General features: G+C 37.0%; 1 protein-coding gene across 2 annotated transcripts; it reads right to left on the bottom strand.

Annotated features, from left to right (window-relative positions):
- Window positions 1–1,984: 1,984 nt before the first annotated feature.
- MTMR9 (myotubularin related protein 9) lies at window positions 1,985–55,977 on the bottom strand. Of its 2 annotated transcripts, XM_041767313.1 has the most exons (10): window positions 55,170–55,975; window positions 44,309–44,417; window positions 40,044–40,169; window positions 30,470–30,643; window positions 27,976–28,193; window positions 26,944–27,105; window positions 23,698–23,839; window positions 21,700–21,920; window positions 11,834–11,985; window positions 1,985–6,827 (listed from the first exon to the last, which is right to left on the bottom strand). In XM_041767313.1, the coding sequence occupies exons 1-10, from the start codon at window positions 55,349–55,351 to the stop codon at window positions 6,664–6,666; spliced, it is 1,650 nt and encodes a 549-aa protein (XP_041623247.1). In that variant the 5' UTR covers window positions 55,352–55,975; the 3' UTR covers window positions 1,985–6,663. The 2 variants fall into 2 exon arrangements, with proteins under 2 accessions (XP_041623247.1, XP_041623248.1); XM_041767314.1 differs by lacking the exon at window positions 1,985–6,827 and having other exon boundaries at window positions 11,844–12,002; window positions 55,170–55,977.
- Between the last annotated feature and the right edge of the window lie 4,267 nt (window positions 55,978–60,244).

Below are 60,244 nucleotides of genomic sequence, written 5' to 3'. Positions count from 1 at the left end.
TGTCTGTGTTTATGCTAGTACAATGCTGTTTTGATTATTGTAGCTCTGTAATACATTGTCATGACTAGTACACAATTTTTAAAACCTTTTTGAGTTACTTCAATTCTGTTATATACAGCAGAGTTGTATTTTACTTTATAAGCCAAATTGGAGATATTTTCTTTAAAGATGAACCACATTCATTGGTCAAGTCTGACGTTTGGTTCCAGTTTTCATTTGTTTTCTTATATTTACTGTGTATTTCATATGTTTACTGTATTTCTTTGTTGTTCCTTTGTAGTTTTTATTTCCTTGGATATATATTTTTTAAAGATTTTATTTATTTATTTATTCATGAGGGACAGAGAGAGAGAGAGAGAGTGGCAGAGACACAGGCAGAGGGAGAAGCAGGCTCCATGCAGGGAGCCTGATGTTGGACTTGATTGCAGGACTCTGTAATCACACCCTGAGCCGAAGGCAGACACTCAACTGCTGAGCCACCCAGGTGTCCCTGGAATTATTAGTTTAAATATGATTTCTGTTCCATGTTCCATTATTTTTTTTTTTCTTCAGGGACTCCCAATTATTCATACACTGGCTCTTCTTTGCATGGCCCCTATGTTGAACTCTTTCTCTGTGACTTTTGCTTATTTTAACAATTTTTACTCTGGCTTTTTATATTTTCTTTCATGCACTTTCAGTTGAACCTATTCCTTCTGAAGGACCTTGTAATCTCCAAGATGACCTTGTCTTTATTCCTCAGATTCTTTCCTGAGTTCATTCAACTCTTATTTTTTCCCTTCTTGCTTTGATTTTTGGTCTATTTCTGTTCTGAGTTTTTAAATTTCTCACTTGAGGTGTTTTCTCATATCTATAAGTTTTCCTTAAAGGTATTCATTCCTTTTGGAATGTGTGTCAGTTTTCTTCTGTTCAATGTTTCATCTTGGGGGGTAATTTTCATCAACTGAAATATTTTCTCATTTTAATTTTACGGTTTTGTATGAATGTTAACTGCTGCCTTTTGTTCATTTTGAGCTCCTATAAATTTTAAATATGTTCAAACTTACAAAAAGCTATCTTTAATTTTCTTCTATAAACTTCATACAGACCAGTTATGTTGTAGAATGTCTGTCAATTTAAGTTGGCCTGATGCTTCCCTATAAATAGATCCAGGTTGTTTTTGTTTTTACAAAAATTCCACAAAAGGGGTAGCTTATCTCTCTTCTCCTGCCCCCCACCTGCTTGCTCGTGTGCTCTAATAAATAAATAACATCTTTAGAAAAACAAAATCCAAAAATGCCACAAAAATGATGCATTGCTCTTAGGACTTATGATCCATGATGTTGGTATGCCCTATTACTAGTAATGTTAATCATGCGAGGATAAGGTGATATCTCCTTGGTTCCTTCATTGTCAAGTTACTATCCTCCCCTTTACTAACTAGTATTTTATGGAAAGATACTTTGGGACTATATACTTTCTCTTATAGACTCATTTGCCAGTTTTATCATCCACAGATGATGACTGCCTAGATCAATTATGACTGCGGTGACTGCCAAATAGTGACTTTCTAATTTTGTCATTCTTCCTATGTTTCATAGTTGGCTTTCTATTCTAACAGAGAGCTTTCCCTTTTCCCTCATTGATTTACTCATATCAATACAAATTAGTAAACAGAATGTATAATACATACTCCTAAATCTTGAGAGATACCTCTGAAATATTTATGTAGAAAGATCATGGTATCTGTGGCTTACCTTCAAATGTTTCAGCAAAATACTAGCAATAATACACATACACAATCAGGAGTGTCAAGTCAAATGTAACATATGTTAATTATTCAATCTAGGTGAACAGTATATGGGAGGTCATTGTACTGCTTTGCAACTTTTTGGTGGATATGAATTTTTTCAAAATATAAGGCCTGTATATAGCAGTTTTGAGATAAACTGCCAAAACCATCACAGATATTTTTAAAAAATTAAAGTCAGCCTATAAATTTATCAGCATTTGAATATATTCAAATTTTATTACCATTGTCTATACACATTTAGCACTAGCATTTGTGCAACAGTCCTCTGAGGCAGAGAGCACACCACACAAATCTTACATACTAACTGTACCATGTTCGACAAGACTGTTTCATGATTAAGTAAACCAAGCCTGAGAAAGCAGCCAACTCACAATGAATGATTCCAGTTTTAGGACAAAAGTGAACTTATCACATAGGGAACATTACAAATAATATTAAAATGTTACAGAGACTTTAAAAAGTTTAGAATTTTTCCCTAAGACTATATATAGACAAGTTCACATAATAGAAACCTGTCCATTACAGCACTCTGAGGTTTTAGCAAAGCATACTTTATAGACATATTTGCCATACAGTGCAATTTTATTGTGTAAGACATGAATAATAGTGCACTTGAATTCAAGAGTCACATTCAAACATATCAAGAATACAATCCAAATACCTGGCTATTGAAGAAATACATACTCTTTATATATATATATATAACTAAATTGTGCAAGTACATTTTTAGTGTAGATGGTAATAGATCTATAAGGATTCTAGGCAACAGAACTCGGTGTATTTGTGTAGAGTAATCCATGTCTCCAAAGATATGTGCATTTTAAAAGTAAAGCAAATGAAAAATGTCTTGGGCAGAAAGACAGAGGCAGTGTTGTACAACGTGTTTTTATTACAAATTACCAATACATTTAATGTGTACACTCACAGATGGTTAAACAGAATGGTTCTAAAAGTCAGTAAGCTCTCATCAGGAATTATTTTTCAGGACAATGTAGTGTCTACAGTGAGCCCCACTATCTTTCGCTAAATTAAGTACAAATTACAGTCCCACAATGGAGTTCAAAAACAGGACTTTCTTATGGAGAATTTAGATAAGAAGTTCAAACTTTCTAAAACCTCATCCTACAGTTTCACAAGGTCTTGTCTGAGCTCTTGGTTAAAAGGAAGAAGATGAAAAAAATTTAAAAAATAAAGGAAGAAGATGCTGTAAACATGAGATTATAAAGACTGAGTGATGGTAGAAATGGTTTACTCCAGAAAAAAAAAATCAGAAAACTGATACTGTAAGAAAATTAGCATTTCATATCATCTGAGAATAAATATTAATAGAGGAATCAGTCTTTAAATATTTTTTAAGATGGTGAATTACATAAAAATACTATTTGGTAATAAACGTAGGGTATCAGCTCTAGAGGGAGAAAAGATCTAACCCACATTAAGGAGTAATAAATAACAAATCTATGTTGTCTTGAGGTATAATAAACCTGTATCAAATGTACTGAATGACTTCATTCTCTGGTAAATTTCAAAGCTGCCAGAACAGGGGATCAACTATTCTAAAATTTGCCCTTTTTTTGGTTCAGGAAATAACTTTCTAATAAAGAGTGCTCATGATACCCTCTTGTAGTTTTTACTCATTAAATCTGAATATGGGTGAATACCAAAATTTTGCCTCATGTTGGGGTCTAATAAAAAGTGAACCCGATGACCTGGTTAAGACTGACAATTAAAACAGCTAATACTGAAACCAGATTAACTATAGGAGTTACATCTCTGAGCAGACTTTTTTTTTTTTTAAATACAGTAAAATGTTCCTTCTATTTTTCACTTCAAGAAACAAAGTACTGGTCAGATATTTTTTTAAATTTAATATAAGTACTGAGTGAATCAAAGACTAAAATATCACTAAATTTCATCATTTAAAATGAAAAGCAATGACATATCAGCTCTGTAAATCTGGCCTTGGAGTTCAAAGAAATCTTTTAAATTACTCCTACAGGGTTTGAAATGATTGTTGTCTTCCAAAGTTTTCCCAAAAATCACTTTAAAATCTTGCTTCAAAGGCCTGGTTTTTCTTAGAAATAAGTTTTCTTCCCTTTTAGTAAAACCAGAATGAAAAATTCTGACCAAACAATTAATTACTGAAAAGTCTTACCACCCAAAGTTTCAAAATCTTAATATAATCAACCAACTATGTTCTTGTGGTTTCTAAAAAAAAACCTGTTAATTTAAAATCTAAGGATCCTCATATTGACGACAGAGGACTGTAGCAATCTTTTGTATTTTTAAAATATTCTTTGTGGGACCTACTTTTGCATTCCCAAAATGTAAACAGCCTTCACTATAAATGAATTCATAAGATGCTTAAAATATATAAACGTGATTATATCTCACTTGAGTATTATTGACTCCTAGGGGCAATTTGGTCACTAATTCTGCTGCCACTCTCTTCATTAAAGCTTTTAAAGCCACATTTATCAAAGATAATTCCCCAAACTTAATGTTTAACAAGGGTCTTCTCACGAGTATATCCATTGTATGTAGTTTTCTCATCTAAGTGACAGGTAACTTCATATTATTACTAAAATCCCTCTTTAAATTATATTGATACTGTTGACACAGTTCTTGAGTTTGGGAAAACCCTAATATTTGCATTATTAGATGTCCCCTTTGAAGATGCACTGATACCCAAGTTTGTTTTTATGACCTATAAACAAAACTGAGGTTTGCACAATCCCTAATTATAAATTAATACTAAAATACAAACCTGTCCAAATAGCTTAAGATTGCTGTCTCAATAAAAGAAAAAAAAGAAACACTATGCTATTACTGGACTCTGGCTCATACATAAAACGTTCATCAGGAAGACATCTATAAATTGATGGCATACAATTTCTCCATGACTGAGCCTAATAAAAACTCCCACCTACAAAAGCCCTATGGCCAATCAATGTCATGAGTAGGAGTCACTTCTAAAGAATCACTGAAAACAACAAAACAAAACTCTAAGTGGTTTTCCTTATGGGCCTGCTGAGAAGAAAAGGGCTCCTTCATATCTACTCTGGAGACAAAAATGGGAGCAAACAAAAAGATCAGCTGCATGAACAAATGCAGCAAGCAATTTCGAGAGGTGATAAAAAAAAGCTATGGTATTTCATCTTTTAAAATATTAATATAAACATTTCACACAACACAGAAGTACTGAGAGCCAAGATCTCCTTTGCTCCTTTCTGTAGCCTTTTTGTGAGGGCTTTAATGCCTAGAGATGCATAACTATTGCTAGAAAATAAGTTGAGAATAAATCTGAGCTCAGAGAAGGCAGGGGAAATACACCAAAGCAGAGTTCTGATATGCGTCGTTGTCCAAGCCTTTTGCTACCAGTCAGAGAAAACAGAAAAAAGATGAACCTTGGGCAACTAGACATAGAAAGTATTTGTATTTTCCAAGGCATCTGAATGTGGCCATAGATTATGCTAGACTAGATTTTTTTAAATTATATTTTTAGCTCAATACATATCTCTAAAGTAGGGTTCAGTTTTGGTGGGTTTTACACTGAAATGGTTATATACAGATGGAGTGGATATGGTATTAGATGTTTACTCTTCAATTATCCTTTTAATGGAAAACTAGAATTGGTAGTATTTATTAAAATGAACAGTGCCACAAAACAGAAATGTATATAGAAAGCACTGAACCACAAACTTTTAGAGTAGCAGGCATAAACTAGCATAGCATAAATACAGTCTTAATATTGAAACATTTCAATCTGTTTCTGCAGCTTAAAACATAGCTGTGTCATTTCATAAACTTTCACCTCCACTTCAAAAAGATTTGTGTAACATATAATGAACAAATCAGCAGAGTCAAGATAAATTTTCAAAAGGCTCAAGCCAACATGAAAGGTTTAAGCTTAGTTATTATTATTAGCAAACTCTTAGAATACTTAAAACACAATAAAACAACACATGTACATACATAAAACAGTGCAGTAAGAACTTAAGACAAGGGCAGTGCATTTCTGGTTTAAGGAAACCGTATTTGTAGCTTAATTGTAACAAATAAACATCTATCCTAAATGATGGTTTAATGGGATATCCAGCATTTGATACACATTTAACATGTACGGTCAAAAACCTGAAAAACTAATGCAACAGTAACAATATATCAGTAACAAATTCCTACTTTATTTCTATATTGGACATACTTTTACTGTCTACTGCTAAAATTTACTTTTTAATGCAAATATCAGAGGATTATACCTATAACCCTTGTAAAAATATTTACCTTGAATAAATATTCAGATTTTCCTTTCTTGACAACCAAAATGAGAATGAATTCAGCTTTGTTAATCTAAAGCTATTTTAAAGAGAAGAGCAAAAGTTTCGGAAATGGCATGTTAATCACAAAATTCTTGATTTATCAACCATTTTGGTTTTGAAAAATATTTCTGTATTTGGAGTGTTTAAAAGTCTGATCTTTTTTAAAACTAACAAATATTCCCTAAGGAGATTAATCATATCCTTGACTGGTCTGGAGCACTGTTTGGAAAGTAGACACAAAAAAATTTTATGATTAAATGGCATATAACACAAATGGCATTAAATAGGTCACCTGTTTCACATAAAATAAAATGACTAGCACCTCCTTTCTGCTCCCAAGGTAAAGAGGCCTAACAGGCCACATGAAACACGAGTAATTACAGTAAGTTTCATTCATACAGTATTGAGAAATCCACTACATTAGAGGGTTCTCACATCTAAAAGCCTTAGGTTCAAGGCTACTGTGTAAAAGTGAACTGAAGGGCCAAAGGAGAGAGAGGTGGGATTCAGGTCCAGGAAGGTCCTTATTTATACAGATTGTGGGAAGATATTTCAGGGACTCTCCTGCATCCCATCCTCAGTTTCCAGTTCTGCCAACTGCCTCCTAAGTACATTTACTTTTGCTTGCAATTCCTTGTTATACTCAATGATGTTAACCATTTCTTCATATGCTTCATCCAAATACTTGGAGGATCTATTCCAACGTAGGAAAATACCTATTGAATCCGGGAAAGGAAGATAGAAAGCAAAAAGATACATATAATAGATTAACATTATTTGATGCATTATGCATTATTATCATTTTTTAAATTCACATGTATGTTTTATTATACTCTGAAATAAGCAGGAAATTTGAGGTACTGAAAGTATAATTAAATATACTATATTTTTTAAATATTTCATTTATTTATTCATAAGAGACACAGAGAGACAGAGGCAGAGACAGAGGCAGAGGGAGAAGCAGGCTCCATGCAGGGAGCCCAATGTGGGACTCGATCCTGGGTCTCCAGGATCAGGCCCTGGGCTGAAGTTGGTGCTAAACCGCTGAGCCACCCAGGCTGCCCTTCATAGGTGAATTCTGCCAAACATTTAGAGAAGAGTTAACACCTATTCTTCTCAAACTAGTGCAAAAAATTAAAAAGGAAAGACTGCTTCCACACTCACTCCATGAGACCAGCATTACCCAGACACCAAAACCAAACAAACATAGCAGAAAGAAAGAAAATTATAGGCCAATAACCCTCATGAACATAGATACAAAAATCTTGAACAAAATATCAGCAAACTGAAATCAACGATACATTAAAAGCATTATATACTATGATCAAGCAGGGTTTATTCTAGGGATGCCAGGATGGTTCAATACCCACAAATGAATCAACACAAAATGCCACACTAACAAAAAAAAAGGATAAAATCATGTGATCATCTCAACAGATACATTTTGATAAAATTTGATAAAATTCTTCATTTATGATTAAAAAGTCACAACTGGGTAGAGAGCCCATGTATGACAAAACAACTAACATCATACACAACAGTGAAAAGCTGAAAGCTTTTCCTCTCTATCACAAACAAGACAAGGGAAGCCTACTCTTACTAACACTTATTCAACACAGTATTGGATATCCTAGCCAAATTAGACAAGAAAAAGAAATAAAAGGCTCCCAAGTAGGAAAAGAAGTAAAACTGCCACTATTTGCAGATGACATGATACTACATATAAAAAATCCTGAAGATGCTCAACATCACTATCAGGGTGAAATGCTAATACCACAATGTGATATTAGCTCACACCTGTCAGAATGGCTATTATCAAAAAGACAAGAAATAACAACTGTTGGCAAAGATGCAGAGAAAAGGGAACTCTCATGCACTGTAGGTGGGAATGCAAGATTGTGTAGCCACAATGGAAGACAGTATGTAGGTTCCTCAGAATATTAAAAATATACTATCATATGATCTAGCATTTCCACTTCTGGGTATTTATCCAAAGAAAATGAATACACAAATTCAAAAAGTTATATGCACTCCTATGTTAACTGTAGCATTATTTATGATAGCCAAGGTATATGGAAGCCACTTAGGTGTCCATCAACAGATAAATGGATAAAGAAGATGTGGTATATACAAAAATATATGGACTTTCCAGACATAAAAAAGAACAACAGCTTCCTATTTGTAACAACACAGATGGGCCCAGAGGGTATTATGCCAAGTGAAATTAAGTCAGATGGAGACTGATAAGTACCATATAATTTCACTTATATGTGCAATCTAAAAAATAAAAACAAAATCAACAAAAAGAAAACAGAAATAGGGACGCCTGGGTGGCTCAGCAGTTGAGTGTCTGCCTTTGGCTCAGGGCATGATCCCGCAGTCTGGGGATTGGGTCCCCCATCGGGCTCCCTGCATGGAACCTGTTTTTCCCTCTGCCTCTGTCTCTGCCTCTTTCTCTGTGTCTCTCATGAATAAATAAATAAAATCTTAAAAAAAAACAAAAACAAAAACAAATAGACTCATAGATACAGAGAACAATCTGATGGTTGCCAGAGGGGAGGGAGATGGGATGATAGACAAAATAAGGGAAGGGGATTAAAAAGCACAAACTTCCAGTTATAAATAAGACATGGGGATGCAATGTATAGCTTAGAGAACATAGTTAATAACAGTGTAACAGCTTTTTATGGTGACAGGCTACAGCTAGACTTATTTATCATGGTGATCACTTTGTAATGTATGGAAATATTGAATCACTATGTTGTACACCTGAAACTAATACATGTCAACTACACGTCAATTAAAGAAAATAATAAGAGCCTAAACTTCAGTGCACTCTCTCTCCCTGTCTCTTTACTTAAGAGGTGGTTTTCCTTTTTTATTTTTATTTTTTTAAATATTTTATTTATTTATTCATGACAGACACAGAGAGAGAGAGAGGCAGAGACATAGGCAGAGGGAGAAGCAGGTTCCATGTAGGGAGGCCGATGTGGGAGTCGATCCTGGGACTCCAGGATCATGCCCTGGGCCAAAAGCAGGCACTTAGTCACTGAACCACCCAGCGTCCCAAGAGGTGGTCTTCCAATTCTATAGGCAAGTCCTTCTTTTCCCAATAATAATTATCCTTTTATTATAGATTAAAAGGAAACATTTTCTTGTCTGCATAAATCTACATTAACTATATCATCCAACATAATGGCTTAGAGATATTCAAATAAGGAGGTACAAAAACTTTCCAGACAGCAATACGTCAGTAGCAGTAAGTTCATAAAGGTTTTATGATTCTTTAAAACACTTTCTATAAACCAAACTAAAGAGTCCTACATGTCCACTGCTACTCTATCAGAAAGGGAAAATAGAGACATAGCTTAAAGACAACTTTGAGTTTTCTAGATATGAGCCTGTATTTAAAATCCTGTTCTTCGATACAAGAATTACTTAATACTAATGGCTAACTATGATATAAATAGAGGAGAGTCATTTTAAGGGTCCAAGAGTAGTCAGTCTCCTTATATAATCCATATACCTACTAAGAGAAGATTTTAGCTCACACAAAATTTCTTCCAGTTCTATGTGGGGAACTAAACACATATGGAAACTCTGTTCTTAATAGAATGGTAGGAATTCATTCACGTAACAACAAAGATTTCCTCCAATCACTTCATCTCTAAACTCTCAATGAGGTTTGGTAAAAACTGGTTAAATCATCATTCAGGCCATCCAACTCCAAATCTGGCTTTTCTCCCAGGTAGCTAGTCACTCACTTCAGTTATTAAATGTGACAGTCGCTTTTAGGTAAATTGTCCCAGAAACCTTTAACAAAAAGTATGGATATATACTTGACAAGAATGAACTGTATACCTAAATATGGTTAAAGTTGGTAATTTGTAATCTCTCACTTAAGGGATCACTTATCCCTCACCTGTGACTGTCTATAACAATCAATAAATTTAGCAAAGAAAATTTTTGAGCAGCCCGAAATTCCCAAAGTACTAAAGCTCAGACTCCGAGAATCTTGAGACTATCTGAGGTTGCTTTCCCACAATTCTAGCTTGGGGACACCTCAACAGGTAAGATTAGAATCATAAACTGAGCGGGAAGGAAGCAGCAAATGGCAGATATGCCAAGAGGAACGAGACATGTGAGCTGACATCCAGAGAAATGATAGAAACAGACTCAGTCTCAGAGAGCAAAGCAATCTGAGGCCCTTTTATATATAAAGGGCAAACAGCTTCCTACACGTAAATTACCCTTGTGGGCAAAACATATTAAAAAGTGATATACTAATTGACATTTATGGTATTTCAGTTTAATTACCAAACAGCTAGCATTCCTGTGTGTCAGCTTTGTGCTGTTTAATGCAAAGATGAGTAAAGATGTACTTGCTACTTCAAAATGATTAAAAAGAAATGGCATTTTGTAGTCTTTGTTTAATGGATGGCTAATATATGTTAGATTTTGGTTATATTTTTAAAAACAAGCTTTGGTATTTATGGAGTAAATTTCAGGAGTGTGAAAAATTAATGTAGGTTAAATACCTTCTTTAGAATGGATTTGAAAATTAAGCATGGATTATCATTCCACATGAATAATGAGAAATGTGCATTACTGCACTGATGGCATTATGTATGTTTATAGAACTTTACTAGAATGACTAGTTCATTAATTCTCCAATAGCATTTAACAGAAGAATCTATCCTAACAGTTGCTTAATAAAGGAAACAGAAGCCACCTCCTAGGAGCTTACAATTTATTCCTGTCCCAACTACCTACTGACTTTCTCACACAAAAAGTATTTTCCCTCATACTCATTAAAATGGCCACTACCAAGGCGGAAAGAACTGAAAATAGCAATAGTTGGCAAGGATGTAGAGAAATTGGAACCCTTGTGCACTGTTGGTAGAAGTATAAAATGGTGCAACTGTTATAAAAAATGGTATGGGGGTTCCTCAAAAAATTAAACAGAATTATCATATGATCCAGCAATTCCACTTCTGGGTACCTACCTAAAAGAATCAAGAGCAGGGTCTTAAAGAGATATTTGTGCATCTATGTGCCAGAAGGTGGAAGCAACCTGTGTCTATCAGTGGAAAACTATTCAGCCTTAGAAAGGAAGGACATTCTGACATAGGCTACAGTATGGATGAATCTTGAGGACATCATGTTAAGTGAAAGAAGTCAGTCACAAAAAGACAAACACTGTATGATTCCACTCATTCATATGAGGTACCTAGAGCAGTCAAACTCAGACACAGGAAGCAGGATGCCATTATCAGGAGCAATGGGAAGTTGTTTAGTGAGGATAGAGTTTCAGATTTGCACGATGGAAAGTGTTGGGAGACCCATTTCATGATGATATGGATACATATTGACAAGAATGGACTGTATACCTAAATATGGTTAAATTGGTAATTTGTAATCATGATTAAAAACAGTAATGTTATCTTCCTATCTAGGGAAAATATCCAATATAAACAGCAGTAGCCACTGAATAATCACTGTTAATTTCTGAATGGGGACTGAACAAAAGAGGTATGACTAGATAATGGACATGAAAGAGAGAGCCATGCCTACACCGTGAAAAAAAACCAGCAGTAATACACAGGTCTGAGGGTCAGGTCCATTCACCAAGTTCAAATGTCAATAGCAGCAGGTCCTTAGAGATAGTTCAGAGAGGATCCTTGACTACGGATAAAGAGTTTGCAAATGATGCACAGCTTACCTTCCCATAGCTGAAGACTCTGTGGAGCGACTGAAGGCCAGATGACAAGATTGTTGGCTTCAAAGAGAGGATTGGTGAACTTACTCAGTTCACTGGGCCGATTAACCCAGGACCACAGAGACATCGTTTTCTGCTGCAGCTTCAACTTACATCTAATTGAGGAAGAAAACTGCAATTAAAGCATTTAAATGATAACAATCACTATTACATGCTCCTCCCAAGAGGACAGTTTCTTCTCCCTGTATGCTAGAAGGCAGAACACAAAACATGGGAATAAAATGTTGTGAAACAGAAATATTTGTCAGAAAATTCAACCAGCATTATAATTCTCAATAACAACAAAACACTTTCATAGGCTTTCAAAGCCTCCCAGGAGGATAAAATCAGAATCTGGTCATGTTTAGGTATGGTATTAAATATTAACCTAGGGACATCTGGGTGGCTCAGTGGTTGAGTGTCTGCCTTCAGCTCATGGCGTGATCCTGGGGTCCCGGGATCGAGTCCCACATCGGGCTCCCTACATGGAGCCTGTCTCCCTCTGCCTATGTCTCTGTGTCTCTCATGAATAAATAAATAAAAATCTTAAAAAAAAAAAAAAAGAACATTAACCTAGAGAACAGAATGTTACTATATGCAAAAGTTCTTTATTGTATCTGGCACAGTATTTTAATTTAAGATCACTAAATATATAAATTACATGTATATAAAATACAGATGGACTGTCAAATATTAAAAATGAGTATGTATCTTGATATAAATACAGATTTAATCTATATTTATACACAACAAACAGCCTTCATAATAATCCTGAAACTCTATAACACTCTTTTATCATAAAATAAATTCACAGGGATAGAAAGTGAACTGGTACATTTTCAAAAAAGTAAATTAAAAAAAAAAGTAAATTTTAACAAGTGAAAGATAATTGGTGGTTAACCTTACATTAGCCAAAAAGATAACATATTCAATTTTTACAGGATTCTATTTAAGTTGAAGTTTTGCAGTAAAACTGGTTATGTCTCTGAAACTACTTGGTTATTAGTTAATTATGTGCTAATTAATTTATTTATGCTAGCAATAAAAAGAATCCATGTAATCAAAGAACTCATGTAGTACTGGAATTTAATTGCTAGAAGAGCAAATCCTATACTATGTTTCCAGGAACCAGGCATGGTGAGGATAGGAAACCACTGCACCCACTGCCCCTGCAGTAAGTGGTTTGGCACCACTCTCCATACAGCTTTGGAATCCTTCTTAATCAGCCCTATTGGTAGGATCTACCAAATGGCAATCAGAATGTGAGATAAAATACATTTGTAATCCCTTTATTAAAGGCTAGTTCTGAGGGATACTCATAAGTATAACATCAAAAATAAGTCCTCAAATGTATTATTTAAATACAGAATAAGGGCATTTGGGTGGCTCAGTGTGTAAAGCATCTCCCTTCAGCTCAGGTCATAATCCCAGGGTCCCAGAATCAAGTCCTACATCCTGCTCCTTGCTCAGCAGTGAGGTCTGTTTCTCCCTCTGCCCCTCCCTCTGCTTGATCTCTTTTTCTCTCAAATAAATACACAAAATCTTAAAAAAAAAAAAAAAAAAAAAAAGCTGAACTAAAGTTATATACATTACTTTACTGAAAAGTGTCTTAAAGTCTTTAACGATTATTTTGTGACTTTTTGAGGTAGGTAGGTACATTATACCACATTACCCAGATTTAATCAAGGTAAATCATCAATTCTCTCCCTCCCCCAATAAAATTATAGTTTAGGGGTTAAGTCGAACATGCTTTAAGAAATGGCAGGATAAAGGGTTGCTTGGGTGGCTCAGTCAGTTAAGCATCTGACTTGATTTCAGCTCAGGTCATGATCTCAGGGCCATGAGATCAAAACCCACATCAGGTTCCAGGCTGACTGCAAAGCCTGCTTAAGATTCTCTCTCTTCCTTTCCCTCTGACCCTTCCCTGCCACTCCTTGTACACACGCACACACATGCTCTGTCTAAAAAAAAAACAAAAACCAAAAAAAACAAAATAAATGGCAGGATGAGATATTACATTTCTAATATATTTAAGTGCCCTGAAGTTTCCTTTGTAATGATTATTTGTATGTAATCTTTAATCTTTTTTTTAAGATTTTATTTATTTACATTTTATTTATTTAGATTTTATTTATTTATTCATGAGAGACACAGAGAAAGGCAGAGGAAGAAGCAGGCTCCCTGTGGGGAACCTGATGTGGGACTCCATCCTAGAACCCTGGGATCACGACCTGAGCCAAAGGCAGACGCTGAACCACTGAGCTACCCAGGTCCCCCTGTAATCTTTCATCGCCTAAATAACGAAAACCAAAATAAAACAGGGAAGCCTTGTTGACATGTACAACTTTCTTTTGTTTAGCATTTTATTTTCTTTTAAGATTTTATTTATTTATTCATAAGAGTCACAGAGAGAGAGAGAGAGAGAGAGAGAGAGATAAGCAGAGGGAGAAGCAGGCTCCATGCAGGGAGCCCAACACGGAACTCGGAACTCGATCCCGGGTCTCCAGGATCACGCCCTGGGCTGAAGGCAGCACTAAACTGCTGAGCCATCTGGGCTGCCCCTTGTTTAGCATTTTAAAAGCATATCTCACCATGAATCCTTTTTGATGTAATACTTTTTAACACTGCTTGGTACTAGTGTCTATCAAAGAAACTATAAATATACTTCATTTCACATGCTGACTCCCAACTGCTAAAGGTTATCAATTATCTTTCCTTTTCTTAAGCATCAGATGACACAGAGCATGAAGTACTTGCTGTCACATTCAGTAGAATCAATGTGCCAGCTAGAGTAATACTGTGGCTCTGTGTCAAAATGCCATCAGTGGTAATAAGTTCTAGGCTCATGACTAATTAGGTGTTAGAAGATTCAAGAAAGAATGAATGAAAGAACTGACATTTTAAAAAATACCTATTATGTGACAGGTATTTTTTTTTTTTTTTTTGTGACAGGTATTATACTAGTTTTCACATGTGTGTTGTTTGATCCTCCCTAGAACCCAGTGTAGCAGAGGTTAATTTTTGCCTTTAATATAGGCGGAAATAGATTCAGAGAAGTCACCTGGCTAGTAAGTGGCATAGTAGAGATTCAAACTCAAATCTACTTTCAAGTCTGGAACTTTTTCCATTAACGTACATTGGAAAGAATGAGGAAGAGGCTGATGACAGTAAAAAGGAAGGTACCTAAAGTTTCTCAGGGCTTAGTTTAAAATGTTGCATGTAGGTGTGGGACTTTTGGAATGGTAGAGTGAGGACCTCTGTATATCTTCTGAAAACAGTGGCAAAAACAGTCAAAATAAATATGTTCACAACTCTGGAAATTAACAAAAGGCTATGACAACCTGAGGAACACTCTTCAAGAAAAACTAATGAACCTCTGAAAGAATAGGATTCATAGCATTTTAACTTGGCCAATGCCAAAACCCTTTTCCTAGCTCTGCAGTATCACTGCAAACCAGTAAGCAAACTTGTAGCCACAGAAGGGGCAGACCAGCTCTGGAGCTCCTCCAAAAATACTACTCCCAGAGCACAAATCACTATTTGATATGTCTTGAAGCTCCCTAGTAAAGCTTCCTTTGTACAGTCCTGTAATTTGACTGACTCACAGCTTTCTTAGAGAGAAAAGCCCTATTCCCCAGGGTATCTGTCAAAAATCAATGAGCAGAAACTATTTAACATCATAGTTGCCTGAGGCGCCTAGCCAGTTTGGGGCAAATAAGTGCCTAGGAAAAATCATAAAAGATTTGGGGACTGAGATGTCCATGTGTAGCAGGGGGTAGGGTGGGGGCTTTGTAAAGCTCTGACATATTCCCAGGAATTCAAAAGGATGTGCACATGCCTAGGAAATGCTTGAGATAGTCCCAATTCTTTCTCCTCTGGCTGAACCTAAGGCCCTGTACAAGCTGAAGGTTAAAGCAGAGTTGTAAACTACCTGAGCATTGAAGTCATGCCTCTCAATACACATAGGGCCTCTCAGTAAAGGATGAAAGAGTTATTCATTCAGAAGATAGAGGATCTAATTTCCAGATTTGCCATATTATATCATCTAAAGCATCAGTTTTCAAAAAAAAGCAAATTATAACACACACAAAGAAATGAAAATGTGTGGCCCATACTCAGGGGGGAAAACAGTCAAAAGAAACTGTCCCTCAGAGAGGGGGAACATACTGAACTTACTTGACTAAGACTTTATTTTATGTACAATTTTATTTACTTGAGAAACAGCAAGTGAGAGAAAAAGCGCATGAGTTGAGGAGAAGGGCTGAAGGAGAGGGAGAAGCAGACTCCTCATTGAGCAGGGAACCCGACATGGGGCTGATTCCAGGATCCTGGGGTCATGACCTAAGCTGAAGGCAGATGCTTAATCGACTGAGCCACCAGGTACCCCACTAGACAAAAAGCCAGCTATCATAACTGGGTTCACAGAGCTGAAGAAAAATGCCTGAAAAATTAAAGGAAAGTATAACAATGCTTTACCAAAAGGACAGTATCAGTACAGAGGCAAAAATTATTAAAAAAAGAACCAAAAAGAAATCCTGATTTGAAAGTATAACTGAAATGAAAAATGACCACAGGAACTCAACAGTAGATATAAACTGACAGAAGAATCAATGAATTTGAATATAGGTCGATTGAGATATTAATTTCTGAGGAAAAGAAAGAAAAACTGAAGAAAATTAAAAAGAATCTCCAAACCTATGGAATACCATCAAATATACCAACATGAACAACAGGCGTTCCAGATGGAGAAAAGAAAAAAGCAGAACAAATGTTTGGAAAATAATATCTGAAAACTTCTCAAATGTGATTCTCCATACCTTAGAAGATTAAGGAATTTATCCAAGTAAATTCAAAGTGGTCCACACTAAGACATATCAATGTCATACTGTCAAAAGCCAAAGGAAATGAGAATTGTAAAAGCAGCAAGAGAAAAAAGACCCATTATGTACAGGGGGGCCCCTCAATGAAAGTAACAGCTGACTTATCAGAAACCATGAAGTCAGAACACAGTGTTATGACTTATTTGGGGTATTTGTGTGGCACAGTTGGTAAAGCGTACAACTCTTGGCTTCAGCTCAGGTTGTGATCTCCACGTTATGAGATTGAGCTCCACGTCGGGCGCCATGCTCAGTGCAGGTCAGCTTAAAATTATCTTTCCCTCTGCCTCTGCCCCTCACCTCTGCGCTCGCTCTCTCTAAAATAATCTTAAAAAAAGAAAAAAAAAAAAAGACTGTTGACCAAGATGTCTAATACCAGCTAAACTATGCCTCAAAAATGAAGAAGAGTGATGCCAGCAAAAATGGCAGAGTAGGTAACTCCAAATGCCCATCCCTTCACAGAAACACTGAAAATGCAAAGTAGGTTAGAACCTACTTTGTCAGACTTCTGGGAAATAGAAGTTTACACCACATAAGTAAATGAAGAATCAGGAAAAGGGAACCAGAAAGACAATAAAAAAGCTTTATGACATTTTCATTTGCTCTTGCCCCACCTATTCCCTAGCCCATGTTCTCAGTATGGGACTCTGGTCTCTGGCTCCAGAGGGAACAGAGCAGTCCTTATTCACAAAGAATTATGTCTCTCTGTTCTAACTTGTCCAAGGGCTACCAGAAACCCATGTCTTTGTTATGCCTAACTTGGAAATCACCATTGGCAGAAAAGTGGTGGGCATTCCTAGAAGACATAAGGTGAATGGACAACCTATAGCCAACTGTGGGCAAAGATTATGGTTAAGGGGTACAACAGAACACCAAAAACCTATGGAAAAAGATTCTTTGGAAAATCAGAGTTGCCCATGTATATGGAAGAATTCAGAAAGCCATATGCATGCTCAAGGCAGGAAATATGCTCAGAAAAGGCCCAAGAAGATCCCAAGATAATGGTTTTGGCTGATCTCTAGCCTCAGTGAGGGCCAGAAGTGAAGGCAGAGGCCTGACTAAACACTGAAGGAATATTCCAGCAGAAAGCCCATCTGCAAAGACTGCAAAAGGATTTTTTTCCTTTGTTGTGAGTGGTTTTCCCTTTCACTTTTCCCTCCCTGTTCTTCCCTCTCTTTTGGCTCCAGGCATTCAAAGAAATCACTGTCAAACACTAGCTGAATACAAACTAAAAGAACAGATACTTTAGAAACTACACATGAGAAAAAAAAATACACTTTACAAAATAGTTTAGAAGAGGACTAAATAAACAGTTATTCAGAAGAGTGGGAAGAATCTGTTTTCCACAGAACCACATTAAAATATTTTAAACGTCGGGACGCCTTGGTGGCTAAGCGGTAGAGCACTTGCCTTTGTCTCAGGGTGTGATCCCAGAGTCTTGGGATCAAGTTCGACATTGGGCTTCCTGCATGGAACCTACTTCTCCCTCTGCCTGCGTCTCTGCCTCTCTCTGTGTCTTTCATGAATAAATAAAATCTTTAAAAAAATGTATTTTAAATGTCCAGATTTAAAATTACAAATGATGCCCCCCCCCCCCCAAAAAAAGCCCTAGAAAGTATGGCCCGTTTAAAGGAAAAAATTAATGGAAATTGTCCCTGAGAAAACACTGACTTTGCTTTCACTAGATAAAACCCAAAACTAAGGACAGAGAACTAAAGGAAACCAGGAGAACAATGTCTCAAAACCTAGACTATATCAATAAAGAGACAAAATTATAAAACAGTATCAAACAGAAATTCTGGAACTTAAAAGTATAATATCTGAAATTTTATAAAAACCTCACTAGATGACTTTATTTATTTAGAAAAATATTTTTTAACGATTTTGTTTATTTATTCATGAAAGACAGAGAGAGAGAGAGGCAGAGATGCAGGCAGAGGGGGAAGCAGGTTCCATGCAGGGAGCCCAACATGCGACTGGATCCTGGGTCTCCAGGATCAGGCCCTGGGTTGAAGGCAGCGCTAAACCGCTGAGCCACCCGGACTGCCCGACTAGATGATTTTAATAGCAGATCTGAGCAGGCACAGAATAAGCAAATCTGAAGACAGGACAACTGAAATGCCCCACTCTGAGAAGTACAAAAAAAAGGAATAAAGAAAAACTAACAGAGCCTAAGCAGCCTGTGGATACCAATATATGTATAGTAGGAGTCCCAGAAAGAGAAGAGAGAATCTTGAAAGCAGCAAGAGAGAAGTCCTCATGTAGAAGGATCCTTCATCATCCTTCTACCACAGATTTCTCATCAGAAACTAGAGAGGCCAGGAGGGAGAGCAATGACATTTCTAAAGTTCTTATAAGAAAAAACAAAAACAAAAACAAAACTACCTACCAAGAACTCTACACCCAGGAACACTATTCTTCAAAAATGAGGGAGAAATTAAGACATTCCCAGATAAATAGAGAGGGAGTCCATTGCTAGAAGACTTGCTTTACAAGAGAAATGCAAAAAGGAATCCTTTAAGCTAAAATGAAAGGACCCTAGATGGTAACTCAAAGCCATATGAAGAAAAATAACTTCAGTAGAGATAACTACATATGAGAGTATAAAAGTAAATTATTGTATTTTTGTCTTCTTTATTTCCTACCTAATTTAAAAGACAAATGGAGGGATCCCTGGGTGGCGCAGCGGTTTGGCGCCTGCCTTTGGCCCAGGGCGCGATCCTGGAGACCCGGGATCGAATCCCACGTCGGGCTCCCGCTGCATGGAGCCTGCTTCTCCCTCTGCCTGTGTCTCTGCCTCTCTCTCTCCCTCTCTCTGTGACTATCATAAATAAAAAAATAAAAAAATAAAAGACAAATGGATAAAAATAATAATAAATCCACATTAATGGGAACATAAGAATATAATTATATATAAGAATGTAATTTGTGATAACATATAGGAGAGTGGAGCTTTGAAAGAGCAAAGTTTTGTATGCTACTGAAGCTAAGCTTGTATTCAAGTAGATTGTTATAAATTTGGGATGTTAGTTGAAATCTACCTGGTAACCAGTAAAAAAAAAAATGTTAATGTACATAAAAATAAATAAGAAGGGAATCAATAGTATGCTATTAAGTATCAATTAAACACAAAGGAAGGCAAGTAATGGAGGAGACAGAGAACAAAAGAGGTATAAGACAAACAATATAAATCTCAAACTGGCAGAAATAAGCCATTCCTTTTCAATAATCACTTTAAATATAAATGAAGTAAACTCTCCAATCAAAATGCAGAGATTGGCAGAATGCATTAAAAAATGTGATCCAACTATATATTGCCTACAAAAGATTCACTTTTGACTCAAAGATCAAAAGATTGAAAATAAAAGGATGAAAAAATATTTTCCACATAAATAGTAACCAACGGAGAGCTGGAGTGAATATAACTACATCAGATGAAATAAACTTTAGGGCAAAAACTCTAACAAGAGACAAAGACCAATGTTATAAGCTGGAAAAAAAGTCAATCCATCAAGAAGATAAACAATAATTATACATAAACATACATGCACCTTACACCAGAGCCACAAAATACACGAAGCAAAAACTGATAGGACATGATAGAAATAGACAATTCTACAATATAGTTGAGGACTTTAATATCCCACTTTTGATAATGTTTTGAACTAGAAAGAAGACCAATAAGGAAATACAGGATTTGAACAAAAGGTAAGACAAATATAGAACATTCTGCTCAACGACATCAGAGTACATATTCTCAAGTGCACAAGAAACATTCTTTAGGATAGATCACACGTTAGGCCACAAAACAAATCTCAATAAATCTTAAAAGACTGAAGTCATACAAGTATCTTCTCCCAACTACAACAGCATGGAGTTAGAAATCAGTAACAGAAGAAAAAAATGGAAAATTCATAAATATGTGGAATTATATAACACAATTTTAAACACAATGGGTTAAAGAAGAAATCATAAGAGAAATTAGAAAATACAGATGAATGAAAATGAAAACATGACATGCTAACACAAAGTATGGGGATCCAGTGAAAGCAGTGCTCAGGTGGAAACTTATAGCAGTAAAAACCTACATTAAAAAAGAATGAAGATCTCACATCGGTGACTTTTAAATCAGTAATTTCATACCTTAAAGAACTGGAAAAAGAAGGGCAAACTAAACCAGTGCTAGCAGAAAGAAGGAAAGAATAAGAGTAGAGAGTAGACAGACGAAATAGAGAATAGACAGGGTGTCAATGAAACCAAAAGGTGGTTCCAGGAAAAAACCAACAAAACTGTCCCTTTAGCTGAAATGACAAAGGAAAAAAGAGAAGAGGAAGCCTTTTGACTGTACCCAACTGAGATTACCAGTTAAGCACCTCTGAGGATCATTCTGATAGGAATCTTCTTAATTAAACCTATAAACTCGATGGTGTCTGGACTATAAAGTGAGACTGTCCCTCTGGACCTGAGGACAGTGTGACAGAAACTTTGGAGCAAAAGAAGGAAGACCTGTATTATAACCCCACTATTGGTGACCAACTGGCTGTGTGTCCCTGGTCAAGTCATTTAACTTTTCTAGATACTCTCCTCCCAATCTATAAAACTGGAGAGAGGATAGGGTTGGATTATATGTTAAGGCTTCTTCCAGATGTAAGATTGCCATGATCTTATACAAGAAAATTAACACTGAATGGTTGCCCAATTTACTCAAAGCTTTTAAATCAGTGTATGGAATAATTTTAATCTAATAGAAAAAAGTCTAGGACATGCTCTCACCTAGGATGGGATAGGCTCATAATAAGAACACACTTCATATTACTTAACTTATACTAACTGTAACCTCTACCATCTTATCAATAACATTAATGTAGAAACCAAATCCTGGTCTCTTTTAGGAAGTGACCAAAACAAAATACAAACGGAATGGCCCCCATCCCATGTAAGCAGTGTACCCACCTTTCACTTTCATTGTTGCCCAGAAATGTTCCAAACTGTGAGGCATATGCATGCTCAAAGAGCATGATGAGGAAATTCTCATTAAATTCAAAAGAACAAGGAAATTGACGAAGTATCTGCCACACACAGTCCAAGAAGAGAAGAAATACAGGTGACTCCCACTTCTGCTTACTATTACAATAGGCTGACTGTGCACAGCGCTGCTGGAACGGGTGACCAGCCTAAGACAGAAGATGGAAATGTGACAGTCATGGCCTAGTGAGAGCACATTACAGCACATTCTATTACCATTATTTCACACAGTTGCAACAAAACTCTTATTGAACGGAACACCATATAATTTGGATGGCTGCTGTTTAATCATTTCAATAGATTTTAATTAATAAATTTAAACAATTTTCAGTAACTAAGGAAAAAAACCATGACTTCCAAATATTTAACAAGGCTGTGCAGTTAAGGCGTAACCATAAGAACTGCAATTATGCTAGGTGAATTCTATAAAGTAAAATTTTCTAGGTCTGTAATTTCTAGCAAAGTCAAAGAATATAAGGTCTTCAGGGACCACACAAAAGACAGCTACCACCTTTTCTCTATCCAAAGTGTGGCAGATTATTGTAAGCTATGTAAGCCTCACCCATAAATGGAAATAAATATGGGTGTCTCACATACAAACTTTATAAAGTCACTCCTGATACTGAATACTTAATTACATGTGAAAAAAAATTCTTTAGGAATACTTTTGTATTAGAGATAAAATTGTCCCTACTTACTTCTCTCAAAAAAAGAACTGGAAGAGTCTGACCTCTACTGACTAAAGTAAATTTAAGAATCATTTGGCTCTCTGGCTCACCCAGAACCTGAGTATTGACCTTAACCCAAATCATACCCTTCTAGGTATTTCACACACTTGCTTTTATCTTTAGGTCCTTATACTACCTTACCTGACAAAGAAAATGTCACGAACATTTTCCACTAGCTAATGGTGTTTTGATACCCATTGGAATGGTAATATATAAGTAAGTAAATCACATTCCCTTATTTGTTTGCTATGCATCATGAATGTTGCTGAAGAGATTTTTACCAAATATTTGAGATGGTCTCACTTGAACAGAGATACAGGTCAGTTGTGAGGCAGGTGAATATGATATACGTAAGAGCATTAACACATAATAAATCTAAATTTTAACTACAAGGGCCAGAAATGATTTTTCTCCAGAGATGCTTCTACTTTTAAGATCTATCTAAACATTTGTTCTTAATCACATTTACTAAATTACATAGTGTATATACATTTATAAGTTAATCTCTGACTTAAAGGATTTCAATCTATTTCATGAAGCCTTTATTTCAGTTGTCATTCAGCATTACGTGATTGCACTGTGCTCTGTGTCCTAGGGATAAAAGAGAAACAGGACATGGTTCCCTGACCTCAAAGGAATCACTTAATTTGGATGTAGTTTCAGGACTAAGGCATGAAGACAATGGATCGATTTTATCTGTGATGAAGGTTAATGTCCCAAGACTGCATGAGAGCAGTGACATTTAGTTGTATCTTAAAGCATGAGAAGGATTTCACCTGGGGAGGCAAGAGGATAAGATGAAGCCAGACAAACAACAGGCAGAAAGTGCTAGAGCACATGCCTTATAATTACAAGTCCTCACACCCCCTTCCTGGTTTTGATGTTTTTTTTTTTTTTCTCTCTAGCAGAGACTGTTTCACATTTTTTGTTACTTCCCCTGTAGGTAACAAAGTATAACTAATAAGAGTTTGTTAAGGGAATGAAATACCAAGTGAGCAATACAAGCAGAGAGGCACAAAAATTGAGATGCAGTGAGGATATATAAACATTTACTGAGAGGATTAACTGCTCCCAGAAAATTAAACATACAGGTTAAACATTTTAATCAATCAAAATTTCACAAATTCTATCCATTCCTGCAAACTGGGATCACATCAATTATTAGCAGTTTCTGTGCATACCAAGTAGATTTTCTCACCTGCAGCCACTCTCTTTCTATCAGGGCCTCAAAACCACGGATGGTCCTGCTTCTCGGTTCCAAGATGATCTGGGCCAGGGAGGTAACCTGAAGTGTGGAATCAGTTCCTTCTGTTCCATGAATCAATATGGATGCCCCTTCCCTGATAGGAAAATCCAGAGTACAAAATGGGATACTCCTAACATGATCAGTCTACTCTATTAATAACATTTATTAAGTACAGTATTTCAAACTCATGCATTCTGCTCTGTCCAGTAGGGTTTAGAGGAAAAATAAGGCACATGTAGAGTTTCTCTTAGGGAAAAAACCCTAACATACACTTAAAAGTTATTTTTCTGTATCTCTCTGATGCTGATTCTACCTTTCTACCATCACCTGACTATATAAGGACGCCTTCATTACTTGTAATGTAATGGATCTAGGAAACAATACCTAAACCACACTTTCTGAAACAAGAAGAAACATAAAACTGTCAATCTAGGAAGTCAGTGGCAATGGTACTACTATATCATGATACTTAGGAGGAGTCTGGGACTCCATTATTCTAAAAACAGTTGAAGGAAACCCCAAAAACTAAATTAAGCACATCCTCTCCCCTTCCCTTCTTCCAACTCTTATATTGAAAGGACAGTGAAGAAGATTTTAAGACAACAGAAAATAACCTCACCACTTTCCCATAAGAATTTCAAGTTTGGTGACTACTATTAATTCTTTCCCCATGTGTCTATATCCTTTAGGTAGCTATAGCAAAAGGTAATTTCTTAGTATTTCCACTTTTATTACAAACATTTTCTCATGTTTCCATATTACCTTTAGAAGCATTGTATTAATGGTTATATAATATTCTATTAGGTGATCAACTACAATTTACTTAAGTGAGAATTAGACATTTAGGTCATTGCCAATTTTTATTAGACTGGAGATGATGTACTTAGCTTTTTGTCTCTTGTTGAATTATTTGAGTTTTTAATTTTGAAAATAAGACTCCCTGTCATTCACCTATGGTTAGGTTAACAGCCTCATCCTTAGGATAAAATCTCATGACTATGTAGAAGGGTATGAGCAAATATTTTAAGGCTTCTGATGTATATACTGAATCTATATATCTTAGTTATCTGTGGTATATTTTAAATTTAATTCAATTAATCTAAGGTCTATTTTTACATTTTGAGCAATTAATTATAAAGGGAGATTTTTATGGAGGTATATGTTTTTTTACGGCGGCCAGCTAAGTCTAAACAAAGGAGGGGGGCAGCCTGGGTGGCTCAGAGGTTTAGTGCCTGCCTTCCACCCAGGGTGTGATCCTGGAGACCCGGGATGAGTCCCATGTCAGGCTCCCTGCATGAGACTGCTTCTCCCTCTGCCTGTGTCTCTGCCTCTCTCTCTGTGTCTCTCATGAATAAATAAAAATAAATTAAAAATCTTAAAATAAATAAATAAACAAAGGTGGGGATAAATACTGTTCTGCATCTCAGGTTGCCTTGACCTGCAGCATCCCATTATTACGGGTGCAAACCCAGATAACATGGTGATAAGTGTTCAATATCATTTGCAGTTCATAAGAAAACAGAAGCCTCTGTATTCATCATGCAAGGGGAAATCTTTTTTTTTTAATATTTTATTTAAATTAAACTTGCCAACTTACAGTATAACACCTAGTGCTCATCCCATCAAGCGCCCTCCTTAGTGCTTGTCACCCACTTATCCAACCCCCCACCTCTTCCCCTTCTGCAATCCTTTGTTTGTTTCTCAGAGTTAGGAGTCTCTCATGGTTTGTCTTCCTCTCTAATTTAAGGGGAAATCTTTTAAATTTAGGTTATAAAGAAACAAAACCCTTCGCATTAACATATCATTCTGTAATATTGATTTCTCTGCCAAAGCACCTCTTCTTAACTCCTATATTTCATTAGATAAATGAGCTTCACCTAAAACAAAGAACAGTGGCAGCTTAGAAATCCCAACGCCAAGAATCTCTGCCCATTCCTGATTTTGTCATTAACTCACCACATAATCTTAAGCAATGCGTTCTATTACCAATTTCTCACTAACCATAAAAAAAATTACACAGTTTCCTAATTTGGAAGCATTAATAAAACAAATTATAGTTTCGGGTAGCCCTGGTGGCTCAGCAGTTTGGCACTACCTTCAGCCCAGGGCGTGATCCTAGAGACTGGGATCGAGTCCCACGTCTGGCTCCCTGCAAGGAGCCTGCTTCTCCCTCTGCCTGTGTCTATCTCTCTCTCTATCTTTCTGTCTCTAATAAATAAATAAAATCTTAAAAAAAAATTTTTTTTTTAAATAAATTATAGTCTCAATGAAAAGTGCCATCCAACTATATGGTGGCAATACTTACATCTACCAATTGTTTCAGAGGAATCCCCTTCTTAATAAGGACATTCTAAGCTTCTGCAACAACTTACATCAATTCTTATGCCTCTGTTCAAGTCTTCTGCCTCAAATCTCAAGGATTAGCAACCTTCAATTGAGTGAATAAATGAAAATCACTTCATATACTTCATATCACTGCCATCAGGTTTTCTCAACTTGAGATCCTGATATAACTGCATGTATCAAGTAGTTTGTAACAAGATATCTGAGAAAGAAAGAGTCATTTTACTGTGTAACAGAATTACGTATTTCCTTTCACTGGTATTTCAAAAGTAAGAGGGCAAGTTTGGCCCTCTGAGAGCAAATAAGAAAACTTCTTTTCAGTTTAAGGAAAGGAAAATAGGTAGATTCACAATTCGAGGATTTTTATAGAAATAAACACTTCCTTTAGTACTTAAAAAAGTTGTGTCATTGAAGACGTATGTCGGTGGTTTATATTCATTCAACAAACATTAGTCATCAATAAAATGCCAGATTCTATACAGTACTTCATCAATAACTGAATGGCATTGATTGTCTTAATTTATACAATGATCTGAACATAAGGTATAGACGAGGCACAAACTTTAAGCCATTCTTCTTCTTTTTTTTAATATTTTATTTATTTATGAGAGACACAGAGAGAGAGAGGCAGAGACACAGGCAGAGGGAGAAACAAGCTCCATGCAGGGAGCCCGACGTGGGACTCGATCCCCGGGTCTCCAGGATCACACCCTGGGCTGCAGGCGGCGCTAAACCGCTGAGCCACTGGGACTGCCTAAGGCACGAACTTTTAACACAATATAAACACAGTTTGGATAAAAGCAAAGTCTGGTTAGCAGTGCATGTCCCATTCCAGAACACTAAAATACACTTTACCTGTCGATACACTGAGCAGCTAGACAAGCAGTTGTAAGAATCTCTTTGATGTGAGTCAGCCAGTTGGAAGCTTCCAATTTACCGAGCCATCTGTCCATGTTATGTGTTTGGTCATTACAAGCTTCCACAAGTTTGATCAAGCTCTCCTGAAGAATGTGATACCTTTAAAAAACAAGAAAAAGTAAAAAAGAATATAGAAAATACAATGATGAAGAGGGAACCAAACCAAAACCCGAACTTCTAATATATCCAAGAGAAAAAGTAGCTCACGTTAGTAGAAAACTATTTACCTTGCTATACAATAACTTGATGATTAAACACTGAAAAACTAATACTTAACCATAGTTGTAAAGTTGCTTAATATGCCTGTCATGGTAAACCATTCCTCAGATGAACAGATTATACCCAATTCACACAGCTGAGTTATCTAACTAGGGAGCAGGTCAGAACATTGCCTTTTGTGACAAGTCACGAGGCACACCACTAACATCTGCAATCCTGTTCCCATGGATCTGCCAGATATGCAGTACCTTCAGGAGGGATGGCCAGGGCCAGCTCAGACCCCACTGTTTTATTAGCTCCAACCCCCACTCATCCATCCAGAAGCCCCTCTAAACCTCTAACTGCAAGCATAAACAAAAGATGCAAGTGGAGGAAACAGGATGTGAGAACAGGTGGGTGTGGGGGAAAGTAAGTCTCTAGCCTTCTGACTTAGAAAAATGTACTTACTAGTGTTATCTGATCAGTTAAGTTTGGTGACCAGTGATCCACAAGCAGGGGAATGGACCTTGTGATGATGAAATTGCAGAGTTAACTTAGAGAAAGCATGTTATTTGACTAAAAGTCACCTTTGAGCACCCAAGATTCAGTTTTCTGCTTATCTTATAAAACACGACAGGATATCCAGACAAGTTCTGACTTTAAGTTAATGTGTAGGTTCAATTGAGAACTTGTGATTTTTGAACAGCGAAGGACCTACTCACTCTAATTTGCTTCAAATAATAGTCCATTAATGTCTCCAGAATCTTTTACCTCTCAATGGACTTATGAATCCGCCTCCACTGGGGATAATGAGCTTCTTGTTCAAAGCCACCGCCTTTGGCTCTAGCTTGTTGAGCTACATTTAAAGATCGAGTATCAATGATGTAGCCTCGTTTTCCTGCCCTCAGGGTAGCATTTATCAGCTTCTCATCTTCTTTGCACCTTCTCCCATTTGTGCCAGTGAGTGGCTGACCGCTTCGCATGATTACCTAGAGGCACAATGCAGTTTAAAATTTAAGAATAGCTGCTTTGAAAGTTTTTTTTCTTTTTTTTTTTCTTAAGATTTTATTTATTTATCCACGAGAGACATAAAGAGAGAGAGGGACAGAGACATAGGCAGAGGGAGAAGCAGTCTCCATGCAGGGAGATTGACGTGGGACTCAATCTGGGTCTCCATGATCACACCCCAGGGTTGAAGGTGGCGCTAAACCGCTGAGCCACCCGAGCTGCCTGAAAGTTACTGAAAAGAGAAATGAAGTAGCTATAAAGTATGTAAAAAAAACGGTGTGACACTTTGAAGATGAATTTAACCCAAAACAAAGAAATATTTCTATATATTTGCTATAGTCAATAACTGTAAAACAAATACAAGCCTTGCACTTTAACACAGTTTTTCTTCATACTATCTCAAAATACTTCCACATGATATATTATAACTGCTAAAGAGATCAATATTACAATTCATTTAGTCCGTAAATTGTTTACTGGACACAGCCTTGTAGTAGAAGAATAATGGCCTACATGCCAGTAAACTTTTGCTTCAACTATATAAACAGCATTGGCAGGTTTTATCAAGAATTTCTTTTTTAGTCAAGAATTTTAAAGGGGTTATATGTTGGCAAATCGAACTCCAATACAAAAATATACAAAAAAATTTACAGAAAAAAATTATAAAGAGAAAAGGCATTAATTTAAAATAAAAAAGTTTATATATTCTTTGAGAATCATTTTAAATCTTGAAAGCTGTTTGTCTATTATTTATTCTCCTATGGCTCTCTTTTATCCTTTTCAGTATTTCAAGACTTAAAAACTTATTTCCAAAGACCATCAACTATATATTTTGAAAGGCCTGATTTTGAAACTTTTCTCAAGAAATTAGTATTATATTGATCTCTTCCCTGGTGAATGGTTTAGTTATTTCCATTTCACCTTATAACATATGCTGTTACCTTAACTACCTTGAAATTTAACATGATCAAGAAAGGTCATCCAGATGATGACAACAGCTAACTCCCAGACTGTGCTAATCATGTGATTGATACACAGTATATTTAATATCAGTTTCTAAAATGCTTTGTGATGAACCTTAATTAACAGAAACACAGCTGAGCAAATGGGATAGATGACCTGATGCCAAAGGAGCAAATTTTTAGAAATATTTTTATCCTAAATATCTATGCTTGACTTATTATCTTGGGGAAAAAAGGAAATGAAACAGGACTATAACTTATCCACTAATTTACTACTAGTTTCAAAATGAGAAGCAGAGTTATTGACTGAGAGAAAATAAGAGGACAGAAACGGATTTAGAAAATATTTAGGGGGGCTCTGGGTGATTCAGTCAGATAGGTGTCCAACTCTTGATATTGGCTCATGTCATGATCTCAGGGTCATCAGATCAAGCCCCATGTCAGGCTCCATGCTCCTACTTAGGATTCTCTCCCTCTGCTGTAACCCCTATCCCTCCCACTCATGTTCTCTCTCTCTCTCAGAAAAAAGGGAAAATATTTAGAAACATAGATACAGCAAGTGTTTGCCTGATCAATTACTGACTCCTGTGCTTACTAAATTGTAACCAATAATGTGTCACTCTTCTCCCTTTCAAAAATAAAAATGTCTGCTCAATTTACCTTTACAGGGAAATCTGGTAAAGATAATTAAAATAAAGTATTTAGTTTATTATTCAACCGTTATTATTCTGGTTGAAGAAATTTTTCTACCTAACAGCGTTATTTCAAGTATCAAATGAACATTAGTTCCTTTTGTATTGAGTCCTGAAGATAAGCCTATCTAGCCTTTCTAATTTTGAGCAGCATCACGAAAAGAATTCAAATCATATCCTAATCACATAAAAACACACTAGTCCTGATTCCCGGGAAGCCCGGGTAGCTCAGTGGTTTAGTGCCGCCTTCAGCCCAGGGCGTGACCCTAAAGGCCCCAGGATCGAGTCCCACATCAGGCTCTCTGCATGGAGCCTGCTTCTCCCTCTGCCTGTGTCTCTGCCTCTCTCTATCTCTCTGTGTTCTCATGAATAAATAAAATCTTAAAAAAATAATAATAAAAAAAGCAATTAATGCAAGAGATTCAGTATTTAAAAAAAACAAAAACAAAAACACACTAGTCCTGATTCCCTAAAGTTTAAAAGAAGGAAGTCCTAGCAGGAGAGACTAATCACACTGATGAACAAGTACACAGAAAAGGGAACATTTCTAAGAACTGCAAACCAAGGCTTTCAGTGGATCAAGCAGCAGTACTATACACTTACCATTCCATTTTTTTTATGATAATAGCTGAGTACTGGGAAGCGTCCTCCATGTCGAAATGTAGCTACCTTACGAAGAGCTTCATCATCAATGGATTTGGGAACTATGACAATTGGTGGGTAAGAAGGGCAGACAGCAAATTCCTTATTGACATAGCTTAACCTCCATTCACTGGTCTGAAAAACACAAAATACTTCAACGCTAAGCAAGTATCTCTGTCACAAAATAATCTGAAAAGTTTAAAGGACCTTAGAGATTAACTTTCATACAATGAAGAAGCCATCTCTCAGGAATTTATTATAAGGATACCTAACCCACACTTAAAGGAGTTCTATTCTTCAGTCAGCTTCCTGCTATGCTAGGGATCCTCCATTCCTAGAAAGTGCTTCCTTAAATTGGACAAATTGTGGTTCTATAACTTCCTCTATTGTTTTTACTGTAATTTCAGCATAAGTTCCTATTGCACATGGTATCCTACTAAATATGTGAAAGACAGTTGTTTTCCCCTTTGTGTCCTATTCTCCAGGTTAAATATATTACATAGGGATCCCTGGGTGGCGCAGCGGTTTGGCGCCTGCCTTTGGCCCAGGGCGCGATCCTGGAGACCCGGGATCGAATCCCACATCAGGCTCCCGGTGCATGGAGCCTGCTTCTCCCTCCGCCTGTGTCTCTGCCTCTCTCTCTCTCTCTGTGACTATCATAAAAAATTAAAAAAAAAAAAAAAATTTAAAATATTTAAAAAAAAAAAAAAATAAATAAATATATTACATATATCCATGATTGTCAAGGCTGACATCATCCCATTCATCCTTCTCTTTTGGATACCATTTACTTTATTTTTGGTACTCTTCAGGATAGCCACAGGAAGACTGTAATAATCTAGATAATGCTTTGCAAGAATAGATGAAACAAGAACTACTACCTACATCAAATCCCTTGTTCCTTTATGTTATTCAAAAAAAGGAAAATGTAGGGGTGGCTCAGTGGTTGAATGTCTGCCTTTGGCTCAGGTTGTGATCCTGAGTCCTGGGATCAAGTCCTGCATCAGGCTCCCAATGGGAGCCTGTTTATCCCTCTCTGTATGTCTCTCATGAATAAATGAATAAAATCTTTAAAAAAAAAAAAAAAAAGGAAAATGTAGAAAGACTGGTAATATCTTTCTTAAAACAATAATGACTTAATACTCAAAAAAATAGTTATACTTAAGCAATCAATGAAATAATTTCTAACTATACTAAGGATTAAAAGAATACCATAAAAAATTATCCAATGACAACTTATTTCAGACCTCAAAAATAAAAACCCCTTGAAAACCGTAGAAAGCTAGTTACAGTTAAAAAATAAATAAACTTTGCATGTGCAAATTTTGATATGTTCTGATAAATGAGAGTTAGCCTAACATACTGGTCATGGGATCCAGTACCAGGAAGATAAAAACTGAAGTATGTTCAAAGTACTATAGAAAAAGAGAATTTTTAAAAATTTATTTATTTATTTTAAGAGATTTTTTAAAAACCCCTTTTACATGATACAATATATTTTTAAATTAAAACATTTTCGCTTTTCAAAGAAAGTTACTCTCTTTACCAATTTTAAAGACAGTTTCTAAAGATTTATTATTTAAAAAAACAATTTATCTGTTTACTGTTCACCTACATCTCCTAATTCCCTTTCCCCAGAGGCAACCATTTTCAACTTCTTTAGCTTTTCATTTCTGGTGCTTACCTCCAAATTTCTAAATAACATGATTTTACTGTTACTTCTTGAATTTCACTATTAGGCATTACTTATTGATTTCCTACTCTGGAGAATGGTAGGATTGTTCACTGACCTGCAATGCCACTTTCTGGCATATATTAAGTTTTCATACATAGAGTGCTCTCTATTCTGTCCCACTGTTATTCGTAGTAAGTCCCATAGCTTTTAGAATAGCCTTGATATTTAGTAGGCTATGTCTCCTCCTCCCTCCTTTTTTGTTTTTTGTTTTAAAATCAGTAAATTATTTATTTTTTCTACAGTTGTTCTGGCTATTCTAGTAACTGCATATCTACATAAATTTTAGAATAATTTTGTCAATTTCTATAAAAAACAGTCATTGGAATTTTGATAGGATTTTCGCTGAGTCTATAAATCAATTTGGAGACAACTGTCATCTTAATGAGAGGTTAGCAAACAACAGTCTGCAAGCCAAGTCCAGCCTACTGCCTGTTTTTATAAGTAAAGTTTTACTGAAACATAGCATTACCCATTCATTCATTGTGTGTTATCTATTGCTTTCACACTACAACAGCAGAGTGGTGTAGTTGTAACAGAAATTGCGTGACCCACAAAGCCTAAAGTACTTACTTTGTGGACCACTACAGAAGTCAGTGCACTACAGATCTTAGTCATAGTCTTCTAATCCATGAACATGGTATATCTCTCCATTTTTGGATATCCTTCAGCAATGTTTTGTGTTTTTCAGTGTACAGAATCTGCACTTCTTTTGTTAAATTTATTCCCAAGTATTTTATTCATTTTCAGTTTGCCTGTTGTCAAGACAAGCAGGGGGAATGGGTAGGGAGAGAGGAAGAAGCAGACTCCCTGCTGAGCAGGGAGCCTGAGCCAAAGGCAGATGCTTGACTGAGCCTTCCAGGCACCCAAATCTAAGCATTCGAAAGCTGTAAGTTTCTATTTATGTACTTATTTATTTTTAAAGATTTAATTTATTTATTCATGAGAGACACAGAGAGAGAGACAGTCAGAGACATAGGCAGAGGGAGAAGCATGCTCCATGCAGGGAGCCTGATCTCAGGACTCCGGTATTATGCCCTGAACCAAAGGCAGACGCTCAACCACTGAGCCACCCAGGCATCCCTAAGTTTCTCTTTAAACATTGCTTTAGCTATAGTTCACAAATTTTGATGTTGCATTTTTATTATAATTCAATTCAAAATATTTTCTAATCTCCTTTATGATTTCATTTTCTACTCAGATTATTTATAAGTGTTTTGTTTAATTTAGAAATTTTCTGGGTATTCCTAAATACCTTAGTGTTATTATTGATTTCTAACTTAATTTCTTTGTGGCTAGAGATTACATTCTACATTACATTCAATCATTTTAATATTGAAATTTATTTAATAGCCTTGCATAGTCTTTCCTGGAAAACATATCATGTGTTCTTGAATACTGTATATTATACAGAAGTTGTGAGCAGCATTCTATAAATATCAGTGTTGCTCAGAACTCCCACGTCTTGTTGTCTAGTCATTGTTTTATTTTAATCTAGTTGTTCTATTAATTGCAGTGTTAATAATCTCATATTATGATCAAGAATTACTTATTTCTTCCTAACTTCCATCAATTTTTTATTAGGCACATATATATATCTTCCTAAAAATTTTATTATTATGGAATGACTCTTGTTATTTGATAATACTTTGTCTTGAAATCTTTTTTTTTTTTTTAATCTGGAACTAACGCAGCTACTTCTGCTTTTTTATTCATGGTATATTTTTCCATTTATTTAATTTCAACCTGTGTTTTCATATTCAAAATGCATCTCTTGTACACAGCTTATATTTGGATCTTGCTTTTTTTTTCCTTTATGTCATTCTGATAATCTTTGTCTTTCAACTGGAGTGTTTAGCTCATTGATACTAAAATAGTTGTTAATATGGCTGGAACAGCGTCTAACATTTATTTTCTGTTTGTCCAGTTTTTATTGCTATTTTTTCTTTCCCACCTGCTGTTAAATACTTTTTAGAATAGAATTTTAATGTATGCATTAACTTTTTAAATTATACCTCTTCCCATTTCTAAAAAAAAGGATTGTTCTAGGACGCTAGCTCTCAACCTGGTGTGATTTTGCACAAAAGTAACATTTGTTAATGTGTGAAGACAACCACATGTGAGGGGAGAAGAATTCTACTAGCATCTAGTGGTGCCAAAGATGCTGTGAAACATCCTACAATGCACAGGACAGATTCTCACAACAAAGAATATAACTGTCCAAGTATCTTTATCCCACTAGATAACCTACATCCAGTCACCTTTAATGTTCAAATTTCCACATATGTCTATATACACTATTATTGCCACAAAGGCAATGCTGTAATCTTCTAATAATCATGTATATTTTCAAGACATTAAAAGGAATAAAAATAAATTGTCATATTTACCTAGATATTTAGCATTTCCAATGTTCTTCAATAATTATAAATATTCAAGTTTCCCTCTGGTATTATTTCCCTTCAATCAAAATTCCTTTAACACTTCTTATAGTAAAGGCCTCTTGGTAACAAATTCTTAGTTTCCTTTTATCTGAAAATGTTGCCTCACCTTCATTCTTGAAAGATATTATTACCACATACAAAACTCAAGAATGGCAGGTTTTGTGTCTCTCAGCACTTTTTTTTTTAAGATTTTATTTATTTATTTATTCATAAGAGACACAGAGAGAGAGAGACACAGGCAGAGGGAGCAGCAGGCTCCATGCAGGGAGCCCGACGCGGGACTCGATCCTGGGTCTCCAGGATCACAACCTGGGCTGAAGGCGGCGCTAAACCGCTGAGCCACCTGGGCTGCCCATGTCTCTCAGCACTTTATAGTTCTCTCTTCTGGTTGCCATGATTTCTGATGAACAGTCCACACTCACTTAATGTTGTTTCTGTGTTTTGTTTTTACCTGGCAGCTTTCAAGATCTTTTTACCATTGCTCTTTGACAGTTTGACTATGATGTGCCTATGTATGGTTTTCTTCATATTTATCCTTTCTGGGGCTTGCTGAACTTTTAAAATTTATATCATTCATCAAATTTGGAAGGTTTTTGAACATTATTTTTTAAAATATATTTTCTGCCTTATTCTCTCTATTCTCTCCTTCTAGTTCTCCAATTACACATATGCTAGACATTCTGATATTGTTCCACAGGTTCTGAGGCCCTGCTTATTTTACTATAACTTATCACTTCCCCCTTCTTCCTACTAAATGATTTCTGTTGCTCTAATTTCAAGTTCATTGGTTCTGTTTTCTGTTATCTCTCCTCTGCTTTTTAGCTCATCCAGTGAGTTTTTAATTTCAGATATAATTATAAAAAAATTCTAAAAGTTTCATTTGATACTTTTTAAGATTCTTTGATTCTTTTTAATATTTTCTATTTCTCTGTTGGTACTTCCTGTTTTCTCTGGTTCTACGCGTATTTTCCTTTATGAGAAATTAGACAATTTAAGAACTGTATTTATTTATTTATTTATTTATTTATTTATTTATTTATTTATTTAAGATTTTTATTTATTTATTCATGAGACACACAGAGAGAAAGAGAGGCAGAGACCCAGGCAGAGGGAGAAGCAGGCTCCATGCAGGGAACCCAACGTGGGACTCGATCCTGCGTCTCCAGGATCAGGCCCTGGGCTGAAGGTGGCGCTAAACCACTGAGCCACCTGGGCTGCCCTAAGAATTGTTTTAAAGTGTTTGTGTGACAATTTGAACATTTAAGTCATCTTGGGGTTGGTACTTGTCAACTTTTTCCTCAGAATGGATCACAATTTCTTAGCTCAATTTTATTTTATTTTTTAAATTTTTTTTATTTTTTTAAATTTATGATAGTCAGAGAGAGAGAGAGAGAGAGAGGCAGAGACACAGGCAGAGGGAGAAGCAGGCTCCATGCACCGGGAGCCCGACGTGGGATTCGATCCAGGGTCTCCCGGATCGCGCCCTGGGCCAAAGGCAGGCGCCAAACCGCTGCGCCACCTAGGGATCCCTCTTAGCTCAATTTTAGATTGTATCCTGGACATTGTGACTGTTGTGCTGTGGAAACTGCATTTCATTATACTTTTTTGAAGAGAGTTAATGTGGCCTGTGGTTTGTTTTAGTAGGCAATTAACTTTGTTAGATTTATCTTACTTTTTTAATGATTTTTTAAAATTTAAATTCAATTAATTAACATATAATGTTATTATTGGTTTCAGAGGTAGAGGTGATTGATCATCTTATGTAATACTCAGTGCTCATTACTTCATGTGTCCTCCTTAATGTCCATCACCCAGTTAACTTTGTTAGATTTAAACTGCAAACTCTGTTAACACCTGAGGTGCAAGGCAGCTCAGCTCTTGGTTCTGACTGATCTCAGCCTGCTCCGTGCAAGCACTGGTCGCAATCACCCAGAAGCTCAAGGTTGTATACAACAGAATCAAGGTTCCCCTTCTCTGGCTTTCTGGTTGCCCCAAGCCTTCACGTGGGTCTTCCCACTAGACAGAAAGTGAGCTTTCTATCGGAATGTTACCTGTTCCACATTATCAATGCCACAATCATGTTGACTTCAGGACAAAGTCCCTCAAATAGTAATTTCACTCTGTCTGCCATTCACTTTCTCTACATTTTGACCCCCTCCAAAACAGGCTGCTTTCTATTCAATTACCAGAGCTTTCAGGTGGTAGTTTCTTTGTATTTTATTCATAGTTTGTCATTGATCTCTGCAGGAGGTTTTGTCAGATAGGAGCTACTCAATCATAAGCAGGACCTTATCACCTTTTTAATATATAATTTCAAAAGTGGTAGATTGGGGTATACAGATATACTGTGTATGTGTATTTCAACAAAGTGCCTCAAATAATCTTTCATAATATCCAAGAATAAAAGCATGCTTAAAGTAGGAGGAACCCTATAGATCATTTTATTCAACATTTTCATTTTGTAGACATGGAAACTGAGTCCCAAAAAGTCAAACAGCCAATAACATAGCTGGGATGCAACACAAGATATCTTGATAGCTAGTTTTAGTACTGTGCTCTCAGAACCACACATCTCTTTTGGACACAATTATGAAGTGGGGACTGGCTAATAATTAAAAAGTTTTTCAGATGGTAAAAAAAAAGCATTACTCATTACTGATTAAGTCACAGGGGTCTAACCTGGCAGGGGATTTCTAATGATATATAGAAGGCTTTACTACCCTTTTGTCCTATCCTGAATAAATACACACCTACATTCATTCACTCAACAAGTATTTACTGTTTGCCTTTCATGTGCTAGCAGCACATAAGAAACAAGAATGATATGGTTCCTGGCCTTATAAAATTTATATTCTAGCAGCTTATGTACTAGCCCAGGAAAGAGATAATAAACAAACAATGAATAAGAAGCCTTCCACACTGTTGACTCCCTCCTAATTGAAACTCACTCTTCCCTTGGATTCTTCCTACATTCACCTCTTAAATGGTTCAATCCTTGACATCATTTTTTACCTTAGATGCTTTCCTTAAGCAATCTCAGTTTCTCCTTGTGGTTTCCACAGTGTATTTGCTGATTACTCTGTTTTTTCATTTTTAACAAAGACCTCTCAAATAAGCTCTAGCCTATCTCTTTTTCTTTTTTTTAGACTATCTCTTGTATATATTCAATGACAGGTATATCATACAGGCCCTTTGAATTGCCACCCCCCAAACTGAACTCAACTTATTCCCTTTAAACCCATTTTTCTTTTTTTCCCCATCTCAGTGGTATTTGTTTTTCCCATCCTCTGTGGTATCATCCCATCTCAGTGGTGTCATCCTATCAAAATGTCACTGCCTGTTATACCACCCATAACCAGGGTTATAGGTCGTCAACACCATTTGATTCATTCTGAATCTTTCTGCACTATGTCCAACCATCATCTTTATATTACTACAGTATCTACTTCAAGCAGTTTCTTAGCATTCTGCATCAGAATTGATTTTCTATAACACAAATCTAATAATGTCATTTCCCCTGTGCTTTATGGATACTTCTGTCAGTACTTAATTCATTGTACTTGATTATTTAGGTAACTTTTAGATTTTGAGCAAGTAGAAGGAAGGAACCATGCTTTGCTCATCTTAAATTTCCATCATCTAGTAATAGTGCCTAAATATTTCTAACAAGGTATTAAAGTCATTTTCATTAAATCTATGGATTACAAAATTTGCATGAAAATATGAGAACATCAAATATACAAATTGCTTAAATAATTACCTACACCAAAAAGAAAATGTCTACAAGGAAAAGTATTGAATCTAAATAAAAATTAGTAAGTAAATAAAATACAAAAACATAGAGTGAATCCCTTAATAACACATGAGAAGATGTACGAATTTTAGTTTATTTCATTAGCACCTTAATTCTCAAAAAAGCTAATACAACTTTAAGCTGCCTTAAATTATCAGTAATAGTTCTAATCTACACCAAGTGTGATGGTACCAAATTTTAAGAGAATAAATGACAATCTGAAGAGCTGGGAAGAGCATCCAGGACAGTGTAGGGTACAAAGGTCACTGTTACTAGAAGTTCAAGTAATACTGATATTTAATCTACAGAAAACTTAATGAGGACGTAAGAGTTCTTAATCTGAAGAAGAGTTCGTGGTAGAGAAATAAGATAAATCGAATAATACAAGGTAACGTCAGAAACATTGGCTCTATGTACAGGGAGACAGAGTTCAGTTCAGAATTCAAGCTGTCCCCAAATGGGTCACCACTAGGTTTTTGCAAATTCTCCCACACTAAGATTTCAAGCAGAGGCTAAACAACCACATCATGGATGTTTGTAGCACAGAGGATTTCTGCACAGAATAAGACTGATTTGAATGCTGACCTGCAGAGTGTAGATTTAGACTGGTTCACTTACGGCATCTAACTCTAAAATAAATCATGGGCAGGTCATTTGTACACAGTTTTGATTAAACAAACAAATCATCCAGACATCTCCCTTCCTGATCACCACATGACTGCCGTTTTCCACGTAGGAAATAATTAAAGATTCCTCTAAGGTAACAGTTGGTGGTAGCTGATAACAACAGAAAAGTATCATGTATTTAAGAATGTTTATTACATAGTTTTTAACGCAATAAAAATACTAAATATAAATACAGGTGGTTATCCATGAACTACATAAAAATGCCCCATACTTAAGAATGTGAATTTCCTGTTCCTTTATCACTTTGCTGACATGGACATCTTTATTCTTCAAATTACATAGTACCCTGATCCTCACTTCTTGATCCTCTCCACCAGGGCCCATTTACATAGGTGTGATGGAAGAAGAAAGGAGTAAAATGGTGAAGAATGAGAAAGACAACCTGCTTCTAGTAACTCGATCTTAATAACCCAAAATATAAAAACACAAGAATTATCCCATGGAAACAAATATGATCTGTGTTTCTCTAATACTATCTTAGGCAGAGTGGGTTCAACAGAGTTTTTGGGGAACCTAATTAGTACATATAAAGTTGTTTCTAAGAATACTGATTATTAAAAATAATCAACAACTCAAAACACATCAAGACTAGCTTTATGAAGATATTAATGTTTTACCAATGTCATTTTCAAAATTAAAAGAAGTAACATCTGGAATACAGTTAAAACCACTAGAAGACAAATCAGTTGAGATGCAGCATTGAAATCAAATTGTGCAAATCTCCAAATGGCAGAAGCTGTAGTTGGTAATAGCTAAAAGAAATTTCTTTCAGGCATAGATAAACCAACAACAAATTATGAGTAGTCCAAAGGAAGTTATTTCACAAGTAAGGTATTGGATTATTTCTCATTACACAAAGTTCTCTCAAAAGTTACTTACAGCTGAAGAGTAGAGTTCAAATTCTTGCTCAGGAAGGAAAGAATGCCAGCCATCTTCTATCACTTCAAACATGGGCCGGTAAAAGAAAGGGTACATAAGAGTGATAGAGTCCAGGGTAGACAATGCCTAGGATATAAAAAGGAAATGAAGGAAAGAAAACGGACCATATTGCAATTCAAAACACTTCCTAACTGCCAAATTGGTATTAAATAAATATGGTCTAATAATGATGGACACCCATATAATTCTCTAACATTGTATTTACCACTAGATACGATTATAGCTTACTGAAGCTAATTTTGATACTTTTATAGCATCTAACAAGGTACCTGGCACATAGCATACACTCAGTTAACATTTGCTGAACAAACAAAAGAAAAAAGTGTACACACATATTCTAGAAGAAAAGTTAAATAAATAACTCCCTTTGATACCACTTAACAAAGCCTAATAAAAAGGTCCAAATATTTCTGGGGATCAGAAAACAAACGGGTTTTGGTTAGAAAGTAAGGCCTTGGCTCAAAATCCAGTTATCAACTAAATCAACACATGTACATTATTTAAAATCAGTGTTAGTAACCCTGCATAGGGGTGTTACAGTTTTGTGGCCATGTATCCTACTATCTTTATGCTACAATGGACCCATTCTCAAGCTGGGGCGAGAACTCTATGGTCCCCTAATAAGCATATAATCATCTGGAACACTTGAATTCTGGATAACACCACCAGGAAAACCTGACTAAATGGGAGGAACAGACAGATGGAACATCTTCCATCACTTGGCAGTTTCAACCTTCTGACAGAGGAATTATAAAAAAAAGCACTTCTATGACTGGAAAAAAAGTTACCAAAATCAATGAGCATAATTTAAATTCCAGTAATTATGGAAACACTCACCTGGAGGAGGGCGGGAGCCCAATGTCCTGCTAGTTCCCCAAAACTCTCAGAATAAAGCTACCTCCCTCTAGGTCACAGAAGTACCAGGCTCACAAAAGAATGGGCCCAAGACTTTTTTAAAAAATAGATTAGACATGTAGTTCATCAGTTTAACAAAAGATCTCCATCCAAAGTTATTCTTCTATCTGTTAATGAATAATAAGATCTTCCCCTAAGAGCTCATTAAACAGAAAATATGGAGAAGCATGGCTGTATAATCCATATCCGCTTCTACATAGTCTTTGGCTGCTAATCACACTAAACAGAAGCAGAATGGCCAATGTCTACATCTGACTTAGACCAGAGCTGTCCTTGCTCAGTACAAACATTATTTTATTAAATTGATTTACTTTTTAAAAATTAGTTTAAGGATATTCTTTGCAATATTTAAAAAATTTTTTCACCTTTACTGAGGTAAAATTGACAAATAAAACTAAGAATTCAAAGTTATTTGATACATTGTGAAAGGACTCCCCAGTGGAGTTAATTAATACATTTATCACCCCACATATTTACCCTCTGTAGTTGAAAACATTTAAGTTCTACTCTTTTAGAAAATTTCTAGGGCAGCCTGGGTGGTTCAGCAATTTAGCACCACCTTCAGCCCAGGGCGTGATCCTGGAGACTGGAGATCAAGTCCCACGTCAGGCTCCCTGCATGGAGCCTGCTTCTCCCTCTGCCTGTGTCTCTGCCCCCTCTCTCTGTGTCTCTCATGAATAAATAAATAAATAAATATCTTTAAAAAAAAAAAGAAAAAGAAAATTTCTATTATACAATAACACAGTGTTATCAGCTACAGTTACCATGTTTTACTCTAGATCCTAAGACTTTACTCATCTTATAAATGGAAAGTTTGTAACTTTTACTAACTTCTCTCCATCCCCCCTAGTCCCTAGCAACTACTTTTCCACTGTCTGTTTCTCTAAGTTTTGTTTTTGGTTTTTAGGATTCCACATAGAAGTAATAACATGCAATATTTGTCTTTGTCTGGTTTATTTCACTTAGCATAATGCCCTCCAGTTTTATCCTTGTTGTCACAAATATCAGGATTACTGTTTTTTAAGGCTGAATGATATTCCATTGTATGTATAGTTAAATATCACATTTTCTTTATCCATTCATCTGTTGGCAGATACTGAGGCTATTTCCATATTTTGGCTATTATGAATAATGCTACAATGATCAATATATATATCCAAAAGTAGGACTGCTGGGTCATATGGTGGTTCCATTTTAATTTCCTGAGGAACCTCCATACTGTTTTCCATAGTGGCTGGTACAACCACGATTTTTAATGCAAGTCAGCAGCCACTTTAGCAGGTAATAAACATATATTCTGACTTGTCATGATCACATGTCACTAGAGACAGGACTTCTTTTTTATTTATTTATTTATTTATTTTTTAACGATTTTATTTATTTATTCATGAGAGAGAGAGAGAAAGAGAGAGGCAGAGACACAGGCAGAGGGAGAAACAGGCTCCATGCAGGGAGCCCGACGTGGGACTCGATCTCAAGTGTCCAGGATCACACCCTGGGCTGAAGGCGGCGCTAAACTGCTGAGCCACCCGGGCTGCCCAGGACTTTTCCTTTAAACACATTAATGCTGAAAGAACTGAAAACATTTCAATTCCAAAAGACAGTGGAAACTACATAAAAAAAGCTTCATCAGACTTCCTGCTACATTTTAGAAAACTGAGTACTTGTCAGTTACTATTCCAATGGGATTCTATTTATGGCAGCAGAATATACTAGGGTATATGGATTCTTGATAACAAAGAATAGCTTAACTGTTCTATATAAGAAATTCACTGTTACTTCCAAGTTATGTCAAGATGTATAGAGGAGGTGGAAGAGGAATTGGATACCAGGAAAAGGCAAGAGGCCAAGTTCACTATGTATACTTACTATGTTGCAAAAACAATCAATAGAACATTCACTTCCTGAGATCAAATTATGAGAATGACTCATAATTCACAGCTTCTTTTCAGCTGTAAGAGTATCTATGTAATCAGTTTCTAAAGTAATTAAGTACTATATACAGCTAATTAAACAACTGATTAGTGTCAGATAACAAAGCTAAGTAAATGTAATCAGAAAGTGGGGTAATGGGCTTTGCCCTATATTTTCTTTACCACTATTCTTCATGGTATACAACTTCACTAACACCCACCAATCAGCTATCTTATAAGTTATAAAAGGGATAGAAAGAAAAATGTAGACTGGTCAGTGAAAATTCAAATGCACACTTGGTAAAAAAACAAAAAAGCCCCTGCTCAAATGAAATGGGTTAGTAGCATTCCCCTGCCCAAATAGCAGGAGAGTGTTTCAATTTAACAGCCTAAAAAACACAGTGTGTTTCTTACCCATGTTAGCAAATCTGGACAAATCAACATTGCTGCATCACTTCCAAATGACAAGATATGTAAGACAAACAAAATAGTTCAGCTCATCTTCTCCTTTCCTTTAAGTAAAATTTAGCAAAGGCACAAAGTAAACCCATTCCATGCCATTTTTCTCAGCACCACAACAATTGTTTTATTTCTCTATTCTTGTTTAAAAAACAGACAAGATCCTAGTTACAGATGTTTAAACCATTCTGCTTCCTTTTAAGTGTTAAGCCAATAGTATTTGTTTTGGATACAAAGGCCAGATTAATCACTCAAAGACCAAAGGGGGAAAAAAAATCAATGTGTCTATAATTATCTAGAAAATACTACAAAGTTAATTGCTATAATTTAGTGGCAATGATTTAAAACAAGGCAATTTAAAATTTGAGTGTAAAGCAAAGTAGGTTTGAAGGGGGAAGAAAATGGTGTGAGCTCCTCAATTTAAATATTAAATTATCCAAGTAAAACATCTAGTATTTGTAATCTGAACCGATACTCAATATTGTTCATACAAATATAAAACAAACACACTGCCTGATGTATGGAAAATTCAGACTTAACTAAAGACAAAAGACTATAATCATTGGTGATAATTACTTGCTTTATAAAAGAAATAACTTAAAAAAAAAAACCCTTACCATATATACATACAATGTACTATTATGGAGTCTTAAAAAGAGAAGGAAATCCTGTCAAATGCTACAAATAGTGAACCCAGAGGAATAAGTGACACTAAAAATTGTTATAAGTCAATAAAATCCTATTACATTCCCATAACAATGAATCAGGGTGAGGCTTTTCCTGTCAATTTTCAATACATGAGTCACAGTATATAGCCAAGTATCTACTAAAAAAAAATAGGAGCTACACAGAGTCAGAATATAAAGTTCTTTTTTATTACTATTTATTTTTATCAGATTTTGCTTCTGAAATATTTACCTCAATGGAACTGGCTATATTCAAACATTCCTCCATTCCAGGAATATCCAACTGAATTATTCGAAAATCTTTACATTTTATGATGATGGTACCCAGTGGTCCCACAAATCTGTAAAAAATTACAAATTACGCTTAAGAACATATATATTTCTATCTTCAAACATACGATTATTTCCTTGAAAAGAGAATGTAGTTGTAATTACCATCTGTATTCAACTTTCTTCTCCCCAATTGTTTAAGGGTCAAGCCTGTATTATTAAAATGTGAGCCATAAATTATTTTAAATATATGTACTTAAAGTTTTTCAAATTCAGAAAGTAATTTTTACTAGGCCATTTCATTTAATGAAGATTATTTGGGGCCTTCCTTCCAAGAATAAAGAAAAAAGATCTGTAATTTATGTGTTAAGTGTTCATACAGAGTTATTTCCAGAGCATAGGAAAACACTTCATTTCAGATTTTACTTACTTCCAACCTTGTAGTAATTGATTTTAAATATAAGCATCTCTTTTTCAGTCTTTAAAAACTATTAATTTGCAGTATCTATTCTAAATCAATGCCAAATCTACTCATAAAAGTTTGTACAAATGTAATTCTACCTTAATTGGAATCTTAGTCTTACTTATATTGTTGTTGTTTTGTTTTGTCTATACTTGCTGACAGCTCTGACTTTTCTTTTGCTTTGCCGGTGGTTGGTCCCTTTCTTTTCCATTAATACTTCTGAGTATTCCCTAAACTAGGAATTCTTAGATTGACCAAATGCTGATCATTTTACTTATATTTTTTTCCAGTTTAGAGACACAACGCCTACAGCTACTCTTCCTGAACTCGATCTCAATTGTAAGCATCCCTATGCCTCATATTACTGCATTGTTAATTTGGACAGGCAAACACCATTACTATGGGTCAAATCCTACTAAAGTTATCTCTCAACACACTGGAATGCCTCTTATAAAATTTATTTGAAAAGTCACATGCTTGGCACTTCTACTTCTGGCAAAGGTAGAATAACATGGACCATATTTACCCTCCCACCTGAAACAACCAAGATAACCAGACAATAAAAGAAAGAAACATTTTCAAGACATTGGACATCAAACAACAAAGAACAGAGATCTTTGGGAGATAGGAAACAAGGTGAATCCTAAACTTATCCCAGTTTATGGTTTTGAGAGTTTCCAGGCTAACAGGAGGGAACGTGGGTGGGGCTAATAGCCTGGGCAGAGCATCTATATTCAAAAAGAAAGTTCCATATCCGTGACCTCAGATTTCACTATAATAAAAAAAGAAGAGCAAGCCAAATCCAAAGCAAAAAAAAAAAAAAAATAGATAAAGATCAGAGCCAAAATCAATGAAATAGAAAAAGGAAAATTATGGGGATCAATAAAAGCAAAAACGATTTCTTGAAAATAATAAAAGCAATAAGACACTAGCCAAAGTGATCAGGAAAAAAGAAATTGAGTCTCAATTTACCAATATAAGAAATGAGAGAAATGAGAATCACTACAAATTGTATAGGCATTAAAAAGATGAGGAAATACCAGGAACAACTTTATGCCTATAAATTCAACAAGGTAAATGATATAAACCAATTCCTCAGAAGACACAAACTCAAGAATATAATTAATACTATAGCTATAAAATAAAATGAAATTTTCATTAAAATCTTGCCCACCAAAAAACCCTCCAGGCCTAGGTGGCCTCATGAGTAATTCTACAAAACATTTAAAGACAAAACATTTAAAGAAAATACCCTATCAATTCATGACAAACTCTTCCAGAAAGTTGAAAAAACGGCAATTATTTATCAACTCATTCCATGGGACTAGCATTACCCTAATACAAAAACCAAAGAAATGATGAGAAAATTGTAGACTAATATCTATCATGAACCCAGATGCAAAATTTCTAAACAAAATATCAGAAAATTAAATCCAACAATATATAAAAAGGATAATACATCACGAATGATGGGGGTTTATCATTTGAAAGTCAAAGAATCTATCATATTGCCAAACTGAAAAAGAAAAACTGTATGATCACCTCAATAGATAAAGAAAAAGCATTGGACAATTCAACATCTATTCCTGATCCTAAAAAACAAAAACAAAAAAGTCAACTCTCAGCAAACTAGGAATAGAAAGAAACATCTTGAACCTAATAGTATTTACCAAAAGAAAACAAGACCAAAAGCAACACAACAAACCTAGCACTAACTGTAGATTTAATGGTGAAAGACTAAATACTTTTTCACTAATACTAGAAATAAGAGAGATGTTCACTTTCACCGCTTCCTTTTTTTTTTTTAAAGAATTTTATTTATTTTTTTTTGATAGAGAGAACATGTGCAAGCACAAGCAGGAGTAGCAGCAGAGAGAGGGGGGGAGAAGCAGACTATCCGCTGAGCAGGGAGCCTGACATGGGGCTTGGTGATCCTGAGATCATGACCTGAGTCAAAGGCAGATGCTTAACCCACTGAACCACCCAGGTGCCTTTCACCCTTCTATTCAACATTGTACTGAGAGGTAATAGCCAGTGCAATGAGGCAAGAAATAAATGGCATCCAGACTGAAAAGGAAGAAATAAAACTGTCTTTAGTTGTAGATGACATGATTGCCTATGTAGGAAAGCTAATGAAAAAAACAAAAACAAAAAACTATTAGAATTAAAAAGTGAGGTTAGTAAGGCTGTCAGATACAAACACGATACACAAAAATCAATAGTATTTCTATATACTATTACATCAATTGTTTAAAATACTCAGGACTTGGTTTTTATTCAAGATGGTAAGGCTGATAGATAAGGAGATAACTGTCATTGAAAAGATAGTTTGTTCTTCACTGTTCTCAAAAGGAGGAGCATACTATGTCATGCAGGGCCACACATGGGGAAGCATCTGGTTAGTCAGGAGGCAGACAGAACAAGAGGAAAGCATGGACCAGAACTTTTACCGTTGAGGTTTCACAGAAAGGAATGGAAAAGGGTGAGTAGGTGAGCTGAGCAAGTTTAAGATTAGGTAGTTTGAATAATTTTGTCAGGCTCTACATTATACAGGTGATCCCTATTGTCTGATACCTGCCCCTGGAATAATTTAGAACAGGAGAATAGTAGTCCTGACTGCAAAAGAGAAAGCAGATACAGGGTATGGACTTAATATTGGTTGGTTTGCATATCAAAAGTGTGCCTGCAGGCAAGTTTCTTGCTATCTCTAGCAAATAGCTAACGTGAGAGGAAGTCCCTCTCTAGGTCTGCAAGGTCTGAAGATGTCAATGTGTCATAAAATATACAAAGTCGGGCAGCCCTGGTTGGCTCAAAGGTTTAGCGCTGAAGGCCTGGGGTGTGATCCTGGAGACCCTGGATCGAGTTCTGTGTCAGACTCCCTGCATGGAGCCTGCTTCTCCCTCTGCCTGTGTCTCTGCTTCTGTCTCTCTCTCTCTCTCTCTCTGTGCCTTTCATGAATAAATAGATAAAATCTTTAAAATATATATATATACAAAGTCAAAATCATGACGAATACAAAAGGAATTAGAAATTGAAATTTTAAAAATACTATTTGAAAGTGTATCCAAAAATGTGGAATAAATGAGGGAAATCTGTCAAAAGATGTCTAAGATTTCTAAATGAAAACTATAACACACTATTGAAAGAAACTGAAGAAGATCTAAATAAAATGAATGGAGAGATATACTTTGCTCATTGGACAGAAAACTCAATATTAAGATATCAGGTGTCAACTCTAACCAAATTCATTTATCAACAGACTCAACACAATTCCAACCAAAATCACATAAGCTTTCTTAAAAAAAAAAAAAAAAAAGAAAGAAATTAACAAGTTGATTGTAAAATTCATATAAAAATGCAAATGACCTTAAATAGACAAAACTTTTTTTTAAAGATTTATTTATTTATTCATAAGAGAGACAGAGAGAGAGAGAGAGAGAGAAAGAAAGGCAGAGACACAGGCGGAGGGAGAAGCAGGCTCCACGCAGGGAGCCTGACATGGGACTTGATCCCAGGTCTCCAGGATCATACCCTGGGCTGAAGGTGGCACTAAACCTCTGAGCTACCAGAGCTGCCCAAAAACAACTTTTAATAAGAACAAACTTGGATAGCTAACACTACATAATTTCAATTTAATATGAAGCTACTGTAAGGGCACCTGGGTGGCTCAGTCAGTTAACTGCTTGACTTTTGGCTGAGGTCATCATCTCAGGTTCCTAAAATTGAGCCCATATGGGGCTCTATGGTCAGCAGGGACTCTCTTCTCTCCCTCTTCCCCTCTCCCCCCACTGCCACCCTCCCACCCCGTTCGTGTGTGTGTGTGTGTGTGTGTGTGTGTGTGTGTGTGTGTAAACTCTCTTGTAAATAAATAAATAAATAAATCTTGAAAAAAGAAAGCTACTGTACTTTAGACTGTGGTAATCTGTTAACAGCATCAAGATTTACACTTCAGGCATCCAGAAAACTTACAACAATAATTATTATTATAAGCAAATAACAATTATTAAACAAACAAAAAATACCCGAGCAAACCTTGGAGAAGGGGAAGAATCTGATTTCCAGAGTCAGTCACCACATTATTTGATCAAATGTCCAGTGTTCAACAACAAAAAAATCACAAGGCATACAAATAAACAGAAAGTACAAGCCATTCAAAGGAAAAAAATACATCAACAAAAACTTTCCCTGGGGACACCTGGGTGGCTCAGAGGTTGAGTGTCTGCCTTTAGCTCGGGGTGTGATCCTAGAATCTGGGATCGAGTACCACATTGGGCTCCTTGCACGGAGCCTGCTTCTTCCTCTGCCTGTGTCTCTGCCTCTTTCTGTGTCTCTCATGAATAAATAAATAAAATCTTAAAAAAAAAAAAAAACTTTCCCTGAAAAAGACCTGATGGTAGATATACTAGACAGCGATTTTAAAACAATGGTCTTAAAGATGCTCAAAGAACTAAAGGAAGATATGGAGAAAGTCAAGAATGTGATGTGTGAACAAAATGGAAATACCAATAAAGAGAACATTTCAGAGAAACCCCCTCACCCCCCCCCCCAAGAAATACTGGAGCTGAAAAGTGCAATAACTGTAATGAAAAATTCCCTAGAGGGATTCAAAGGCAGATGTGTCCAAAAGGAAGAAAAATCAGTGAACCTGAAGATAAAATGGTAATTATCAAGTCTGAGGAACAGAAAGAGAAATGATGGAAAAAAAGTGAATACAGCCTAAGGGCCTGTGGGATACCAACAAAAGAACCAACATACACATTGAGGGAGTCCCAGAAAAAGAAAAAGGGACCGAGAATATTTTAAGAAATAATGGCTAAAAAATTCCCCAATTTGATGAAAGACATGAATATAAACATTCAAGAAGTTCAACGAACTCCAAGTAAGCTAAATTCAGAGAACCACACCAAAACATTTTTATCAAACTTTCAAAAGACAGAGAAAATCTTGAAAGCAGCAAGAGGGAAGCAAATTGTCACATACAAGGAAGCCACAATAAAACAATGAACAGATTTCACATCAGAAACTTTGGAGGCAGGACACCTAGGTGGCTCAGAGTTTAAGCATCTGCCTTTGGCTCAGGATGTGATCCTGGAATCCCAGGATCGAGTCCTACATCAGGCTCCCTGCATGGAGCCTGCTTCTCCCTCTGCCATGTCTCCTCTCTCTTTGTGTGTCTCTCATGGATAAATAAAATCAAGAAAGAAAAGAAAGAAAAGAAAGGAAAGAAAGGAAGAAAGAAAGAAAGAAAGAAAGAAAGAAAGAAAGAAAGAAAGAAAGAAAGGAGCTTTGGAAGCCAGAAAACAATAAGCTAATATATTCAAAGTGCTAAGAAAAAAACTGTCAACTAGGAATCCTATATCCAGCAAAAGTGTCCTTCAAAAGTAAGGGAGAAATTAAAAGACATTCCCAGATAAACAAAAGAAACAAACACATAACGTTACAAAACCTACAGAGAAAGCTATACATATATGAAACCACTTGACATATGATGGATCAGATCAGTCAATAATGGGTTGCTAGGTAATGGTATTAGGAAAACCAGCTTGATACCTGGAGAAAAAACACTTGAAATGAAGGTAGAAGCCAAATGAATTAAGACCTAAAAGTGAAGGGTAAAACTATAAAGCTAATATGGAAGAAAATGTAGGGAATATTTTAGTGATTTTGGGATAAGGAAGGACAAACAATAAAGTATAAAAAAGTACAAACAATAAAAAATTGATAAATCCTGAATTAAAATTAAGGCCTTTTTGTTCAACAAAACACCAGAGAAAAGTCAACAAATGGGTGAGATTAAGAGAAGACACCTGCAGTGTCTAAGTATAGAATTGATACCTAGAGAGTATAAAAGGAACTGATGCAAATTAATGCTAGAAAGACAACAATCCCAATTTTTAAAATTAGGACAAGGAAATTCACAGAAAAGAAAAAAAATTTAATTGCTCATAAGTCTATACAGAGATACTTAGACTCATCAGTAATTAGAGAAATACAAATTAAAATAAAGAGATAGGAGGCATCTGGGTGGCTCAGTTGGTTAAACATCTGTCTTCTGCTCAGGTCATGGTCCCAGAGTCCTGGGATCAAGCCCTGCATCAGGCCTCTTGCTCAATGGGGAGCCTGCTTCTTCCCCTCCCTCTGCCACTCCCCTTGCTTGTGCACTCTCTCTCTTTCTCTGTGTGTCAAATAAATAAACAAAATCTTTAAAAATAAATAAATAAACAAACAGATACTATCCACAGTCATCAGACTAGCAAAACTTAAAAAGACAATAATACCAAACTTTGGCAACAATGTGGTAGAAATTGGAATCATAGTGGGAGGGGCAAAGGGACTAGGCATTTTGGAGGGAGAGTCTTTAGGATTACTTGGTGAAATGAACTAATTTTATTTATCCGCCTTCTGGCTTGATCCCATCCTAGACACAATCTCAGAGAAATTCTTGTACAAGACTGCAAGTGGACCCAAATGAGTACATTTTTTCAGTACATTTTGATAGCAAGAGATTGGAGGTTATCTAAAGGGTCAGATAAGTAAAATGGAGACAATTTGGAATTCTATGCTGTAGTCAGAAACAGTAAAATGGATGTATACACAGCAATATGAAGAGATCTGGAAAAAGAGTACTGAGTTAATGTTGAGAAATAGGATAAGACCTGCAACATAATCTTACCGAGGGAAATGAAACTCACACACAATAGTGTTATATATTTTATAGAGATAGACATATATCCAAGGACAAATAGCAACACTTAACATGTTCACCTGTAGGGACTGAGAATGAGGTAGAATAGAGGGATGAAAATTAGGGCTTGAAGAATAAAATGTAAAAAAACAAGAAAACCTTATAATGAATCAATCATGAAAATGATGAGTTATCAACTGAATAAGATTAACTCAATCAACTTTCTACATCTGAGGTCCATGAAAAGAAAAAAGTATAGTTGTGTAACTTGTGTAAAACCTCGTGTGCTGAATGGATCTAAGAATATTGAGTATGCAATGTACATGAGAACATTCTATGAGTTTATAAAGCATCACTGAAATACAAGTTACTACTAGATATGAGTAGGGTTGTATTCCTCGGTGATAGAACTGAGAGGTTAAAAGAGGTTACATAGCTTGCCCAAGGACACCTATCTAACAAGAGGTAGAACTAAAGGAGGCATCCTTAATACTGTGCATCCCATTTATAATTCACTAACAAGGCATGGCAGCTCAGCCTTCAAAATATATCTCAAAAAACCAAAACCAAAACCAAAAACAAAAAAAACCAAAACCCAAAATACATCTCAAACCTGACTGCTTCTGATCACACTACTATCACTTCCACTCTTTAAGTCACTATCACCTTCTCCCTGAACTATGCAACGGTATCCTAACTGGGCCTGCTGTTTCCACTGTTGTTGCGCCTCTGCAATCTGTTTTCTGCCAGTGGCCAGACCCATCCTCTAAAAAGTCTATCAGTTCTTCCTTCCTTGCTTTCAACTCTCCAAGGGCTTCCTTTGAAAACCATCACAATGGCAAATAAAGCCCTATACCATCTGGCCCCTGCTTATCCCTCTGACCAGCTTCTGCTACACCCCTCGGCTCTACCCTTCCTCACTGCCCTCCAGTCACACTGGCCTCTTTGTTCTTCTCCATACATCCCAGTCGTGTCCCTGTCCTTGCATTCGCTGTTCCCTCTGGCTGGAATGCTCTTTCTTCTGATATTCACATTGCTAGCTTCCTCTCTTCCTTCAGACATCATCACTTAAATGTCACTTGTCTTTTCTGAAATTCTTTCTAAGCACACTGCCTCCTGGCATTCTCTATCCTCCCATCTTCCTTTATTTTTCCCTCCTGGTACTTACTACCTGACACTTATTTACTTATTTGTTGATTTATTTGAATGTCTATCTCCTCTGCTAATATACAAGCTCTCTGCCCCCGTTAGTCACCACTGCACCTGCAGAGCGTAGGCAGTGTACAGCACACAAAAGACACATGAAGTATTTTTTGAGACCAATAATTAAACTAACTCTGATCCAACTACATAGATTATGCTCTTTCCATCACATCATCATGTTTCCTGGGAAAAAGATAAATGTATACAGTTTGTCATTTCTCCCCTAACAGATGAAAAGGTCATGTCTTACATACTTTTTTAAGCCCTACCAGGCCTAAATGCTGGGTAAATATGAAAGGAGAGTATGAAAAGCAACCATAAAATAAGAAAAAAAGAAAAAGGGAGTTGGTGGTAAAGAGAAACTCTCATGTGTATTCTTTGGCATCATTGATCATTTGGAGGTCAATTCTTCTTTTAATTCCTATGTGCCTATCTGCACAAGTTAGGAGTTTTGAAAGACATAAAAATTAAACAAAGGGAAGTCCTGGCTTCAAGGATCTAACATATATGTAATTATCAAAATACAAATTTTAATATGTATTTATTAAAGAAGTATAAAGAGCTATAGGATTTCAAGGTGAGGAAGACTACTTCTACTTGTGGAAACTAAAAGAATCTACAAAAGAGGGGGCAGGTAAAATGGTTTATACTAAATACTGATAGATGAGTAACGACTGGATGATAACCTATGAAACTCCTGAAAAAGTAAGAACTATACTTTATTCATCTTGGTGTTCCTCATGCCTCACAAAATATCTAGAACATGACGACATTAAATAAATCTTTAACAAACTTGGGAGGAACAAGGCATTCCAGGCAGAAGAAGAGCATTGGTAAGATACAGACAGGAGAATGCAGGACATAGTGAGCAAAAATAAGACTGAGGACTGGCTAATAGAAAAGGTTCATTAAAAAAAAAAAGAAAGAAAAGAAGAAAAGAAAGAAAAGAAAAAGAAAAAGAAAAAGAAAAAGAAAAAGAAAAGAAAAGAAAAAAGAAAAGAAAAGAAAAGAAAAGAAAAGAAAAGAAAAGAAGAGGAAAGGTTCATGAGGGGCAGTGAGTGGCTCAGTCAGTTAAGTGCCTGCGCTCAGCTTAGGTCATGAACCCAGGATCCTAGGATGGAGCCCCTGCTCAGGCTTCCAGCTCACTAAGAAGTCTGCTTCTTAGCAGACTAATTCTAGTGGTAATTTCCATTAGAAATTACCATATACTTTTTAAAGATTTTATTTATTTATTCATGAGAGAGACACACAAAGAGAGAGGCAGAGACAAAGGGAGAGGGAGAAGCAGGCTCCATGCAGAGAGCCTGATGTGGGACTGGATCCCGGGACTCCAGGGTCACGCCCTGGGCCGAAGACAGGCGCCAAACCACTGAGCCATCCAGGGATCCCCTAGAAATTACCATCTTTTAAGGCATAACCTTTCTAGGAATCCTCTTAATATCCAAATTCTCCTGAGAGGTAATAAAAAAGCTGTTGTTATTCATTTATACTTTAGTGTTAACTGGATAATCAATTCACCTTCTCCTGGCTAGAGTTAAGTACACAGGGCCATTGGGAAATAAGAATTTTGACTGCAGGCATGAGCATAACTTTTTTGACTCTGAGCCACCGCCTTGGAAAGACAGTGCCTGGGATGGGGAAAAAAAAAAAAGGTTAATATCTTTGCTTAAGAGCCAATTCTGTGTTGTTGTTGTTTTTCCCCAAAAGCAGAACTTTAGTAAGGATAAATGAAAAATATTTTAATCTCCCATAGTAGGAAGCATGCAATTGATGACCCAGAAGGTTAGGTATAAGGAGAGGGGTGCCTGGGTGGCTCAGTCCACTAAGCATCTGCCCTCAGCTCAGGTCATGATCCCAGGGTCCTGGAATCAAGTCTCCCGAGGAACCCACTTCGGCTTCTGCTTCTGCGTCTCATAAATAAATAAATGAAATCTTAAAAAAAAGAAAAAAAAGATTTTTTTTTTAAAAAGGAGAAATATGAAACAGTTAACATTTTTGAAGGAAAAGAAGAAAAAAAAAGTTTTGTGTAATTTAGACACTACATACTAAGTTCTTTGAGTTTTCCTCAAAAGAACTCACCAGTGGCAAGTAAAGATTTTACCTAAATCGCATTCCAACACTTGGTGAACTGTGGCGGGCAAGTAATAATCCAAGGGAAATGATGGTGCAAGAAGAAAAACACAAAATAAAATATATATTTTTTTAAAGATCAAAAATCCACCCAAGAATGTCACGTATCAAAAAGGATCGTCGGGATGATAGTGACAACCCTACGGCGACCCTGGGACTTGCACGCAGACCTCACGGACACCAGGCGGGTCCACCAGGCGGGTCCTGCGGGGGGGCTCCGGCTTTCTCAAGTCCCTGGGGTCCAGCGAGGCCGGGGCGGGCTCCTCTGCCCGCGGCCTGGGCGAGGGGCGTGCACCAGGGCCCTGGGGCTCCCCGCGGGCCGCGGGGGGAGGGGGCGCTCACCGCTTGTCGATGGCGTCGATGTTGGAGTGCAGGAGCCACAGCTCTTCGGTGTTGTCCTGCCGGGAGGACAGGATCAGGTGGTGGCCGGTCAGACACAACGTGCCCTCGACGGCGGGGTAGAAAGGCCGGTGCAGGACCACGTTGTCCACCCGCGGGGTCTTGATCAGCTCGGCGAACTCCATGGTGCCGGCGGCCGGAGCCACGGGCCGTCCGAGGCGGTCGCACGGCCGCAGGGCCCGGGAGGAGCACTACCCGCCCGGGGCCAGGCCGGGGGGCGGGGGCGGGGGCGGGGCGGGGCGGGGAGGCCGGGCCCCGCCCCAGGCGACGTGGGCGCCGCGAGGCCTGCGGTCCCCGGCCCCCGGCCGCCGCGTCGCTCTCGCACTCCCGGTGCCCCCGGTGCCCCCCGGGCCCCGGGTCTCGGGCGGAGAGGCCGCTCCGCCACAGGCCCTGCAGCCGCTGCCGCCACCGGGGGCCTGGCCTCGCCTGGGCCGGCTGACGGGACGAGCAGAAGGCCGCCTTAGGGGCCACTTTCCCAGACCGACCTGCTCGGGACTCCTGGCGGAAGTAGCTTCTGGGAGCGGGAGCCTAGCGCAACTCCGGGCGGAAGCGCTGGAGCTCGAGACTCGGAAGACCGCGGAGTCAGCGACGGAAGTCAGTCCGCCCCCGGAAGAGGTGCTCCCGGAAACACAGACTCCCCGGTTTGTGTTCCTCCCCTGAGAACGCTCTTCGCCTTTGTGCCCACCGCCGTCCCCTCCCACCCCCTTCCCAAATACTCCGGGGAAGATGTGACGACGAGAAGAGGTCCTTGGCTGCCTCCCTGCGCCTCCAAGGGCTCTTCATAGCGTGGGGCTGCTGTAAATTGTGATGATGTTCGTCATTCGCCGTGCGTTGGGATGAGGGATTGTGACCCGGGAGCATCCACCAGGTGAAAGGGAGAAGCCCGGGGCCGGGCGCCGCAGACTCCCAGAGAGCGCCGCACCGAGGTTCTGTGACCTTGAGCAAGGAAAGGGAAGGGAAAAGCATGCAAACACCTATGAGAGGGACCTAGGTAGAAGTAACGTGCAACGCACAGAAGAGGAGAAGATCAGTCCTCTCAAGGGGGAAGCTCAAGTGACTTGCTGAAAGTTGGCCTGTAGCAGACTGGGCTTCAATCTAGAGCTATGCAGTCAAGGTACTAGGGCATTGATACCACCCCACAGCCTCCCCGTTAGATACGGTGCCACTGAACTACTTCCAGATAGCTAAGTTATGCCAGAAATTTACTTAAATAAGTTCCCCTTGCTTAGTGCTCCTCCTCCTTCTCAAACTATTTGCATTATGAAATAGAGAACTGGAGGGGAAATATGCATGGGCTGGAGTCCTGGTCTACTGTCAGCCCATTAACCTTTGAAATCTCCACCATCTAGTACCTACGGACAGCTAACAGACTAAAGTCTTGGAGCAATCAAAGACAAAGTTAATTGCCTAAAATCTCACCAGATCACCCTCCAAGGGTGTCCCTGCTTCTGGCCTTGCCCTTCCTCAAAAAATGTTTCCTTATTAAAACAAAAACACTTTATAAGATTGTTACAGCTGAGAGTCCAGCTTTGCTTGTCTGCAAAAGAAAAAGGGAACCAACAAGAAAGGGAGAATGAGGGAATTGGTTTATAAAGCTATTTTTTTTAACTGGAATTTTTATTGTCCTTCTACTTTGTGGCTCATTATAACAACTCCCAATGGAGGATTTATTTCCAGAGTAGAGAATCAAGGAAAGTTTTATGGAGAAGGTGTCATTTGAAATAATGACCTTGAAGGATGAGTAAGATTTACACCCTGAATGGGATGTAGCCAAGATGTCTTTTCTTAATTTAATGATGTCTACTAGGCATAGGGGACAATTCCCCAAAAATTCTGTGACCTTTTCTTTTAGTTTAACCAAAAACAAAAACAAAAAGCCTATGGAAAAAAACATTATCATTACATTTAAAAATGTTTACTATTCCATAAAGGCATAAACTCTTTGCCCACAAGAGAAAATTGTCAATATTATGCTGGATTGGAAACTATGAGAAAATTACATCTACTCTGGTTTGAAGCTTGAAGCAAAGAAAGCCCCTGAGATCTGCAGAAAACAAATATTCAATAGCAAAGAATAAAAGGGATGCAGAATATATGAATGTAGAGAGTACATAAACAGTAGATGGCAGTAGAGCTTGGCAGTAATAGGATAGGCTTCCATCCTATTACAGTAATTCAGTGAGGCTGTAGTCAAACAAGTTTATTGTCCAATCGGTCTGGATGCAAGGGTCTCAGACCATTCAGATAAACAAAAGAAGATGATGTAATTTCTTTTAAAATATTCATTCATTCATTCATTCATTTTAGAGAGCACAAACAGGAGGGAGGGGCAGAGAGAGAATCCTCAAGCAGACTCCCCACTGAGCTCAGAGACCAACCTGAGGATAAAGGCTTGATCCCAGGATCCCCAAGATCATGACCTGAACAGAAATCAAGAGCCAGCCACCCAACCAACTGAGTCACCCAGGCACCCTGATGCATTTATAATGCACGTAAAACAACTCAACACCTTACAGGTGTTATTATTTTAATCATTATTTTATGAGGTAATAAATGACATTAATGTGTAATCATCTTATTCCATCAAATAGTCACCTAGTACGTATTAAATGCCTACTTGGTGATCAGCACTGTGGGGAATAGAAGCAATAGATTTGACACAGCTCTTGACTTCAAAAGTAATAGCTACTTTGGGAATGCCAACACACCTTACGCAACTAATGAACAAAAAATAAGAGAGTAAGGGCTAAAGTTTGACATACAGATTTACTTTCCTGGCTCCGTGTTTCTCTACTAAGCCTGAAGTAGTTAGTAGAAATTGAGAGTTTGAAGGTAGTCTGAAGAAAGCAGGTCAATCAATAATTGCCAAAAGTAGCAGGAACATCTAAGGGGAAGAAGACACTGCCTGTATGTACCACTGGTGAGCAGTTGTTCTCTATGCGCTTGACTGTAGCAGCTGAATCAAAGTTGATAACCTCATGCCTGTCTTCCTTGTGTTTTCCATACTTTCATCCCCCAAGCAGATCAGTCACCAAATTGTTGATCTTATCTTCTAATAGTTCTTGAAACCCCCACTCCTCTCTATCCCCAAGGCCATTGTCATAGTTCAGGACACCACCATCTCTCACTGTACTTAAGGGGGAAGCCTCTCAGTTGGTCTCATTTCTTCCAGTGGGGTTTCCCCCCAGACTCTTTCCATTTGGCACCTAATGCCCTTTTTACTGTTCTAAATTTTGTTTTTCTTTTCTTGTAAGTACCTTTGTGATCTAGAACCTTAGGTAGCGATCAATATCACAGATCTCATCTCTCCTGCTCTCTTTCTGTGCCTGGCACAACAGTTCTCAACCTCTTTCTCAGCAGTTTGCACACCAGCTCTCCCTAAATAGCTCACAGTTTCCTTTTGAGATATTGCACCCAGTTAGAACCTTGCTACCAACTGGAAGTGCAGAACAGGGGCCAGCATCATTAGCATTCCTTGGGAACTTTTTAAGAAATGTTTCACTCCAGAGCTACTGAATCAGAATCTGCACTTAAACAAGATTCCTAGATGATTTTTATGTACATGAATGTTTGAGAAAGCACTGTTTTAAAGAATCTGGGTGTTCTTTCTGCCTGGTATATATCCACCTGACTCCTAATACCTTGTCCCTTGACCTGCAAACTCCTATCATCCTTCAGATCTCTTCTCAGATGTCACTGCCTCTAAGAAACCTCTCCTGATTCCACACCCGGGTGTCCTAGGATAGTGCTCCATGTTGGGCTCCACACTCAACATGGAGTCTGCTTGTCCCTCTCCCTCTGTTCCTTCTCCCACTCTCTCTATCAAATAAATAAATAAAATCTTTAAAAATAATAATAATAATAAATAGTTCATACTTTTTTTGAGTGTTCACTCTGTATTCCAAATATTGTGTTAAATGCTTTGCACATCTATTAATTCATGTAGTCCTTGCACAAGTCTCTGAGATTGGTTAGTATTCTCTTTTTAACGATGAGAAAACTGAGCCATAGAGATCTTAATAAATTTCCAAGATCTGATAGTAATAAGTGATGGAAGCAGTATTCAGACCCAAGCTGTTGGGTGCAGACTCTGAACTCTTCACCACCATGCTACATTGCCACCTATGAGATCTGAGCCCACCTTAGTTGCTCTCTGATTTTACCTCTTAATAAACTGTATTGAAATAGACTCTTTATGTGTCATAACATTCCACTAGACAATAACGTCCTTGAGAGCAAGGACCATTTCTTGATTGTAGTATGCCCAGCATCCAGCTTAGTGTCTAAACACAGTAGCCACTCAGTTTGTTGAAAGACACCTCACATTTTACTGAACATATTTCACCCTGGCCTCTCCTCCCACCACCCCAATCTGACTGATTTTAGATATTATTGCAATTGTTTATAGCAGCATTCTGATGAGAGTAGGAGGAAGGTGATGTTATGTTATTTCCACCTTGCAGCTGAGGAAATTAAAACAGATGAATAATTTGTCAGCAATGAAGATAATCACTTATGCTTGGCCACTATGTTATAATTCACAAAATATTTTCAAATACATTATCACATACGCCTCTCGCCTCTCGTAATGACCTGGTGAAATAGGTAGGAGAGGTATTGTTCCCAGCTAAGAGGAAGAACTGAGGCTCAACACATGGTGATGTCCTTTCAATGGCAAAACCAAGCAGAAAGGCAGAGACCCTAAGGCAACACTTTGGAGTGTTGTTTGGTGGGGTCCAAAATTCAAGCCCTTGCCATCACACTAATTCAAATTAGACTTAGTCTGCACTGCTTTTTTCTGTTCAGATTCTGACCTGTGATGTTAGGAGAATACAGCCGCTGCTAAGTAAGCAAAAGAGGGCTAAAGTTTCATGACACAACCACAACAAAAGGAGTTCTGGTGACAATGATTTAATCAATGGATCTGTATTCAGATATATTCTAATAGCCACATTCCCTATGTCTGGTTCCTGAGCCACTTTAGTTTCTGAAAACAATCAGGACAGCAGCCTAGCACC

This window comes from Vulpes lagopus, chromosome 8 (genome assembly GCF_018345385.1).
Source record: "Vulpes lagopus strain Blue_001 chromosome 8, ASM1834538v1, whole genome shotgun sequence".
Lineage (NCBI taxonomy): Eukaryota > Metazoa > Chordata > Mammalia > Carnivora > Canidae > Vulpes > Vulpes lagopus.
This window is presented reverse-complemented; position numbering and strand designations above follow the sequence as displayed.

Bases quoted from the DNA above. Each gene is read 5' to 3' on its own strand.
- MTMR9 (XM_041767313.1), bottom strand. From the start codon at position 55,351: ATGGAGTTCGCCGAGCTGATCAAGACCCCGCGGGTGGACAACGTGGTC. The intron at 44,418-55,169 runs GTGAGCGCCCCC...AATTTTTTACAG, and splicing joins ATCGACGCCATCGACAAGCG to ATTTGTGGGACCACTGGGTA. The intron at 27,106-27,975 runs GTAAAAGATTCT...TGTTTTTTAAAG, and splicing joins ATTCATAAGTCCATTGAGAG to GTATCACATTCTTCAGGAGA.